The following is a 71,677-nucleotide window of genomic DNA, read 5'->3' as shown; positions in this document are numbered from 1 at the left end:
CTTTGGTTCCATCTCATCACTTCCTACTTCCTCATGCTTTCTGGTCTCCTTTTTTAAATTCTAGTTTGACCAGAAGTAACTTCTTATTGAACTCCCAAAAGGAAGATTAGTAAGTCACTTCTTATTGAAGAAGGAGGATTAGTACAGGAAGGATAGTACAAGAAGGATAGTACAGGAGAGCAGAGAATAGGCACGGGTCAGCTAAACAGAAGTCATCAAACAAATGTCTAATTTCAGAATCATCAACTGACCACTTTTGGGCTGAGTCCCTAACCTGTGTAGGCCTCAGTCCTAACACAGTACACTCACTATAGAAACAGATTATAGGTAGAGCCTTTTCAGTCAGAAGATTAGGATTTGATGCTGGGACCATTATGTGCTATTTGATTTACCTTGATAAATTAGTAGTTTATCTAATATGTGTGCTTGGTATCTTTTATCACTGTTGTGGGTTGGGTTTTTTTTTTTTTTTCAGTTTTATGAGTATTACTATTTTTCTTACTACCCAGCTAAAATGTGAATGTTAGGAGTGGTGATTAGCATGAAGTTAAGGGATGAACCCAACTGAAGGTGGAGAATATGAGCAGTGAAGACAGAGAGTGGAGGTGAAGGAAGCAGACAAGCATTGGACTCTCCCTGGGTGTGCCCATCCTCTCATGACTCAGGGAAGATTCTTACCCAACAGCATTCCTGGTTCTTAGCTGCAGGCAGTGGTAACCTGGGGGCTGCCAGGGAGGTGCCTAGCTGAAGCACTGTGCCCTGATCAGCTCCCTCTCCACTGAAGGCCATCAGACCTGTCTTTCCTTTGCCATCTCCCTGCTTTTTGCTTCTGGGTATCTGAAAATGTCCCCCTGTGGAATCTTCCAGACTTGACCCTTGAAAGGCTTCCACATACAAATGATACTCTTTTCCGCAGTCTTCAAAAGCTATCCTGCACACTAGGGAAGGGGGACTCTGAGGTAAAGAAGGAAATGTCTACCTCTCAGAAGTATGTCATCTCAACATTTTTACCTGGCATGCTGTACTTTTATGAGTAATGACCTTATATATTTTCTATACGCAGCCCAGTGATGCACACGCACACACACACACACATACACACACACACACACACACATACACACACACACACACAGATATGGCATGGAATATGCTGGCAATTCATTTTGATTCTAATTCATCTCCACATGAAATTGAACACAATGAATGATTTTCCTAGATAATGAATGCATGTGCACACATATCTGCACTATTATACTCATCAATAGGGGCTTTTGAGGGAGTACCCCTTGAGCCTGTTATATCACAGAAGAGCAAAGTGACCATTTCTCCAGCCCATTGTCTAAAATGGAGGCTGCTCCATTGTCTTCCAGAGAGGGCAAGGGATGTAACCTCACCCCAGGTTCCCACTTATCTGGATAGGTGACAGAAGCTATAAGAGTAGGAGCTCTGTCATCTGTGAAATGGGACTCATCTCTAACACAGAGCTGTCCTGAGGGGTGAATAAGAAAACCTGGGGCTGTGGCAGGCATTGTGTAAAGTCATTTCTCCTGGTTCTCCAGAAGAGAAGGTAGATGTCATTAGAAAGGAAGCAAATGTCTTTCTTTCTTTCTTTTTTTTTTTTTTTTTGCAAATGTCTTTCTTATATGGCTTGAGTTCAAACTTCTAAAGAGAGAAGGATCTCTAGGCTCTTGGGAGACTCAAAAACTCCTAAGAGGAGCCCAACATCATGCCTCTGAGCAGACCCTAACCCAGTTCCCATCCTGGCAATACAGGCTTGTCTTTGACTCACCTGGTGAGCTCAGTGAGAGATGGCACCAGGGCAGCAAGCTGTGGTATTGCTTAATTGCTGCTGCGAACTGCTCCCTATGTTAGTGCATTGATAGGACAATTCTAGACCTGTCTTCCATTCAGCACTGCATGGGTCCTCAGATCATGTAAAATCCAGATATGTCACACCAGAATTTCTAATATCTGCTGTCTCTATGTGAGACAAAAAATTAAAAAGTACTACCATTTTATTGAAATACAATGGTTCATTCTTTCATTCACTAATAACTCAATATATATTGGGCTCACAATTTACACTATCCCATTTGAGATGTCTCTTAGCTCTGCAGTAGAAATAAGAGGTTGAGAAGGAAAATGAGTGTATGGGAAGATTTAAAGGTGAAAAATGAAATGGGATGGCCCCTTCACATTAACTTTTAATCTTGCTCAAGTTTACAGGCATTGAAGATTAAGTAATCACTCCTTGGACCTCTCTTTCCCATTCAGCCACAAGCCTTTCTTTCTCTTCATATTGAAAGGTTGCTGCTGCAAACCGTGTATTATGCCAGGATTCATGACCCCCAGAGAAGAGGATTTTGATCCAGCGTCAGAGACGAGGCTTGACTACTTAGAGCTTTTTGTGTAGCAAAGTTTTATTAAAGTTTAACAGAGATAGGGAAAGCTTCTGACATAGACATCAGAAGGGGACAGAAAGAGTGCCCCCTTGCTTGTTTTTAGCAAGGCATTTTATGTCTGTTAGCAAGCTGCTAATCAGATGAGAGACACCTCAAGGCTGAGGGAGTTTCACCAGGCCTCTCTCCCACAATATGTATTTTTGAGATTGGATGGCATGAAGTGTGTCATCCTCTGGCCATAAAACAATTGACATGAATACTGGTTTGTTGAGCCATTGTCAGCCCAAGGTTTGGGAAAAGAAAAAAAAAAAAGTTAGTCTTAGGTAGAACTAGTTTTGGCAACAGAAAAGGGGAAAAAAACGTCTGCCACTTGTAGTTTATTTCCTCCTGCCACTTGGGGACCTCTGGCCTTCCTACCTGTTACCCTCTCATCCCCTCCTTTTCTTTTAGGGGAATTATGTTGTCTAGGGAAAGGGGTGGCATTCTCATTACATAGCTGCTTCTGAGCTGACAAGGGGTGTCTTCCCTAAATTGGTGAGGTGACATATTCTCCTAACCCTCATATTGAGGGTCTCTGACCCAGAGGCCCCAAGTAGTAGTTGGAGGAAGCTATGGCACTCGTAGGAGCTTGGACAACCACTTGTAACTTAAAAGCCTTCATGCAGCTAGAAACAAATCCAGCTACACAGTTATAAGTGCAAGGGGCAAACAGCAAAAATAGAACAATCAGAATTATTACAATTAAGATAGTTTTCCACCATGGGTAACTAATTAACGCCTCCCAAACTGAAGCGACTGAGACTTTAGGAGTATCCATAGCCTGAATCACTGTGTTCATGTGTTTAGTAAAGTGAGTAGCATTAGTGTTCATATCTGGTATGTATGTACAACATTGGGTATGAATAATGGCACAAGTTCCTCCTTGTGTGGCTGTTAGAATATCTAAGGCCAATCTGTTTTGTGAAACCACCTTTCTAATTTGTATTTGTTCAGCATTGAGGGCTGAAATAGCTTTTTGAGAATCTTGTAAGGCTTGTTGAGTAAAATTAGTCAGAGTATCAACTCATAGGATAACGTCTGAGGTTCCCAGAGAGGGAATGAATATTGCAGCCAAATAATCATGCCAGTGAAATACAGCCCTTGTCCAACAGTTCTAGGGTGTGGCAAATTAGCAGGCTTCTCTGGAAGCTCTGAAAATATGAAGCCATGAGTAGAAGCTAAACTTAGGGTGCATCTCCCTATTCAGCCAGGGGGAAGCCACACCATAGATAAGAACCACATATCCAGTAGGTCCAGTTTGGAGCAAGCCAGCATGACTGAGGGATCCAGTCCCAGTCAATGCCTGGCCAGGCAAAAGGAGGACCTATACTGGGATTATAAAACATAGACATGATTACATTGCATATTTCTTGAGGCAAAAACCCCAATTGTTTCCAGTCATTATAATTAACTTGTTGGCTAGCTTCTGGGGTGGCTCTATTTCTTCCCAGCATATGGGGGCACTAGACATTAGGTGTCGCTTTTCAGGAGTTATCCATATGACCTCACCCCATATTTAATAAAGTCAGGTTAAAAACCACCAGACCTAGACCCATTTGTCTTCTTATGTGCAGCAAAAGAGTCATTAAACCAAGACAAAGTATAATCAAAGTTAAAAGTCACATTATGTCTGTAGTTAAGGTACAAAGTGTTGCAACAGTCCATCTTAGTATTGTTAGACGTCATCAGATTAAGAAGAGGTATCACATATGATTGCTATTGACAAAGGTAGTTGCAGACTTGGAGAAAGTCCTTTCCCTGAAGTGGAGATGTCCACCACAGGAAGGCTTCCACTGATGAGGAAGGGAGTGCTCCACAGACCCAGCAATTAGGCCAATTGTGGAATGCAGCATAGGAATGAGCCCAGGACAGGAAGGCATTGACTTGAGAATCAAACGGCAGACTCAGGATTTTTGGAGTCAGCAAAAGCAGGCCCACATAAATTATCAGGCCCACCTGAAAAGTAAAAGTATAGAGAATAAAGACATAAAAATGACAGTGCTTAGTCTGAGGGATCAGGGTGCCACTTTTTAACTTGAATGTGGTGCACCCACGAATCAATTCCTGACACCATGACAGTTGTGGGAGAAGAAAGAATAACCTGGTAAGGGCCTTCCCAGAGGGGCTCAAGAGATTGCCCCCCAGATCCCAATGTCTTTATCAGGACCTCGGTTCCTGCTCAAACAGTGACTTGTTTGACTCAGAGGCTGGGTCAGGAGTCACTTCCCGGAGTTCCCATAATGTCTTTTGAAAAGCTGAAATTTGAGTTATAAAACAATGACTGATATTTAATAAGCCAACTATCTGTCATCCAATATTAACTTCAGAGTTTAAGATTCCATTCACATTATAAGAAGTCAGTACAGTAAGATTACGCCCACTAGTGAACTTAAGAGCGTCAGACACTAATAAAGCAATAGCAGAAATTACTCTTAGATTCTTTATTTAGATAAGCTGCAGGTTGTTGGTAAGGTTCTTGGGGTTGTGTCATAACTCCCAAGGCCATACCATTTCTTTCAGTGACAAAAAGGTTAAACTCTGATCCTGTGGGCAAACTCAAATGAAAACTTGCAGGAGAGCAGTTTGAAGAGCCTTAAAAGCCTTTTGAGTATCTGGAGACCAAACCAGTGTGTCAGTTTGGGCTTGTTGAGTTTCAGTTACAAGTTTATATAAAGGCCAGGCAAGTTGCCCATAACCTGGAATCCAAATGTGGCAGTAGCCTGTGACGTCCAAAAATCCTCTCAATTGTCTTAAAGTCATAGGTAGGGGATGATTTAGTATAGATTTAATTCTCTCAGGGCCTATGGCCCTCATCCCTTCAGATATGATTAGGCCCAGATATTTAACAGATTGTTGACAAAGCTGAGCCTTTTCCCTTGATGCCTTATAACCGCAGCCAGTCAAAAAGTTTAGGAAGTCTTCTGAGACTTGTGAGCAAGCTTCTTCTGTCTCACCACAGAGCAGATTATCATCTATATATTGTGATACCACTGCCTTGGGGCTATTAAAGTTTTGTATATCCTGTGACAAACTCTGTCCAAATAAGTGAGGGCTGTCATGAAACACCTGGTGCAAAACTATCCAGGTTAACTGAGAAGCTGGCTGGGTAGGGTCTTCAGAGGCAAATACAAATTGACTTTCCTCTGCCAATGGTATAGAATAGAAAGCATCTTTTAAATCAATTACTGAAAAATATTTGGCTCGTTCCGGAATTTTAGACAAAGTATAAGGATTAGGCACCACGGGGTGTAAGGGAACCACAGCCTCATTTATTATTTGTAAATCTTGAACTAGTCACCTGACCTGCCTCTTGAGAAACCTGTATGCAGGTCAGGAAGCAACAGCGAGAAATGGACATGGAACAACAGGCTGAATCCAAATAGAAAAAGGAGTACATCAAGACTGTATATTGTCACCCTGCTTATTTAACTTATATTCAGAGTACATCATGAGAAACGCTGGACTGGAGGAAGCACAAGCTGAAATCAAGATTGCTGGGAGAAATATCAATAACCTCAGATATGCAGATGACACTACCTTTATGGCAGAAAGTGAAGAAGAACTAAAGAGCCTCTTGATGAAAGTGAAAGAGGAGAGTGAAAAAGTTGGCTTAAAGCTCAACATTAAAAAAAGTCTCCCATCACTACATGGCAAATAGATGAGGGAACAGTGGCTGACTTTATTTTTTGGGCTCCAAAATCACTGAAGATGGTGACTGCAGCCATGAAATTAAGACATGCTTACTCCTTGGAAGGAAAGTTATGACCGACCTAGACAGCATATTAAAAAGCAGAGACATTACTTTGCCAACAAAGGTCCATCTAGTCAAGGCTATGGTTTTTCCAGGAGTCATGTATGGATGTGAGAGTTGGACTATAAAGAAAGCTGAGTGCCAAAGAATTGATGGTTTTGAACTCTGGTGTTGGAGAAGACTCTTGAGAGTCCCTTGGACTGCAAGGAGATTCAACCAGTCCATCCTAAAGGAGATCAGTCCTGGGTGTTCATTGGAAGGACTGATGTTGAAGCTGAAACTCCAGTACATTGGCCACCTGATGCAAAGAACTGACTCATCTGAAAAGACCCTGATGCTGGGAAAGATTGAGGGCAGGGGGAGTAGGGGATGACAGAGGATGAGATGGTTGGGTGGCATCACCAAGTCAATGGACGGGGGTTTGGGTAGACTCTGGCATTGGTGATGGACAGGGAGGCCTGGCGTGCTGCAGCTCATGGGGTTGCAAAGAGTCAGACACGACTGAGCGACTGAACTGAACTGAACTAGTTTCCATTTATTATTTGACTTTTTCACACCCAAAACAGTGTTGTGTGGACTGGTATATGGAGTTAATAGCCCCTGGTCTTTTCAATTTTCAGTGATAGGTTTTAGCCCTTTCTTACCCTTGGGTTTTAGAGCATACTGCTTTTGATGTGGAAATATGTGTGGGTCTTTAAGCTTGATAACGACAGGAACAGCATTTTGTGATCGACCCACAGTTTTTCCATCAGCCCACATTCTAGGATTTACATTTTGTTCAATTAATGGGAGAGAAAGAGAGGGCTCCATATTCATGAAAACAGAGGCATGGACCTTGCTCAGTATATCCCTCCCCAAAAAGTGGTGAGGGAGACTCTGGCATGATCAGAAACTTTTCTGAAAAACAGCACAGAGCTCCACTTGCAACTTAGACGACAACTGAAATAATAACGTTTGGCTCATCCAGACAGTTCCGTTACAGTACTGGATTAGGGAGAAAGTGGGCCAGGGGCTTCAGTAAGCACACAGTAAGTTGCCGCATTGTGAAAAAGGAAATCAACTGATTGCCCCCCCCCCGCCCCCGCCCCCACACAGTTATTAATACCCGGGGATCCTCAGGTGTAATTAGGACAGGAGCTTGTGTGGGGGCCCCCAGGTAGCTTCAGTCCTGATTATCCTGAGAGTCCGACCTCTGGGGCCTATACCTCTGGGGGCAATCTCTCCTCCAGCGTGGTATTTGCAGGCTGGACATGGATCCAGGGGCAGCTTAGAAGCCTGAGGGCAATCCCACTTGAGGTGCCCCTCCTTTCCACAGTAATAGCAAATCCATGCCTTCCCACCTGGGTCCCTCTGGGCACTTTTCTCAGGCTGTCTCAGAATGGTTCTGCTCACCATTATTAGGGCTTCAGCCTGTTCCTTGGTCTTTTATGCCTTTCCTTCTTCTCCTCATATTTCCTGCCATAAGAAACTATGAACCAGTTGCAACAGATTATCTAAAGGCTGATTTGGTCCACATGCCTGTTTTAGTAGCTTACAGCAGATATCTGGAGCCGACTGAGTGAAAAATCTATCCTTTAAGGTCACTCTTCCCTCTTCACTTTCAGGATTAGTCTTGGTGAATCTGTGAAGGGCTTCTTGCAGTCTATCTAGGAATTTACCAGGTGCTTCCTTCTCTTCCTGTTCTATGTTTGCCAGTTTGGCATAGTTTAAAGTCTTAGCACATGCTCGCCTGTGTCCTTCAAGAATACATCTGACAAAATGATCCTGATTCCATCTTACTTTAGCCATGTTATAGTCCCAGTCTGGTTCTATAGTTGGAATCACCTGATTCCCAGTAGGGAGGATGACTATCTTGTCCTCCCTCTTTCCTGCTGATTCATTACCAAACCATTCATCTCTGTAGGCAATATCTTTCTTCAAAGCTTGAGTTTTTGAGTCAGAAGTTAGTGTTTGCCCCAGTATATACATCACATCCTTCCAAGTAAGATTATAAAGCTGAGTAACACCCTTAAAGGCTCTAATATATTTTTCTGGGTCCCCCAAATAGTTTCCCAGATCTTCCTTGATTCTTTGTATTTCTTGATAAGAAAAGGGGTTATTAACTCTGATGGATTAGTTATTTTTCCTGGTGGGTGCTTCACGGAGAGGCAACGGCTTGTATGGCTATTCCTCAGCCTCTCAGGTTGCCCTTTGCATGCATATGATCCCAGGGATAGATTGGAGAAAACTGTTTTCCTTATCTATTTATCTCCTATCCTCCCTCTCACAGGAGGACAGGAGGGAGGTGAAGTTTTCACACCCAAATCTTTACCCTTAGGACATAAGTCTGTCACGTCTCACAGAGATAAAAAAGGCAACACATATGCTACTTCTAACCATTTCCCTTGTTTTCTACAAAACCAGTCTAATTGTAAGACAGTATTATACTTAAGAGACCCTCCAACCAGCGATTGTTTGCCATCCTCCAGTGGATACCATGGCCATGCAGTATCACATAGGAAGATCAGGTGTGTTATCTTTAAGCTGTGGGGATTGAATCTATCCCAGTTTTTCAGGATATAGTTCAAAGGAGTGAGGCTGGAATTTTAGCTCCCATCTGTAAGAGAAAAAAGCAATGACCAGTGCTTTTTTTCTAGCAGAGGTGTCCTTCCCTGCTCTAGATGGGGGTGGAGACAGGTCTTCCACTTAGGCATCCTTTCCTGGCTGGAGTTAACCTGTTTCTTGGTGTCCCAAGATGTCCCTTCCAAGTGTCACCACACCAGTATATGTGATAGCAAAAGAGGTGGTGAAAGGCTGGTCAGTGAGGAAAAATTAATTTTTGTCCTCAAGCTATCAGGTTCAATCCTTCCAAAGCCACTGGAGAGCCTCCTCTGGTCTGCTAAGAGCTAGCATTACCAAAGGAAGAAGCCCATTGCACTTCCAATCTGACCAGATCCTAGGATTCCCAATCTGTGTCCTCAAAAACCTCATGGTCACCAGCAGTACTCCTATCCACATAGATCGGAGGCACAGCTATGATAAAGACTCACTTTCAGCTTGCCTTGCCCTGAGGCAGGCAGCCAGGAGAGCAACTGCTTGCCTGAGAGACATTCTTCGAGCTAGTGCTCCACCTAGCTACTGAACATCCTCTTGTCTCTAGTGTCTGATAAAACAACCAACAGCATGGATCACAAGTCCCTTGAAAGTTTGTGATCCGACAGGGTTTGGTTAGTAGTTCTAATTCCTCAGGCAGTTACAAAATGGTCAAAGAGACTAGGAAAAGTTGACTGAGAAAGGAATGTTCAGTCCATATGCTTCACCCATTTCTGGCTGTTCCCTTTGCATGGACATTGAGTGCCTCTCGGCATTGGCAGGTCGGTATAAACCCCCGACAAGGCTCCCATTTTGGGGGCTGCCTTCAGTCATTATGAGGCACCACGAAACTGTAGAGCAGGGCTCATTACTGGCTTGAAGCAGAGCGTGTCTCTTTCCCGCTGCTTTCACACACACACAGGCACACTGCAGAGTTAGTAAAGTACAGCAGAAAACTTGCTTACCAGGAGAGCAAAGAACTAGAGCTCCAAGCATCCTTACCTTGTCTTGAAGATCCCAGATGAGCTCCCAAGATGAAAGGCTGCTGCTGCAAGCTGTGCTATGCTGGGATTCATGACCTCCAGAGGAGAGGATTTCGATCCAGGATCAGAGACAAGGCTTAACTGCTTGGAGCTTTTTGTGTAGTAAAGTTTTTTTCTGAGCTTTGTGATCTTTGGCAAGATGCCTGACCCCTTTGTGCTTCAACATCTGAGCTGTGTGATCTTAGGCAGGTTGCCTAACTTCTCTGAGCTTCCATATCTGAGAAGTATGATCTTATGCAAGTTACCTGACCTCTCTGTGCTTCCACTTACAAACTGTGTGATCCTGGAAAAGATGCCTGGCCTCTCTGTGCTTCCATATCTGAGCTTTGTGATCTTAGGCAAGTTGCCAAACTTCTCTGTGCTTCCATTTATGAGTTGTGTGATCTTAGGTAAGTTGTGTAACCTCTCTGTTCTTCTACTTCTGAGCTGTGTGATCTTAAGCAAGTTGCCTAACTTCTCTCTGCTTCAATATCTGAGCTTTGTGATCTAAGGCAAATATCCATCATCTCTGTGCCTCCAGTTTTGAGTTGTGTGATCTTAGCCAAATTGCCTGACCTCTCTGTGCTTCCACATTTGAGCTGTACAATCTTAGGCAACTTGCCTAACATCTCTATGCTTCCACTTTTGAACTTAGTGATCTGAGACATGTTGCCAAACCTCCCTGTGCTTCCACATCTGAGCTGTGTGATCTTAGGCAAGTTGCGCAACCTCTCTGTGCTTCCATATCTGAACTGTGTGATCTTAAGCTAGTTTTATTTCAGGCAAGTTGCCTGATCTTTGTGCTTTCACTTCTGAGCTTTGTGATCTTATGCAAGATGCCTTTCCTCTCTGTGATTCCACATCTCAGCTGTGTGATCTTAAGCAAGTTACCTGACATCTCTGAGCTTCCATACCTGACATGTGTGATCTTAGGCAAGGTGCCTAACCTCTCTAATCTTACACTTACACTTCTGAGCTGTGTGATCTTATGCAAGTTGCCTGAATGTGCTGTGCTTCCACTTGAGCTATGTGAACTTGGGCAAGTTGCCTAAACTCTCTGTGATTCCACTTAAGCTGTGTGACATTAGGCAAGTTGCGTGATCTCTCCGTGCTTCCACTTTTGAGCTTTGTGACCTTAGGCAAGTTGCCTGACATATCTGTCTTCCACTTGAGCTGTGTGTTCTCAGGCAGGTTGACTACATTCTCTCTCTGCCTCCATATCTGAGCTGTACGATATTAGGCAAGGTGCCTAACCATTCTGTGCTTTCACTTCTGAGCTGTGTTGTCTTAGATAAGTTGCCTAACTTATCTGTTATTCCATTTCTGAGCTGTGTCAACTTAGGCAAGGTGTCTGTCCTCTCTGTGCTTCCACTTGTGAGCTGTGTGATCTTAGGCAAATTGCCAAAACTCTCTGTGCTGCCACTTCTGAGTTGTGGCATTTTAGGCACGTTGCCTGACATCTCTGTGCTTCCACTTCTGATCTGTGTGATCATAGGCAAGTTGTGTGACATCTCCGTGCTTCCACTCCTGACCTGTGTGATCTTAGGCAAGATGCCTGACCTCTCTGTGCATCCAATTGAGCTGTTAAACTTATGGAAGTTGCTTAACCTCTCTATTTTTCAATATCTGAGCTGTGTGATCTTTGGCAAGTTGTCTGACCTCTCTGTGCTTCCATTTCTGAGCTGTGTGATCTTAGACAAGATGCCTGACCACTATCTTCTTCCACATCTGTGCTGCTTCATCTTAGTCAAGTTGCCGAACCTCTGTGTTCATCCATATGTGAGTTGTGTGATCTTAAGCAAGTTATCTGATCTCTCTGTGCTTGCACTTAAAAGCTGTGTGATCTTAGGCAAGTTGCATAACCTCTCTGTGTTTCCACATCTGAGCTGTGTGATCTTAGAAATGTTGCCTAACCTCTCTGAGCTTTCATATATGAGATGTGCAATCTTAGACAAGTTGCCTCTCTTCTATAGGCTTCCACTTATCAGCTATGTGATCTTAGGCAAGTTGCCTGACCTGTCTGTTCTCCACTTTGAGCTCTGTGATCTTAGGCAAGTTGCCTGACCTCTCTGTGATTCCTCTTGAACTCTGTGAACTTAGGCAAGATGCCTAACTGCTCTGTTTTTCATATCTTAGCTGTATGATCTTAGGCAAGTTGCCTGCTCTCTCAGTGCTTCCACTTCAGAACTTATGATCTGAGGCAAGTTGTGTGACCTCTCAGGGCTTCTACTTCTGAACTGTGTGATCATGACAAGTTGCATGACCTCTCTGTACTTCCACTTCTGAGCTGTGTGACCTTAGTCAAGTTGCTTAACCTCTCTGAGCTTCCATATCTTAGATGTGTGATCTTAGGAAGTTTCCTAACCTCTCTAGGCTTCCACTTCTGAGCTGTGTAATCTTTGGCAAGTTGACTGACCTCTCTGTGCTTTCAGTTCTGTGCTGTGTGATCTTAGGCAAGTGGCCTGACCTCTCTGTCCTTCCACTTCTCTACTTCTGAGTTGTGTGATTTTAGGCAAGTTGTGAAACTCTCTGTACTTCCATTTCTGACCTGTGTGATCTTAGGCAAATTGCCTGACCTCTCTGTGCTTCCATCCCTGCATGTGTAAATGGGCTTACAACAGGACCTAGCTTAGAGTGTTCTTATGAGGATTTCAGTCAATTTTGAGTGTTCAGGACAGCACCTGGCTTGAGCACATAGTCAGTGCTCAAGTCTTTTAGTCCTGTTTCTCAATCTTGCCTGCTTCCTTTCCCCCTCTAATTTCCTAGTAATTACCCCCTGGGTAAGGTGGAAGGTGAATGGCTGCTGAGTCTTAACTTGACACTGTTTCCACATGTGTAGAAAAGAAGGTTCCCAGCAGCCTAGGGAAGACTGCCTTTCTTCAAACACTATGCATGCTTGAGTGTGGCCAAAACCAGAGCAGGGTTAGTGTGCATGAGTGTTGCTCTGCTTCACAAGATCCCAGATAACACACATTTCCTAATGGAAATGTACTCATGGCCCTAGTGCTTGTGTTTGTGCTGTTGTAACTCTTGCCTGGTCTGTACTCATCTCTTCAAAGTGTTAATAAGTTATACATGTGGCTGATGCTGTCTTTTTTCCTTCTCCATGATGTAGTTTCCACTTGGTTGTTCTGAGGTTTCCTGGATCACGAGCTGGGGATTTGTTTGAGGAAGGGGCAGCACTGGAGGCTCAGTAAGGAGAGACTGTGGTCTATGAGCTAGTTGGAGGGGCAGAAAGAAAGCATTCTGCTCTAGTCTGACTTTTCTCCCCAAGCTCCCTCCCAACTGCAGCGGTCTGCTAACTCTTAGGTGAGATGACGGTTAACAGATGGTTAACATTTGTAGCCCAACATCCTACAAGGGAGAAGGACAAACAAGAGGGTTTTGGAGCTCTGCCTCACTTCCCCACAGTTAACCTGTAAGGAAGATCCAGCCACACTTGATGGTGTCCTGGTTGTCTGCCGTGATGGTGCTGCCCTCTGCTGTCACTTCAGGGTAGAGGAACCATTTAAAACACAGCCGGTTAGTGAGCGAATTTAGAATTTACTTCTCTGAAAGATTTTGGAGAGCTGGGCAGAAGCAAGACTTTCTATCCACAAGCTGCTGCCCAGGGCTTGTCCTTAGTCCCTCCCTAGCTTCTTATGCCCTTCCAGTGCTACCTAAAGCAGAGACTTGCTTGAGGAAACTATTACACAGTCCTAGAAAGGTGTCTGGAAATGCCCCAGGATCAGGGAACCTCACCCACCTGAGAGTCCTTTCCTCAGAGCTGTGGGAAAGCATTTTCTCCTTTGATTAGGCCCCAGTTTTGGCTGACTAGGGAACCTTTTCCCTTGACCTCAACCATGCTCCAACTCAAGTTCAGTCGCATATGTCTCTTTGTTCCCGGCGCTGGATCAGCTCCTCATTGCTCAATAGATAGTCATCAATGAACGTGAAGATTTCCTCGGGGGTGACAGGTTCCATGTAGCGTTCCCGGTCAATTCCCTGCTTGTCAATCAACACCATGTTGAAGTAGGAGCGCGTGAGGTGCTGAAATTGCCTAGAGAGATGAGCCCAGGGATGTGTGAGACCTTGTCTGGACATCATCCCGCCAGATTCTAGTCCTCTCTGATCTTTCACAGCTCCACTGATGGACTAATTCTTTCCCCACTGAATCACTTGGCCCCACCCCCTCCAGTACCTATTTCAAGCCCCTTTATTTTTCTCTGCTCACACCTTAGTCTTGCTGCCCCAACATCTCTAGCTCTGTTAAGCTGTCCCTTCCTCACCCAAGATGGAACAGCTTTCTTACTACCAAGCTGTGCTTGCCTCACAGGCCCCCTTATGCAGGGCTATCACATATAGCAATGCAGGCTGCACGTAATAACTCCAGGGAGCACCAGTCACGGGCACTATGCCGTGACCATTGCTTCCCAGAGCTGGACAAGCATAGCCTGCACAACCAAACATGGCAGCCCTGAGGTTGATCAATATCACCTGGTCAACCTTCAGGTTGATCAGTATCACCAAGTCTGCAGTCTCCTTCCTCTGCATGTTTTCCAGTCTTTCCTCTTGTTGCTGTTGTTTAGTCACTAAGTTGTGTCTGACTCTTCTGTAACCCCATGAACTGTTGCCCACCAGGCTCTCCAGGCAAGAATACTGGAGTGGGTAGCCATTCCCTTCTCCAGGGGATCTTCCCAATCCAAGGATTGAATCCACAGTCTCTTGCATCTCCTGCATAGGCAGTTGGATTCTTTACCACTGACTTTGCTACTGAACCACCAGGGAAGCCCCAGTCTTTACCTGGGACTGAATCTTTCTGTCCCTGAGATTAAGCCCTAGGGGAAAGTGTTTATGCAACAGAGAGGAGTGATGGCTTTATTGGTTCTGAGTATATGTGGAGGGATTGGGAAGGTGATAACAGATAGATAATGAGAAATGTCAACTTCTACCACCTGTTCCCTATGGTCTTCTCCTCCCCAAGGGTCAGATGGGTTTGATTCAGATTTCAGTGCCTAAAGATGCTTTTTGCTCATTTGCAGACTGAAGGCAAAAGGATACAACCACCAGGCAACAGGATCAAAGGCTTATCTAAGTCATGTTTGAGTCTGTGTCTCAGCCCTGGCTGTGCTTCAGGGTCACCTGAGGTGCCTCATAAAAGCACAGTCCTGAGGTGGTTTGAGGTGGTCATCTGTATTTTCAACAACACCCTGCCATTTCATTCTGATGCCCTGCCACACTCTGATCTCACCTAATGCATCCAAAGAGTTCAAACACAAGCAATTCCCCGAGAGAATAGTGTTTGCTGATTTTCCCACAACTCTCTTGTGGCCAATGTCCTGCCTAAGGTTTCTACCCACTCCTTTCCTGTTGCCCGCCAGTCTGGACCTGAGTTCCTCAATGATATTGGCTGACAGCTGTTGCTCCCGGATGCGCCCCACTTCCTGAGGTGGCTGCCCCACCAGCTCGATGATGGTCACGTGCCTCAGGTCCAGTCCACAAGTGGATTGCTGGGAGGGGAGAGAAGAAGGTTTTCCTGAATAGGCTGTCAAACCCAAACCTAAGGCTACTTAACTGATTCCTCCTGGGATCATGTCGAGGCAGTGTGGGAAAGAAGGGGTTTCTTCACAAACCATCACATGAGTGGGTCTACCCCCTCTTTCCTCTGTCATTCCTGAAGCACTTGCCCCAACATGCGTGTGTGCATGCTAAGTCGATTCAGACTTGTCCGACTCTTTGTCACCCTATGGACCATAACCTGCCAGGCTCCTCTGTCCATTGGATTCTCCAGGCAAGAATACTGGAGTTGGTTGCCACGCCCTTCTCCAGGGGATCTTCCTGACCCAGGGATCAAACCCGTATCTCTTATGTCTCCTGCATTGGCAAGTGGGTTCTTAACCACTAGTGCCTCCTGGGAAGCCTACTTACCCTAACAGTGTTTCCTCTATTCTAATGAAGTGTGGAGATTGGTTATATCATGTGGGATAGAAAAGAGACATGTAATTGACAAATTGCAGTAACATCATCCCTCCTTGCTTAGTTTTGAATAGATTTTTAAATACATAAGTTATTTTGGGGGGGTTACCAATTGTTCATTTACTGATATGTTTTAAATCCTTATCTTGCTTTTGCTCTAGTGCTGCCTCTTCCTTCAGCCTACACCCCCTGTTCATTTTTTAAATTGAATTTATTTATTTTAATTGGAGGTTAATTACAATAATGTGGTGGTTTTTGCCATACATTGACATGGATTAGCCACAGGTACACTTATGTCCCCATATCCTGAACCCTCCTCCCACCGCCCTCCCCACCCCATCCCTCTGGGTTGTCCCAGAGCACTGGCTTTGAGTGCCCTGCTTCATGCATCGAACTTGCACTGGTCATCTGTTTTACATATGGTAATACACATGTTTCAATGCTATTCTCTCATATTGTCCCACCCTCAGTTTCTCCCATATCATCTAAAAGTCTCTTCTTTGCATCTGTCTCTTTTGCTGTCTTGCATATAGGGTCATCATTACCGTCTTTCTAAATTCCATATTATATATATTAATATACCATATTGGTGTTTATCTTTCTGACTTACTTCACTCTGTATAATAAGCTCCAGTTTCATCTACCTCATTAGAACTGATTCAAATGCATTCTTTTTATAGCTGAGTAATATTCCATTGTGTATATGTACTAAAGCTTCCTTATCCATTCATCTGCTGATGGTCATCTAGGTTGCTTCCATGCCCTAGCCATTGTAAACAGTGCTGCAATGAACATTGGAGTACATGTGTCTCTTTCAATTCTGGTTTCCTCAGTGTATATGCCCAGCAGTGGGATTGCTGGGTTGTATGGCAGTTCTATTTCCAGTTTTTTTTAAGGAATATCCACATTGTTCTCCACAGTGGCTGTACTAGTTTACACTCCCTCCAACAATGTAAGAGGGTTCTCTTTACTCCACACCCTCTCCAGCATTTATTGTTAGTAGACTTTTTGATGACAGCCATTCTGACCAGCGTGAGATGGTACCTCATTGTGGTTTTGATTTGCATTTCTCTGATAATGAGTGATGTTGAGCATCTTTATGTGTTCTTTTTAAAATTGAGATACTAGTTGACATATTAGTTTCAGGTGTATAATATAATGGTTTGATATTCGTCTAAATGATCATTGCAATAAGTCCAGTTAACATTCATCACCACACAGTCACAACGTTTTTCTTACAATGAGAACTTTTAAGATCTATTTTCTTAGCAATTTTCAAATATATTATATAGCTATAGTCACCATGCTGTACATCACAGCCCCAGGACTTACTTATTTTATAACTGGAAGCTACATAAGTTCTTTGTGTGTTAATCGCTCAGTCATGTCCGACTCTTTGTGACCCCATGGACTGTAGCCCACCGGGCTCCTCTGTCCATGGGATTTCCCAGGAAAGAATACTGGATTGGGTTGCCATTTCCTTCTCCAGGGGATCTTCTGGACCCAGAGATCAAACTCATGTTTCTTGCATCTCTTGCATTGGCAGGCAGATTCTTTACCACTGTGCCACCTGGGAAGCCTGTGTGCTCCTTACCATTAGGCTACATGGTCACAGTCTTTTCTTGGTCTCCAGAATTTCCCCAAAATAGTGTCAGTGCTCTTTCTGTGACCCTTTCTTGCCTTCCTCACACTAGGCAGTGCAGCCTGTAACCGTACCATGGTTTTTTGTCCTGCTTCGCCCAGCAGGGGTGCCTCTTAGCCAGTTACCTGGGGCAACGTTGAAAGCAGCAGTGAGCACTGCTTGGTGCTCTACCCCTTGTTGAATCTTTGGGTTACTCCTCTAGACCTGGCTTCAAAGTCACAATCCGCCCTGGCTGGTTCCTCTTCTTGTTCCTGCTTTCTTTTAAAGCTGAGGTGTTGCTTTCGTCTGCCTTTTTTTGGATCCCTGGAGGAACGGGGTTCTTTTTGGTTTAGACCCAGGGTCATTCTTTTGATATGGCTGCTTTCATCATGGCCTTCTGAATATTGACTTGGCAACTCGTAAGAACTCAACCTTTAGAAACCCCCTAAATAGCTTCTTCTTTTACCTGGGTATCCAGACCCTTTCAGCTTCTCAGAGTCTTGTCAGAGTACTTTGAATTCTCTTCAAGAACCTAGTCTATTCTTTATTTTTATTATTATATTATTTTTCTCCATTTCAAATGAGGAGAAGGAGGTGACAGAGAATGAGATGGTTGGATGGCATCACTGACTCAATGGACATGAGTTTGAGAAAACTCAGGGAGATAGTGAAGGACAGGTATGCCTGGTGTGCTGCAGTCCATGGGGTTACAAAGAGTTGGGCTCAACTTAGTCAATGAAAACAAAAATAGTTGATTTACAATATAAGTTTCAGGTGTACAACATAGTGATAGAACCTAGCCTATTCTTTTTGAAAGTCCCAATAGTCAGAACTACTCTGCCCTTTCTGCTTCTCCTTCCCCAACAGTGGCTTTAACTAGATATCTGGTAGAATGTTAAAAATCCTTATGCAATTCCCTCATTTTACTTTGCAATATCATGACACTTTTCCTTCTTGTCTGCCATTAGTAGTGGTTAAGAGCACAGATCCTTGAGTCAGATTGCCTGGGTTTAATCGTGGCTCAGCCATTTATTAGCTAGTGACTTTGGGCAAATCATTAACCTCTTTATGCCTCAGTTTCTTTACCTGCAAAATGGGGATAGTAAGGGTACCTATTTTATAAGTGTTGTTGGGAGAATTAAATGAGTATGTATAAAGCACATACTTGTATACCTAGTCCTTATACAGCCCTCACTGTCTAAATGTTTGTTAGTGTTATTATTCCTTGAAAACTTAAACATAACTAAATCCCCACATTTACATTTGATCACAGGTCTTACAGGTTTTTCAGGAGTGCTTTGCCACACTGTCTTCTCATCCTTCATCAAGCCTCCTGCAACCCACCATGCCAATGATTTCACTGCCTTTTCAGTAAAAACACAGTTGTTTTAAAACTGTGCTAAATTTGTCTACAGTAAAACTAATCAAATGTTGTCTACAATCTAAGGAAGTAGCATTTGTGCTGTAGAAAGAGCAAGTCTTTGAGTGAGACGTAGTAAGAGAGTAACAGAGTGGGGTTGTTGTTGTTGTTTGACTGCTAAGTTGTGTCTGACTCTTTGTGAACCCATGAACTGTAGCCCACCAGGCTCTTCTGCCCATGGGATTCTCCAGACAGGAATACTGAACTGGGCTCCTCCTCCAGAGGATCTTCCAAACTCAGGGATTGAACCCATAGTTCCTGCATTGGCAGCTGGATTCTTTACCACTGTGCCACCAGGGAAACCCAGCGGAGTGGGATAGGGGAATGCAAAGGAGCTAAGCCCTGATTAGGGGAGTGGCTCTTACCTGTAGCATAGAGATTTGCATTTTGTAATATCGGTTGGAGGGATCAGGGGCTGAGATGATGAGAAGTCGCCGTTTCTCATAGAACTGATCAAGAAGGCCAGCAGCTGAGTTGACATTGACATTAATCTTCATAGCTAGGGCAGAAGCACATGACCCGTCAGAGTATGGCCTGTCCCTTCATCCCAGAATGGATAACAACATCCTGAGGCTTTCAGGTTAAACTTTTTTGGTTGTTTCTCCCTTTCCTTGGGGGGAAATCCTAAAAGAACACTTGGAGATTTTAAATCCTTTTTCTTGGAGGTGGAGTATGCTAGAGGGGAACATTGGCTCTTGAAATATCACAGAATCCCCCATTCCCACATCAGACACATTGCTTTTGGTCCCTGAGCCATAGACATTGGGAGACCCCTCAGAGAAGCCCTGATCATTATGTCCACTCTCCCCATTCCCTAGTTTCACTCACGAGCACAGATGGGTGGTGATCCTGACCACTGGCGGCTGGACTGGCAGACCCGTGAGGGGGTCCCTTGGCGCTCATACCCTCCATCACAGTGGTACTCACAGGTGGCACCATAGTTGTCCCCCACTGAGGTACAGGTGAGGTAGCCATGCTGTGGTGGTTTCAGAGTTGGGCAGCGTCTCACTGTCAGGGAGAAGTTCAAGTTAGGTACTATGGTAACTTTTGTAGAAAACAATAGGCTAAGAGGGTGCCCATGCTGGGTTTTCTAGATCAGCAGACCCAGGATATTCAGAATGAATGACTTCTCTGTGTTGCCAATGGCCAGGGCTAGAGGCAAAATTTTTGCTTTCTTATGGAGTTAAATCTGAAATGTAGACAAAAGTGTTCATAAAATGTGGAAGAATGGATAAGTATATATATATATATATGTGTATATATATATATAGTCATCAAAAGACTAGCAATCTGCAAAAAAAAATTGCCATTTTTTTTCAGACTTTGGGGACACTCTGCATACAGATGACCACCTTATAAATTACTTTTAATATGAAATATCACTGGGCTCCCCTGGTGGCTCAGAAGATAAATAATCCACCTGCAATGCAGGAGACACAGGTTCAATCCTTGGGTCAGAAAGTTTCTCTGCAGAAGGAAATTGCAATCTACTCCATTTTTCTTGCCTGGAGAAGTCCATGCAGAGGAGCTTGGTGGGCTACAGTCCATGGGGTAGCAAACAGTTGGACATGACTGAGGAACTAACAGTTTAAAATATCCATCAGTGGGAGGAGAAGTGTTGAGCAAAGTATGATAGTATGATATATTCTTAGAAGTAGATTATTATACTGTGATTAAAAGACTTCTGAAAAAACTTTAAAGAACATGAGAAATTTACCTGTGTTATAATGAAAAGTGAAAAGGGGTTACCTAAGATTGGATATGCAGTGTGATCTCAATTACGTATTTTTAAAGTATGTGTGAATAAAAGACTGGAAGAAAAATACCAAAAGATTAACAACAATTGCCTCTGGGTGACAGAGTAATAGTTTTTTTCCCCCTTTGTGTATTACTTTATTTCCCACACGTTCAACAATGAGTATGAATTAATTTTATGATGAAAACAAAACAAAAAGCAAGAATCAGCAGCCAGCACCACCAATTTCAGCAGAGGAGAAAGACTGAGAACAAAGGCTGATTGACTTTAATCATTAATTTGAAGGCTAAGAAAAGAAATGGATACAGAGTACCTTGGTGGGTTTCATGTAGATTTGGGAGAATGAGAAAGTCTTGTTGGGGAGCAGAGTTTCTGAAATGTGTATACACGTGTATACAAGCTTCCTGAATGACCTATTTCATGAATTTGAGTTTCCCCTCTCCCAATCTGCATGAGGTGTCTGTTTCAGGCATAGGGAGGAGAGGGTTGTGATGGGCATCTAGAGGGTAAGGGAAGAGCAGAAATAATAAGCAATGCAGAAATGGAAAACTTCTTTCTGACCTTGTACTTTTACAATGAACTTGCAGCTGGCCCGGTTGTAGGCTCGGTCATAAGCAGTGTAACGAATCACGTGTTCTCCCTCTGGAAAGTGAGAGCCAGGTTCAGGGCCTCGAAGTATCAACCTACATGGGACAGGGTGAAAGAGCCACTGAGGAAAGTGACTCTTAGAACTGGGGTTTGGGGCACATCATCACTGTACCATCAGTCTGTGTGGTTCAGTGTGGGCTACCTGAGTGCCTGGCATCTGTGACTCACCTGGTGATGGTACCATCAGCAGAATCTTTTACCAGGGGTGGGTCCCAGTATACTCGAGCAGTCAGTTTCTCCGGCTCTGCCATCTTCTCACGGGAGTGGGGACAACGGATCTTGGGGGGATCTATGTCTGCCAAGGTCAGAAATTAAGTGCTGACTCATGGGTCCCCTGCCTTCCCTGGAGGGAACCCATGAAACAATACCACACCACTGGGTAGGTAAAAGATGCAGTTCAAAATGCTCAATGAAACTTGTGAGGCCTGACTCCAAGGGAAGCGATTGCTTTGTTAAGCCTGTGCCCAGGGTGCCACCTTTTGCAGCTAGTGGGAATGCCTTCTGCAGTGGACATAATGCCAGGCTGGCCCTTTGCAACAGGACAACTGGGAGCAACCAGCATTTACCTACACATACAGGCTCTCCTCCGCTCCATCGCCCATCTTCCATGCAGATTCGGCTCCGGTCACCTTCCAAGTGGTAGCCACTGGAACAGCTGTAGTCACAGCGAGAGTCAAGAAGCACCCCATTTGTGCACGTGTAGGTGCCACTCATGATGAATGGCAATGCATGGCATCTCATCTCTAAGAGAGAATCAGGAGGCAAGTTCAGTGGCTTGTGGGGCTATGTGGAAGTAATGCCTAGGCATCTAGCCTAGGGAAGACCATGTCAGAGACAGCAGAAAATACAGGGAAACATATGCCCAACTGCTCTGACATTTTTGCGCCTGATTGCCTCTTTTTCCTAATTTCTTTCTTATTTTGATATTATGAAGTACAATAGTACTCTTGGGGGGCGGAGGTGGGGAGATGGTCTCAAAGAAGTTACTCATCCAAGTTCATGGATTTGAGAAATGCACCTCAGTTTGGATCCCAGCTCCACCACTTAACTAGCTCTGTGACTTGAGCAAGTTACATCATCTCTCCAAGCCTCAGTGTCTCCATCACTAAAACGTGTATACCATGAAGTAGGATTGTTGTGCCAAATATAGAGACAATGCATATAAATCTCTGGGCTTATTTAGGGCCTCATCAGCTCATAGTTTTCCTCTCTTGTTCCACAAATGCTAGATGCCCTTGAACAAATTCAAGGCTCCTTTTTAAATATAATGTTGGTGCTGCCACAAGCACTCCTCAGCTGAGGCTCACTTACATGCCCACTGGTCCTCTGTGCTGTGTGAGAGTACAAATCAGGCCAATCCCAGTAGGGGAGGGGTGGACAGCTTTGGAGGCATTTGCTTAAAGGCGAGTCCATGTGCTTTAGACATTACATGTGCCAGAAGTGGCGACAGCTCCCATGAATTGATTGTAAATTTGTGTTTGCCAAAGTCCAGTATGAAATACCCAAGTAGGCCAGTCATATGTTCCTTTAGGTTGTCTAAGTTCTAACCCTCCTTAACTTCAATTATTGGAGCTTTGAATAAAGATTCTATAAACTATGTTTGTTTTTGCTTCCTGGTCAAACCAGACTTGAAGGAGATTGCCTTTTATGTTTTCCAGCCTCCTTTATATAAAGACCTAAGCAAAAATGACCTTCTTGAAATCAGGGCCAAGTAAAAAGGTCTGTCTTTCTGTTGATTTTATTTTCTTAGTATTATATGACAGTGAAAATGATAGATCCAAAGTGTTTGCCCTGTGTCTTTTATGAGGAAGTACAAAGTGAGATTCAGTGTTTAAACAGGCACAGTGGTAAAAAATCTGCCTGGCAATGCAAGAGACTCAAGAGGCATAGTTTTGATCCCTGGGTTGGAAAGATCCCCTGGAGAAGGAAATGGAATCCCACTCCAGTATTCTTGCCTGGGAAATTGCATGGACAGAGGAGCCTGGTAGATTATAGCTCATGGGGTCGCAGAGTCAGACACAACTGAGCAACTGAGCACACATACAACACAAACTTTTAACTGGTTTCATGTTAATTTGTCAATGTATTTTAATTTTGTAAGGTCAATTCAAATTCATTTTGGAAATGATGGGGTCTAGTCCTATAACAAATGGCTTATAGTCACCTCGAGGGGTATAGTGGCTTCATTTTTTCTGGCTACCAAACTTCTCCTCTATTCCACAGCATCTTCTCCAAACAACCCCAGTTCTCTCTGAATGCTCAGCATTCTACATCCCCTGACACTCCATTCACACACACACATTGGTTAGTCTAGAATCAGTCTGGTAATTAAGGAATTGGCTCTTGAAGTGGCCTTGCACACATGGGGGTTCTACAAATGGCATTCATCAATGGATATAGGGACAGGCAAAGCTTAGCTGCCAAAATAGGGTAGGTTGTAGGGTTTCAATAAGAGGTAGGGATTTGGGAACTGAGGTGAACATGATGTGAAATGTATGTATTAGCACCCCTGCATTCCAGCCTTAGAGGTTTTTCTTGACTTTCAGAAGAAAATGAAGACTAGCGGATGTCTTTTAGCTTCACTGCCAAGGCCTAAGACCTTAGGCCAAGAAGTACAGTAGTTTACCACAAGTGGGAAAGAGTCTGAGACTGCACATGCTTGAGAGTTCCAGAGGAAGGCATAAGTTCACATCAGGCCCCAGGTGTAAGCTTTCCACGCACTCCTGGGCCCTTTGAGACTGAGGGCTGGTTGCTACTTGCATGCGTGTGTGCTCAGTCGCTAAGTCATGTCAGATTCTTTGCGACTTCATGGACTATAGCCCGCCAGGCTCCTCTGTCCATGGGATTCTCCAGGCAAAAGTACTGGAGTGGGTTGCCATTCCTTCTCCAGGGGTTCTTCCAAACTGAGGGATTGAACCCATGTATCTGGCATTGGCAGGCAGGTTCTTTATTACTGAGCCACTGGGGAGGCCTGGTTGCAACTTAAAATGCCCCTATTGTTTGATCCATAGTCACAGGGAGAGAACATGAGCTAGAATGTTAGGATGGGGAAAGGTCCCGTTGGGATCCTGTGGAAATTTTCAATTTGTACTTGACAGAGGGCATAGTAATACCTCCAGGCATATACCCTGGGTGGCTGGCTGGCTGGCCTCTCTCACATGCAGATGTCAGGCTATACATGCACACCACTTACGCCTGCAGTAGGCAGTTCCAGACCAACGGCGGCTTGGCAGGCATTGCACTGATCTCCGTCCAATCAGTCGAAAGCCCCGGTCACAGGAAAGCTCACAACGAGTGCCCAGGCTGCTGTGATAATTTCCTCCTCTTGGTGAGTAGCATGTGGCTTCACCATCCTGGATATTTAATGTATAACACCATCGGGGGACTATAGCAATAGAAGAAAAGTAAGCTATAAGTACAGTAAGCTAGAAGTACAGTAATCAAGACAGTGTTATATTGGTGAAAGGATAGACACATATACTGATGGAACAGAACAGAGAGCCCAGAAACACATTCACACAAATATGGCAAAATTATTTTTGACAAAGGTACAAAAACAATTTAATGGAGGAAAAATAGTCTTTTGAACAAATGATGCTGGAGCAACTGAACTTCCATAGGCAAAAAAAAAAAAAGAGAGAGAGAGAGAGGAAAAGCAAAGCAAAGAACCTTGACTTAAATGTCTGATGTGTGTGTATGGATGCTCAATCTCTAAGTCGTGTCCTACTCTGTGTGACCCCATGGACTGTAGCCCACCAGGCTCCTCTGTCCATGGGATTTTCCAGGCAAGAATACTGGAGTGGGTTGCCATTTCCTCCTGCAGGGGAATCTTCCCAACCCAGGGATTGAACCTGCATCTCCTGTGTCTCCTGCATTGGCAGGTGGATTCTTTACCACTGAGCCACCTGGGAAGCCTGTATCTCATACCTTAAACAAAAGTTAACTCAAAATGGATCATGAACTTTAATGAAAAAAGTAAAATTATAGAACTTCTAGGAAAAAAGTAGAAAAGTCTTTAGGATTTAGTACTAGGCACTGCCAGTAAAGAACCCACTTGCCAATTGAGAGGGTAACAGGCAGGAAGGCCAGGGGTCTCCAAACAGAGGAAATAGGCTGCAAGTTTAAAATGAGGTTTCTCTTAAAATTCTGTATTGCCATGATGGCACCTGGTTCCACCTGAACTTAACTTTTCTCAAACCTTGAGCTAACCAATGCATTTTTCTTATGGAGATGTTTTTCTTAAGCTATGTTAACAAAACTATGTATTTGCATTGGAATTTGCCTTTCTTCAAAATGGTTCCACTGAAGACTTTTTTCTTTTCTCAAACCTTGGGCTGATAATAGCTCAACAAACCAGTGTTCATATCAATTGTTTTATGGCTGGGGGATGATACACCTTGTGCCATCCTATCTGAAAAATGCATATTGTGGGAGAGGGGCCTGGTGAAACTCCCTCAGCCTTGAGGTGTCTCTCTTATCTGATTAATAGCTTTCTAACAGATATAAAACATCCAGCTAAAGACTAGCAAGGGGGCACTCTTTCTGCCCCCTTCTGATGTCTATGTCAGAAGCTTTGTCTATCTCTTTTATACTTTAATAAAACTTTGTCACACAAAAGCTCTGAGCAATCAAGCTTCATCACTGGCCCCAGATTGAATTCCTCTTCTCCAGAGGCCAAGAATCCTGGCATCTTTCACAGCTCAGCAATAACCTTTCACAATGCAGGAGACATAAGAGACACAGGTTTGATCACTGGGTCAGGAAGATCCCCTGGAGAAGGGCATAGCAACCCATTGCAATATTCTTGCCTGGAGAATCCCACAGAGGAGCCTGGCGGGCTACAATCCATAGGGCCACAAAGAGTCAGACATGATTGAAGTGACTTAGCATGTACACACAAAGGGGTCTTAGACATGATATCAAAAGCACGGTTCATAAAATAAAAAAAAAAAATCAAGAAATTGAACCTTGTCAAAATTAAACCTTTTGTTCTGTGGGCAGCACTGGTGATAAACACAAACCACAAACTGAGGCTAAAAATTTGCAAACCATATATCACACAAAGGACTAGTATCTAGAATATTTAAAGAACTTGGAAAACTCAACAATAAAAATAAACAATCCAGTCAGAGCATGAGGAAAAGATATGAAAGGACATGTCACTGAAGAGGATGTAGTGATGGCAAATAAGTTTAGCATCACTAGTCATTGAAAGTGAAAGTGAAGTCACTCAGTTGTGTCCGACTCTTTGCGACCCCATGGACTGTAGCCTACCAGGCTCCTCCATCCATGGGATTCTCCAGGCAAGAATACTGGAGTTGGTTGCCATTAGAGAAATGCAAATTAAGACTACAAAAAGATATCATTATATACCCATTAGGATGACTAAACCTAAAAAAACTCTGGTAATACTAAGTGTTAATGAAGATGGGGGAAAACTAGAACTTTCATACACTGCTGAGATGAAGCAACTTCAGGAGATTATTTGGTAGTTTCTTAAAAGATTAAATATACAGTTGCCAGGTGACTCCACAACCCCACTTTAGTATATACCCAAGTGAAAAAGCAAGAGAGTTCCAGAAAAACATCGATTTCTGCTTTATTGACCATGCCTTTGACTGTGTGGATCACAATAAACTGTGGAAAATTCTTCAAGAGATGGGAATACCAGACCACCTGACCTGCCTCTTTAGAAATCTGTATGCAGGCCATGAAGCAACAGTTAGAACTGGACATGGAACAGACTGGTTCCAAATAAGGAAAGGATTACATCAAGGCTGTATATTGTCACCCTGCTTATTTAAGTTACTTGCAGAGTACATCATGAGAAACGCTGGGCTGAAGGAAGCGCAAGCTGGAATCAAGATTGCGGGGAGAAATATCAATAACCTCAGACATGCAGATGACACCACCCTTATGGCAGAAAGTGAAGAAGAACTAAAGGGCCTCTTGATGAAACTGAAAGAGGAGAGTGAAAAAGTTGGCTTAAAGCTCAACATTCAGAAAACTAAGAGCATGGCATCTGGTTCCATTACCTCAGGGCAAATAGATGGGGAAACAGTGGAAACAGTGACAGACTTTATTTTGGGGGGCTCCAAAACCACTGCAGATGGTGACTGCAGCCATGAAATTAAAAGATGCTTACTCTTTGGAAGGAAAGTTATGACCAACCTAGATAGCATATTAAAAAGCAGAGAACATTACTCTGCCAACAAAGGTCTGTCTAGTCAAAGCTATGGATTATGGATTTTCCCAGTAGTCCTATATGGATGTGAGTGTTGGACTATAAAGAAAGTTTAGTGCCGAAGAATTGATGCTTTTGAACTGTGGCGTTGAAGACTCTTGAGAGTCCCTTGGACTGCATGGAGATCGAACCAGTCCATCCTCAAGGAAATCAGTCCTGAATATTCATTGGAAGGACTGATGTTGAAGTTGAAACTCCAATACTTTGGCCACCTGATGTGAAGAACTGACTCATCTGAAAAGACCCTGATGCTGGGAAAGATTGGAGGTGGGAGGAGAAGGGTACGACAGAGGATGAGATGGTTGGATGGCATCACCGACTCCATGGACATGGGTTTGGGTGGACTCTGGGAGTTGGTGATGGACAGGGAGGCCTGGCATGCTGTGGTTCATGGGGTCGCAAAGAGTTGAACACAACTAAGTGACTGAACTGAACTGATGCTGGGAAAGATTGAAGGCGGGAGGAGAAGGGGATGACAGAGGATGAAATGGTTGGATGGCATCACTGACTCAATGGACATGAGTTTGGGTAAACTTCAGGAGTTGGTGATGGACAGGGAGGCCTGGCGTGCTGCCCTCCATGGGGTCGCAAAGAGTCAGACACAACTGAGTGACTGAACTGACTGAACGGAAGTGAAATAAAAATCCATGTTCATACAGAATCCTGTACACAAATGTTTAAAATATCTTATTCACAATTGTCAAATCTTGGAGACAGCTCAAATATCCTTCCAGAGGTGAATGTTTAAACTAGGTGTGGTTTATCCATACATAAGAAGGCAATGCTGATACATCCAACAAGTTGGACAAATCTCCAGTGCAGTTTGTGAAATGAAAGAAGTCAGAATCAAAAGACTGCAGACTATGATTCCATGCATGTGACATTCTGGATAAGGCAGAAATATTGGGAAAGATCAGAGGTTGCCAGAGATCAGGGATAGAGGTGGGGATACCCTCAAGGGGCAGCCCTTGGCAAATTTTTAGTACTGTGGCATTGGTGATCTGGCTCTATGCATTTGTCAAAATTCATAGAACTGTACACCAAAAAGTGAATTTTATAGGATGTACACTTATAATAATTGTTTAAAAATAACACAAAGATGTAAGCTAGAGAGAGGGAGGGACTGCATATCAAAGTAGGCTGTTTAGGAAGAAAAGTCTAATCCCAGTGCAATACTGAGCACAAAAGGTAATAAGGGTCATTAGATCATAAAAGCATCATAAAACGCCTCATTGGCTACACAAATAATGACTCTTCAATGGGTTCAGATTTGAAAGGGGAACATATAAATAAGCAGAGGGCCACCTGCCCAAGGATGGGTACATGGGATGACAGAGCTTTCTTAGCCTGGGGTTGGGAAAGCTAAAGCCCCATATGAGCTCATTTGGCCCGAAATCCTAAAAGACAAAAAAAGGGGGCTTTGAAAAAAGGTCACGAGGAGCCAAAGGAACAAAGAAAGTTAGAGCCTCTGTTTGAGGGCAGCTGGAGAATGAAAACAGATGACAGTGAGAAAACTAGCGTTTAAGCCTCAACAGGCTTGTAGCTTCTAGTGGTATTTTTGAGCCTGTGGCTGTGACACACAGCTGCCATCTGGAGAAACCATCTCCAAATGACAGAAAGTCTTTTAAGCACTACAGTTGCAGGGCTGTTGATCATATGGTCACAACACATATGATTAAGACTTTACATTCGAGGCTGGGACCTCAACAATCACTCCTGTTCTATTTTTCACCCATATTCAGTCAAGAAAAGTACACATAAAATTGGAATGGGTAGGATAAGCAAGCATAGTAAAAGGAAATATAAACCTCAGGGTAAATGCTGAGACAGTAATAGAGGGTCTAGCTTTTATAAATAAGCTCAGATTTGCTGGCCTGAAGGAATACTGGCATAAAGAGAACATGTTAGATTTATGGTTTACCAGAGGCAGGGGAAGGGGGGAAGAGGGTTGTATGAAGGTGGTCAAAAGTACAAACTCTTAGTTATAAGATAAATAAGTACTAGGGATGTAATGTACAACATGATGAATATAATCAACACTGCTGTGTGTCATATATGAAAGTTGTTGAGAGTAAATCCTAAGACTTTTCATTACAAGGAAAACATTTTTTCCTATTTCTTTAATGATATATTTATATGAGATGATGGATGCTCACTAAACTTGTGCTGTATGCCTTAAACTTATACAGTGTTGTATGTCAATTATATTTTAATAAGACTGGAAGACAAAAATAAAAAAACCATAAAGCATGACAGTTTACCAAAAGGAAAAAATGAACATGTTGGAAGGCTGGAAAGAGCAAACTCACTATCCTAATTTTCATTTTTCCCCAGAGTTATTGAGGTATAATTGACACATAAATTGTAAATAGTTAAGGTGAACAATGGGCTTCTCAGGTGGCTCAGTGGTAAAGAATCTGCCTGCAAATACAGGAGACTCAGGTTTGATTCCTGGGTCAGGAAGATCCCCTGGAGTAGGAAATGGCAACCCACTCCAGTATTCTTGCCTGCAGAAACCCATGAACAGAGGGGCCTGGCGGGTTGCAGTCTATGGGGTTGCAGAGAGCTGGACACAACTGAGCATGTATGCACCAAGGTGAAGAATGTGATGTTTTAATATATGTATACATTGTAAATGATTACTTCAATCAAGTTCATAAACACATCCATCACCTCATATGGTTACCCTTTTTTTTTTTTTTTTTTTGGTAGTGAGAACACTTAAGATGTACTCTGTTAGTAAATTTCAAGTATGCTGCTTGGTGAGACTGATAGCAAAATGTTTTCGAATTAAACACAGGCTTATAAGCAGTTAGGAAGACAAATGTGATCTCCAAGTGACCTCGAGAACAAGTAATTCAAGGCTAACCTAATTTCCTTTTTGGGTGTGGTCACCAGACTAGTAGAACAGGGGAAATGGTGGGTGGGTACATTATGTGGAAGTAAGTGAGGCATGTGACAATGCCCTTCATGCCATTAATGTGGATGAGATGAACACAGGAGAGGTGACAATACAGTCATGGAGATTCAAATTGACTGAACAAATGTACCCAAAGAATGCTGATGGGAAACTGAAACTAAGAATGTGGTAGGAAAAGTGTTAGTCATTATGGAGTAGCTATAGTATGCTAGGCACGATGGTTTATATTTTCATTTTCCCATCCATCATCTCACATAGTTCTCCCAACAGCCCTGAAAAGGTGCATGGGTGTTTATCACTATTTTACAGATGAGGAAGTAACTTGCCCAAAACCTGAAGCAAGTAAGGGCCAGAGCTGGGATATGAACCCAAGATTTGTCTGACTCGAAAACCCATTTTTTTCTAACCACAGTATCTGTCATTGCAGCATGTGAAGTTCTGCTCTTTTGAAGTATACACTTAGATTTTTGAATAGGTAATATAACCACATGGTTCATAATCCCCAAAGTATAAAAAGTTACACAGTTAACTTCTCCCTTCCACCCCTGCTCCCCCACCTATCCCTACTTAGTCCCCCCATCGGGAACTACTGTTAATAGTTTCTTTACACATATAAAGTGAGTCTTATTTTCTCTTCCTCTTTATCACATAGAGTACGTCCACTGTTCCCACCAGCGCTTTTTAAAATAAACTTAATAATGTGTTTCAGAGGTCTTGTCAACAACTGGAGAGCAAGCATGAAAAGTATTTAAAGTAAATAATATTTATAAAATACATAGCACAGACAGTGACTGGCACATAATATGTGTCTGTCCAGGGTCAAAATTGCTGGAAGGTAGAGGAGCTGGGATCTGAATTCAGGCCTGTGGCCTCTGCAATTCACTTATCTCTTTCTAGAGATTATAAGGAAAACAGTGTGCTGACAACACGATTGAAAGCACCTTCTTTGTGATTATCGTCAGATAACACAGGCAGTTACCAGCTTGCCCAGTGATGTAGCAATCTGGGAGCAAGTGGTAGCCCAGAGGATTGGAGGACTGGGACATACCTCAGAGAAGTGTTTCTGACTTCAAGCTAGGAGTCAGTTTAAGAGAATTTTCAAGTTCAAGATTAGTGAAAATGGTACCAAAGTTTGTGGGCAGTTTGCTCTAAAATAATGATGTGCTTTTTATTGGTTAACTTTTTTTTTAAACATCCTTTTAAAAACAAAACAAAAAACCCACAATGGGCTACATTTCCAATGAAAGAGAGAGAATGAGCATGGCTTTGAGGTCAGACATTCCTGCATTTGAATTCCTGCCCTGCCACTCCTGAGCTCTGTGAATGCTCTAAATTGAACTTCCCTGAGCTGTTTCCTGATCTGTAAAGTGGGACTAATAAACTAGTTTCATAGGACTGTTTTGAGAATCAAATGAAGATGCATGTGTAAAACATATCTAGCCCTAGGAATGAGAATGATATTCCCTGTGTCGGTGTCTGGGTTTGAACCATTGGTTCATCTCATTTCAAGGAACAACATAGGGCTGCCATGTGGAGGTGCCTGCCACAAGTTACAGAAAGTCTTTTAAGCACCACAGTGGCAGAGCTGTTGATTATGAGATCACAAGACCTTACAAGGAATGCTGGGACTTCAAGTTGTACCTTCCTGGCAGCCCCTCCCCCCTCAGCATAGATAACCTTACTAAATTAGTTTTATGTCCTGAGACTAAGTCCTAAAGATAGTCATGAGACACTTGACCCCCAAGACCAAAGGCCACTATGTGGCTTATATTTTTCTAAATGGCTTTATACACATTTAAAAATAACCAATGAAGCAGATTAATATTAATCACAAGGCTGTTGGACCCCTTGAAAGTACCTTCTGCATCTGTTGCTTTTTTCCTATCTATGTCTCCCATTTATGGTCTACTACAATCTGGCTTTTGCTCCCAGAATTCCAACCAGCCAGTACACATTTCTTGAGCATCTACTTTTATTATAGCTCTATGGGAGTGTCATACGTGGCACCTTCTGTTAAATAGAGAACTATTTGGTTGAGGGTAATAAAAAGTAAACCAAAGAGGCAGTATATAATGAATGCCAAATGAGTGATCCAGATAATAAAAATTTATATCAGAAGATGTATATGGTAGGTACTCAATAAATAGTCGCTGAATTAATGAATGAAAGAATGAATAAATGAGGAAAAGCTCAGTGTGGACCAAAACTGTCAGGAAACAGAGTAGAGCTCTATTAATCTGGCTACTTATAGATTTCATGTGTGGAGAAGGGACAATGTGTTGTCAGACTATCTAGACTGAGACCAAATTCTATTAGAAATGATCACAGTGGGTCAGTAGGTTTGGGGAAGGGAGAAACTTGAGTCAGAGAATCCAATTAGGAGGCAGTTGTCATTATCCATGTGTAAAGTAATAAAAGTTTTAATCACTTGGGTTAATAAAGAAATGACAATCCTTGGTGAATGATTGATGAGAGGTGATGAAGAAAGCGGAGCTATTAAAGGTGATGGGGGCTGTTAAAGGTCACATTAAGGTATTTTGAACAGAATGATGGTGCCATTATCAAAAGTGTGAAGGCCAGATGTCCCTTTTTCAGGGAAGATGAAAGAATTTAGTTTTAGAGACCTCCAAATGGAAGTGTCTAGCATCAATTAGAGGTGTAGTCTGGGAGCTCAGGAGACAGATCATGATCACTTGAAATTCAGATCAATGCCTCACTCTCCCTCCTGTCACCAGTTAGAGAGCCCATCTCCTTTCTTGGCTTCATCCATGTTCATAATAGTGAAATGTCATGGAGTCCAAGGATGGAGGTGGGGTGAGAAGAGATAGATGTGTTCACTGTTGCTGAGAGATGGGGAGGCTGAGCTCAAGAAGGGGCCATATGATTTGGGCTTTGGGAGAGGATTGTGATTGACCTTTAAGGGCTGTTGTCTCAGCATGGAGATCTGTGATTGAGAAGGCAAGAGACTGTAGGGAGTTTGGGGGTTGTCAGGTGCTGAGACACAGAGGCAGTGGGTCTAGACCATTTGGCAGAGTGAGAAGATAGGTAGAAAGAAGGTAGCTAGAAATGGGCAGAGAGGAACTCCAACCTATCATCATTTCTCTACTGAAATTGTTTTCTCAAACGTTACCATTTACCTTCTTCTTGCCAAATACATTGTTTGTAATACCCTCAATTTGTTTCTTTCCAATATTTGACACAGATCTCTTATTCCTTCCCCTCCCTTAAAATTCTCTTCTCCTGTGGCTTTTGTAATATATTAGATGCTACCCCTATCTCCTCCTACATGGATGACCACTAATGATCTCTTTTTCCCTTGTTGGTTCCTCTTCTCCTGCTCGCATCTGCAGATGACCTCTAAGGCTCTGACGTTGGCCCCCTGCTCCCTCAGATACCTCATCCATCTAAGTTAATGACTCTGACCCACGAAGCTCCATCTTTCTTCTCCCCACTGCCTAGAGGGTACAAACCACTTTTCTTTTCTAACCTTGTCTCTCTGAGAGGGGTCTTACAGTTCTCCCAGGCGCCAGACTGGATGCTTTCAGAGAGTCCTTTGTTTCTTAACCTCTTGGTACATCAAATCTGTACTAGGTCTTGTCATCTCTTTCTTTAAAACATCTCTGGGGTTCATCCCTGCTCTTCATTTCTTTTCCACTAGCATCAATCATCTCTAACCAACATCACTGCTACTGATTCCTGGAGAATCTCCCTGACCCAGGCTCTACCCCTCCTGGACTCCTATTTTCCACCCACAATAATGAGGTTGATATTCTGAAATTACTATTTACCGTGCCACTCCCCTATGCAAAAACATATGATGATTCTCTATAACTCCTACCACAACCGCCAAACTCTTCAACATGGCTTGCAAAGCACAGAAACTAAGAATCTTAGAAATGGAAAGGATAGTAGAAATCATGTGGTCTAACTTTCCTTCTAAAGCAGGAATTGCTATTCAGCCTCTCTTTAGAAGGGTCCCTAGATCATGGCGGGTTTCCCAGGTGGCTCAGTGGTAAAGAAAATCTGCCTGCCAATGCAGGAGACATGGGTTCAATCCCTGGGTCAGGAAGATCCCCTGGAGAAGGAAATGGCAACACACTTCAGTATTCTTGCCTGAAGAATTATGTGGAAAGAGGAACCTGGAGGGCTACAGTCCATGGGGGTCACAAAAGAGTCTGACATGACTTAGTGACTAAACTACCACCAACTAGATCATGGAGCCTTTCCTAATTTGGTCTCACTGTTCATATTCAACTTTACTTCCTACAACTCCCTCCATATCCCATCTCCTCCAGTCAGGCTGGATTCTTCCCAGTGCCTTCCTCCTACACGTTTGTTCTTCTCTCTCTACCTGTGGCCGTTTGCTTTGCTGAATGCCCTCCTGTCCCTGTTCTACTTCTCGAAATCTACCCATCATTCAAGGCCTGGTCTAAACATCATCTTTCATGACCCCTCCCCTGACTTTTTTTTCTTAACTCCTATTGTGTTTACTGATAGCACAGAGTTTCATGCTTCCTTGCCCTACACCTGATAATTTTATTGCCTCCTCACTCATATCCCCTACAAGAATGTAAGCTTCTTGAGGGGGACAAAACTTCACCTTTGTAGCACCCAAGGTTTTCCTTACACAGAATTAGGCGTACAGTAGGTACTCAGTCCATACTTAGTGATAGATGGGCAAACGTAATGCTAGAGAGGTTGGATCACACAGCAAGTCAGTAACAAGATTCATGGCTGGAAACCACAGCCCTTGATTCCCTGAACTGCAGCTTTGATACAAATGGGCCAAGCTGGGTGAGGATGTATCAGAAGGCCTAGGCATTAGGACAGAAAAGGCCTTTCCTAAGCCTGAGAAGCAGTGAGGATTACCTTGGTAGTCTAGGATGGGAGTCTGTGGGACCTCTTCAGCATAGACTTCATTGTAGCTTTCATCTGGGTAGTAGCCTGAGCCTAGAATGAAGAAAATATCAAGATGACATATTGGTCTCTGATGCAAGTCCTTTCCAACCTTTTCCCCTTTCCAGCTTGGTCCCTTTCTGAGGACATGGCACTCCATGGGTGGAGAATGAGGTGGCCATTTAGTGGGAAAAATCCTATGCTGTGAAGCAGCACAACTACTGTGGGCAAACTCCACACCTCAGGTACACAGAGGGTGAGCTCATGATGGGGGAGAGGTGGGCAGTTTACTGGGTTTCCCTGGTGGCTCAAGTGGTAAAGAATCTGCTTGCAATGCAGAACACCCAGGTTTGATCCCTGAATTGGGAAGATCCACTGGAGAAGGGAATGACAACCCACTCCAGTATTCTTGTCTGGAGAACCCCATTTATGTAGGAGCCTGGTGGGCTATAGTCCAGGGGGTCAGGTGGCTCTGGTAGCACTAGAAGACTCCATTAAAAAAAAATCAAACTTCTTGACCATCCACCCATCCTGCCCATTTAGACTAGAAATGACCCATTTCCCTGATGCAACACAGGAGTCTTGGTGAGACACTGATGACTGAGTTCTGAGGATGGACTGTTGTCCCAGATAGGAGGAAAAAAAATAGAACCTGAGCAAGGGTCTTTCCACTAATGATGGGCCTTCTTACAGTCATCAGAGGGAAACAATTCTTCAAGCTCCCACCAGCCCACAGGGCACCAGCCTTTTGCTATACAGTCCATGGGGTTGCAAAGAGTTGGACACGACTGAGCGACTTTCACTTCTTCTTCTTTTTTTTTTTTAATCAACTGTGTATTAAGGATAATTCTACGCAGGAAGCTTTTTTAAAAAAAACACATAGAGCCTTATGGTGATAGGAAATCTTACAATTTCAGTTTAAATTGGTTGCCAGGGCTAGGGGTGGCATGCCAGGGCAAAGAGGGAGGGCTCAAGAGGCAAGGGGCTAGGAGTTTCACTGCCTGAGCAGTTTGCCCTGGTTTGCAGAAATATTCAGTCACTCTAATCAGCAGGAGCCTTAGTAGGGAGGTGCTAAACTAGAGAACATTCTGAGTCCACCCCCGTCCTGTTAAGTGGTCCAGTCCCTGTGGAGGCCGGTCTGCGGCTGTCTGGGAGACTAAACAGTGTGTTCCACCAGACGGCAGGAAATGGGTCATACATATGAACTAATTGGAATACAACTTGGTCCTTTCTGGAGGGAAGTTTCCGGAAGCTCTCTTTCCAGCCTCACTGTGTGCCTAAAGCACACACATTAATAGAGCAGCCAGCCGTGCTGGAGTCAGAGACAATTCTTCATTTCCAGGAGAGGGTGTGCTTCTGGGACAAGGCTGGGTTTTAGCGTCAGAGCCCTTTGGCCTGTGTAAACACTCTGACCACAAGCTCACCCTGTCTCCTCTCTGGGCAGAGACACAGGGCCCCCTGCACTAATGGGTGGAGCAGAGGGTAGATGATGAGGCTCCTCCATTCCCCACGGGCCCAGACTGGGGGTAAGGGGTGGGTGTTGGGAAACCAGTCCAACTTGATGAACAAGGGAATGAATCAAATTGAAAGTTTGTCTTATGAAATCATGTCCTTATTGGTTTGCCCTCATTCCAGAGGAAAGAGTTCATATTTTCTCCTTCCCTTTATTTTTTTCTGGTTTCCCTTTTCAGTCTCTCCTGGCTTTCCTTTATTTCCCCTTAGGCCTCCTCTCCCTTGCTCCCTCTTTTCCCACCTTGGTGGGTGGTTTCTTTGTGGTGGAGGGAGGTGGGGGGGGGGTGGACAGAATTCTTGTCAGCTGTTTCAGTTTAGCATCAAAGCCTTACAATGCCTATAAACAGGAGGCCAGATGTGTGTGATTTTCTAAAGGATTTGGTCCCCATACTGTTGTTCCAGAGCTTGCTTGTGAACAAATTCCCAGCATGGGAGCAAGCCTCTGTTTACCAAAAGAGCAGACAGGAGTGTCCAAGGCCTATGGCTGGATAACGACCACCACAATAACAATGATTCTTAACATCACTCAGCACCTACTCTGGGTTTAGCCCATTACATGTGTCATCTCATTAGATCACCCTGACATCTCAGTGAGGTAGACACCCTTATTGCTTTCAAATACAGATGAGGTAACAGGCTCAGAGGAGTTCAGGAACTGGCTCGAGGTTTCCCAGCTAGTAAGGAGCAGAGTGGGCATTCCAGCCCAGGGTGGTTTGATCCCCTTGATGCCAAACTCAGACACTCCACTAAAGATGGTTGTAGGGGAAAGCTTTGGACAACATCCAACAGAAATAAAAATCCCAAATCTTTATTGCAATTCAGCTTTTTTAACTCTGTGTGTGTGGGATCAAAGGCCACCAAACATTTCCTATCATTCCAGACTTTCAAGGGATATGGAAAAGCTGAGGTGAAGACTCAGTCAGATAATTACAGTCTTCACCAGGGTACAAAGCTGGCTGGCCCAGTGCCAAGTCTGCTTTGTGACAGGAATAAGTGAGGGCTACCTTAACACTTTAAGCCTTTCCATTTCTCATCTTTGCCTGTCTTTGGATAATTTTTGGAAAATATTAAGATACTGAGATGTGATATATGAAACTAGAGGGCCCCTCTACCCACCTTGTTCTGTCTGTCGCTCTTCAGCCCTGATGGGGAGAAGCTTTGGCAGCATTCCTTGGTCCCTTTAGGCTGATTGGTGGTTACCATGTGGTCTGTTACTGGGTTCCTCCAATATCCACAGAACAGACCCTCTAAAGCACTACACTTTACAAAGGTGTGGTTGGAAATGTAACTGATAGTTGATGACTACTTTAAGATCTACACTAATGCTTGGATTATGGAAGAAATGCTGTCTGACTTCCTGAACTGTACAGATATGCCAATACACACTTTTAACCCACTGCTGGCTTGATTTTTATTTTTAACCCTCCTATACCCTGCTGATTGTTCCTGGATCCTATTTCTGATTAGCCCAGAATCCATACATGGCTGCTTTCCTTGTACTACTCCCACTGGAGGACAAAGTTATAGCCATGAACAAAACAGTCCTGAGTGCATAGAGTGGTCACTAAATATCTACTGAGTGAAGAAATGAACACATAAACAGAGCAAACTCAGACAGTTGAGCTAGTGATGTAGGGAAAGATTATTGGGAAATCCCCAAGTATCTCTCATCACATAGCGTTCTAAGAAAAAAACAGGACAGAATGAACAGGTTGGCAGGACTGTCAGAGACTTCACTAGCCGGGGCTCCCGAGAAGGAGTAATGAGCATGGTGACTCTTGTAGGAAGTGGGGAATGGCCACCTTTGCAAATGGCCTTTTGAGACTTTCAAATGAATCCAAGCCTTAAAAAAATTGCATTGTCCTCAAGACTTCAAAAGCTCAGGCTTCCATCCTGGGGAAGCCTCTGTGTGCTCTTGGGTGTGCTCTGGGGTGTGCTCTGGGATTTCTTATAGTGATTCAGAATCAGACTTCACTCATCTAACCTACACTCATGGTCTTTGGCTGGATTTTGGTCTCATGTACTTGAACTGAAGCTAGGGAGAGTTTGGGGAGGATAGCTACACATATTATATTTTGGAAACTTGGGCTCTTTTCACCCCAAACAGTGTGTGCTCTGCCAAGGGCTTTATTTGAACATCTTGGTCTCAGTGTCAGCCCTTATGCTTCACCCCCTACAAAGCCAAGTTGAGCCAAACAGGGGAAGAAGTTTGCATATTTGTTTGAAAGCTTGATGCAGCTGTTCCAAACAGAGCTTCTGCCAGAGGCCTCCACCAGGAGCTAAGGGCATGTGGAAAATTTTAGCTACAATGACTGCAGCTGTGATGGAAGCAGTTTGTTATTTACTCATCTCTGGATGTTTTTCTAACTCCACTAGTTGGGCCTGTCTCCTTCCCCTGCTCCCCCCAGCCCCCATGAAGGCAGACAGTGCTGACCACAGAATATTATTAGCACTTGGAATGCCAGTTGGGCCCCATCAAAAACTCCTGTCTGGCACCTCATTATCCTTCCTTCATTCCTCCCCTTCCTTTCCCTCCTCGCTGAGTGAGTTCTCTTGAGCTCCCTATGTCTCCCCAGAGGCAAAGGATGAAACATTCAGGGATCTAGAAATCCCCATCCTTTCCAAAGTAAGAAACAAGCCAGGAGAAACTGAGGGATTCCTGTTCAAGAGAATGTGGTCTGAATTGTCATTAGCAATCTTTATCAGAAAGGAGCTATAAAAATCTCATCCTATAAATAATGTCTGGGAGGGGAGAGAGAAAGAGAAAATGGAGAAGCAGGTAAGATAACGGCCTCAAAAGCCATGTTAACAAGCCACATTTTTAATATTTATTTATATTTATGAAATATAGTTCAAGTATGTGGCTGTTGTTCACTCAGTCATGTCCAACTCTTTGCGGTCCCATGTATAGCATGTATAGTATAGTTCATGTATGTAGTATTACATAAATTATTAGTGCACAATATAGTGGTTCACAATTTTTAAAGATTATACTCCATTTTTAGTGATTATAAAATATTTGATATATTCCCTGTGTTGTGCAAATAAGCTACAAGGATATATTGACCAAACTCATTTTTATGCTGGTGCAGCCTGTTTTCAAAAATCTCTAATTAGTTTGTCTCAAAAGCCTCCCTCCGTAGCCTGCCTCAATGTTTAACCATCTTTTTTATTGAGGATAGTTCTTCTCTGTATCTAAGTGCCTCCTATTTCAGTCTAACCTTTCCCTTCTCTAAGACTTGGTCTAAGCCCTGCCCTTCCTGGAAATAATGGGCTACAGTTCCTATGACATACCTGCATACCATGTTGGCATCACTGTTGGAGTGAGGAAGAGCAGCAGAGAGAGAGCTCCTCTTCGAGTTAGTTGAATGGCCATCCTTGAAAAGAGGGTGGGGAGGGATGGGAAGGGGGGTTAGGGAGATAAGAATAGAGGTATGTGGCCAGAAGCACCAAGGCAAAGGAGGATGACTTTCAGAAATCAGACATCAATGAACTTCCAAAAGTGAGAGGAAGCAGAAATGCAGGATCTACGAGGAAGAAGAGAGATTTTTAAATTAACAAATGCCTGTTATATTGTCCCCTTTGTAAGGATCTCCCACTTTTAGGATAATAAGCCTCCATTTGTGAATTCTGGTCTTTTCCTCTTAGGAGGAAGAGGACAGAAAACAACCAATTCTCAGTTGATCCTGGTGATATCTGATGCCAGTGTTCCATGGCCTAAGTTACAGAGAGGGACATTGAGATATCAAGACCAGGAAAGGGCCAACATTAAGTCATATAGAACCAAGAGAGAAACCTGCAATCTAAAGGTCCCAGGTGATGGTTTCATCCACTGAACTAGTGCTTCCTAACCACGAATCTGAGAAAGTGTTAGTATATACAGACTAAGAACTTGAACTCTGGAGTTACATAGACCTGGATATGTATCCAATTCTGTCCCTATTAGTTGTGGGGCTTTGGACAAATTCCTCACCTTCTCTTAGCCTCAGTTTCCTTATCTATAAAATGGGCATAATAATAGAATCTACATTATAGAATGGATTATTGCCTGACACATAGGGAAGCAATCCATATATATTAGATACTATTATTACCAACTCCATCTTGAACAGGACTGGATGTCTCCTTTCTCCAGTCTCTCAGGCAGTGACTATACCCTGGCTCAGTTCTTAGCTTTGGATTTCGAGGCTTAGCGGTTTGGTAGTGGCTTATGGCTTTCAAGTCCAGCCTAACCTTCTAGTTTTATCCTGCTGAGCCAGCAGGAAGTCAGTGAGGTTGGAAAGAACATACTGAGGTACGTGAGGAGAGGGTAAGCAAGCTCCCACTGCCCTCTCACTTCCCATCCTGTCCTCACTCTAATGAGTGAGGGACTCTCTAATGGGACTCTAATGGGATGAGAGTTTTGTGGTTCCCAGTAGGCAAATACTTCATAAATGACAGTATTAATACTTGCTGCCCATTGCTGTAAACTGGCCGCTGGACTTCTCAGCAAGTACCCATTCACCCACAGGCTTTCAATGAAACGCCATGCTCAGGGGAGGGGTCAGTCCCAGAAATGGAGGAACAAAAAGATGGCAGATTCTGACCAGCATCCCTAAGGGATATGAGAAGTCCAAGAATGGCAGAAATTCATTTTCCAGTTCATTGCTACCTAGCTTCAGATTCTGTCTAGAGAGTGGCAAGGAAGCAGAATACAGAACAAGTGAGAGCAAGCAGGGGAGGCAAGGAAAGTGGAAAGATGTGGGAAGGAATTTCAGCAAGAAAAGATAATCTGCCAGAGCTGAAGACAAGAGATGAAAGCAGAAAGAGGGAATGAAAGGACGAGAGAGAGGAGATTAAAGAGAGATGCACTAATCATCAACCCCCTCTCCCACATGCAGCCTCCATCCAGTTCCTTGGTTTGGGAGCAGGGACTTTCCTTTGCAGACCCAGTGCTCTGAGTCTGTGAACCCTTCCCTACCCACCTTTCTCGCCAATCTCAAACCGAAAACTTGACTCAATCACTGGGGTCGGCCATCCCTCTGCTATGGGCAGGGAAAACAGTGGGAATCTGTGTCTGCAGCCAGGTCACAGCTCAAATGGAAAGCAGCATACGGTCCAATTTCATAAAAGAACTTCTCCCCCCCCACTCCATCCCCGAGCCATGTTGCCTAAGTCCTGGGTCTCGTTACTTCCTCGGGTTGAGAGATGGGGTAGTGTGGTATGGAGTGGAGGGGTGAAGCAGCAGATCTTACCTGATGTACGGGTTTTTTGTACTCTCTCTTCTTCTCTTTCTCCTTCTTCTCTGTTCCTCTCATCAGTCGGAAAAACTACTTTTTAACATTCCTAGAATGAGTGGCTCCTGGTCTGTCCGGGCCTCCAGGATTCTGTTAACACTGCCCAGATGTTAGGACATTGGCATCTGCCAAAAGTTTCCTTAAAGCTATATTATCCCCAAAGCTATAGCTGTTCCTCCCTCATAAAAAGATTTGAGAGAGGTGGAAGAGAAGGAATGCAAGGATGAGAGGAGCTCAGCCCGTCTGCTGCTGAGCAGAGGAGAGTGTGAGTGGTGCTGGCCTCAAGCCCATGAGTATAGTAATGACTAACAGGCTGGCTAAATGGCCTCCAGAGATGTGGCGCAGTGAAGAACACTTTTTTTTTTTTTAAATGACATCAGGATTGAATGAAAAGGAATTCCACAAACTCTTAGGAGAGGGGAGGAGTGGAGCCGATTTTGAAATTCCCTGGAGATTTCCCCTGTAATTCCTTAGTACTCACCATCCCCGAGTTGCCCTGCCATCCATATGCACAGGGTCAGACCCACTTTGAAATTCTCTCTGATGACCTAATTCCAATGGACTTCAGTTTCTGATAAGATTATGTTGTTGACAAAATATACCATGTGCTTCCAGCCTTCAGGATCAAACTGATTTTCTGTAATAAGAGCAGAGAGAAAGCATACTTACAGATGCTTTAGTGGGAGGTTGTTCAAGCGAACTGAAATGATCTCTCTGTGCATTGCTAAGCTGTTTCTCACAGATCTCTGAGGGAGGGCTGTGTTTCTCCTCACCAAGTAAGCTTTCTTCATTTTAGTGTCTGATAATGAGACTGTTCTACCATGGGACATACCTGCTCCTGATACTTTCCCTCCCCTTAGAGTTGCATTTCCAACTTCAAAAATGCAGTGGTCCTGGAAGAAATTGTTTTAGATGCTGTAGAAATAATTTATTCCTTGTGTATGTAAGCAAGTTGGTAACTCCTTCTCAGTTATGAAGGGAAGAATTGTACTTACAATAATACAAAGTTCAGCAGCAAGCCTGTTTCATTTTTCATCTACTGATCATGACTACGTACTGAGTGTTTACAGTGTGATCATTGTATAAAGTAGCTAAAGACATGGTCTTGGCCTCATTCATGCAATACATTTATCAAGCATTTACTGTGTTAAGGATGGAGGACAAAATCCCTGACATCCTAATCCATAATTAATTCAACAAATACTTGTTGAGCATCTATTATGTACCACACACTGTTCAAAGTGCTCGAGAGACACCCTTGCCCTTATGGATTGGAGGAAACAGACATTTAACAAAAATGTTAATTACAATTTTGTGTATTGAGCTGACCAATCTTCATTGGACTTCCACTGTAAGCTAAGAACCAAAGGACAGTGATGAGTAAAAATTGTGTGATTCTTGATCTTATGAAGCTTACTCTGCAGCTCCCACAGGGTTTGGGTTTATTAGAGGAGAGAAGGGAGACACAATTAGAAAATTGTACAAGATCCTATACATTTCCAAAAGCTATGGAATACACTGTGAGGACTCTGTGGGAGGATATGGGCCGTGGTCTGCTCTCAGGCAAGGGAAATGACATAAACAAGAGCTCATTGTTAGCTCAGAGTGGGGGATGGGCTAACTGGTATGAAGGTTCAGAGGAGTGGTAGGAATTAAAGTTGAATAAATACAGTAGGGCCCTTGAAATCACATATAGGCATTTATATTAAACTTATGTGTTAGAAAATAGTGACTCTATTAAATAAATGTGTGTGTGACAGACAGTGTGAGAGAAGGAGCAAGAGAGAGTGATTGAGAAAGAGGAGAGAGAGCGAGTGATTGAGCAGAGGAATAAATTCTACCAGGGTTGTTTTCTTTCTAAAAATCCCTTCACTGACTCCCTTGTGGCAAAGAATATAGTCCCAGATCTTAGCAGGACACACTGTACCCCACACAAGCAAATCTCCGTATGTCCTCAGCCTGGTTTAAGCATTCACTCCATGACTCCTCATTCTGGACACACTAAACTTGCTCTTCCTTTCACACTGTGGTGGCTTGGGACAGATAGGTTTACTCCACTCTGTAACCCTTTCCCTTCTTTCCTGGCCTGTTGAGACCGTATCCATCTTTACTGTTGAGAAGCTTCCCTCAGCCCATCCCAGCCAGAGCTGGTTAACTTCACCTTCCTTTTCTATCATATCACTTTGTACATGTCTCATGTCTCAATTATAGGATTTATCACACTTACTGCCACTATTGATCTATGATAATCTCTGTTCCCTACTCTAACTAGTCTGTTTAACTCAGACGCATCTCTGTCCCCTACTAGACTGTGAGTGGGACCATGGCTTAGTCTTCTTCATTCCCCCAGCACCAAACACAGAGCCCAGAACATGCTAAGATGAAGATGCTGCATAGGCCTTGTGTCCCACTCAGGGCTGGAAGGAGCAGGGCAGAGGGGTGGCAGTGAGAGATTAAAGAAGAAAATGAAGAAGAAGATTATGGAAATATTCATTTATAGGGAGATCAAAGTAAGGGGATAAGTGAGACAAGAGGGGCAGCATTCCTATGAAGCACTGGGATGGAGAATATGAAGACCTCACAACAAACAGGTGGGGTTAACTTAAAAAACCAACATTTCTTCAGCACTACTATGTGTGGGTAACACTATATTAGACACTGTGGGGATATAAAGTTAAATAAAACACTTTTTCCTATGATTTAGTTGGGAAGACAAGACAAAGACAGACAGACTGGCAACATTCATACATACAAATGTAATTTTTTTAAAGTTCTTAAAGTTCAGTATCAAAACTTTTAATAAGAAGCACCTCAGAGTCAAAAAGATATTGTTTTAAGAAATATTAGATATGGAAACTGACTAGTTAAAATCTCAGCAAAGCTCAACAAGCCTACGTTTGAAATCATTCTCGCAGAAAGTGGACTAAGGCAAATCGACATGTAAATGTAAATTTTAATACCATTTAGGAGTATTTCTCATTTCCATGTGTCCCAAATTGTATATTATGAGTCTTTTTGAAAAAGGCAAGATAAGTGCTGGAAAAGGAAGAAAGGATTCATAGAGAATTTGAAAGGAGTAGATGGGAAAAGGGTGAATGAAAAAGACAATTTCAGAGAAGGAATAATGAGAATACACAAAAGACAAGAAGAATAAAAAAGATATTCCTATTTAGGAAGCTAGTTTTTAAAACTATACCTATGAATTACCTGTTGAAATGATGATGTTTAAATTATCTGTTTAATGTTTATCTGATGACTATAATGTAAAATATGAGACTTTAGTAAGTAGAAGGTGCTTTTAAATTTTACAATAGGTGCTTAGCCAAAGGTAATTGGAGGGATCTAGAAAAGGTATTAGAAAATGAAAATAAGATAATTATGTGAATAAGAGTAAGATGTATTCTGTGTGAAATATTGGGTGTCTTTTTATTGGTTCCTAAGACAAGCAGCAGGCTTCCCTTGTGGCTCAGCTGGTAAAGGATCCACCCACAATGCAGGAGACCTGCGTTCGATCCCGGGTTGGGAAGATCCCCTGGCAAAGGGAAAAGCTACCCACTCCAGTATTCTGGCCTAGAGAATTCCATGGACTGTATAGTCCATGGAGTCACAAAGAGTCAGACATGACTGAGTGAAGTAATGTCCCAAGACGTTATCTAACAGCTCAACTTAATTTTTCCATTTTATGTCAGTGTGATACTGGGATGACTTAGACATTTAGTTTTTAATTTCATTTAATTAATCAAACCTTGAGTGACTACTAAGTGGTTAGCCTCAGAGGCCAGCTATGACCAATGGGCTGAACAGGGATTGGCCGAGCACCAAATAACCTCATCAATTGAGCATTGTGTCCTAGGGTCCTGGAGAGTATAAAAGTGGGTGCAGGAGCCCAGCCAAACTGGCTCTTCAAGTAGTTTCTGAACATGTAGACAACCAGACATAAGACAAGTAAGTAGAGAAGAAGCAGATACTGAAAGCAGGTACTATAGTAATTGACTAAGGGTATGAGTTAATGTGAATGATCAGAGTGTAAGGACTGATGTTAAAGAAAGAGGTATGTGTGTTGGCCGGGCTGGAGAATTGGGGGAGGTTGTTCTCATTGGGTTGGGTTTGAGCTGAACCTTAAATTGTGGGGCAGGAATTTTGAGTTTAGAGATTGGGAAGTAGGGAACAGATCTTATTTATTGGAGAGATAATCTTACTGGCTTATTATGGAACAGAAAATTCAATTTGGAAAAGCTATAGGAAATAAGCTGATGTGCTGGAGGAGGCATCATTTAAATGTCAAAGAAAAACACTTTAATCTTAAAGGTTACAGGAAGTTAATAGAGAAGGGACCAAATCTATACTAAATGTTGAATGTAAAGCAAGCAGTAACAATATTTAAGGAAAGTATCTTCCTTTTCCCCCCTACAGTTCAACATCAAACGTGTTTTTGTGATCAGAAAAGAGGGAGAAAATTAGAGGTTGAACCAAAAAAGCTATTGAACTCCCTTTACCACTCTGGGATGGGCAAGGTTACCTCCTAGGTGGTTGGGCTAATTGAGTGAAGGCAAAAGTAAAATTCAACAAAACCCGCAAGTACAAGGCAGAATTGGGGAAACCACTGAGGTTCTTGTGCTTCAGGGGCTCCAAAGAGCCCTTGTTTGTGGTTAAATGTACAATAGCAGCCATATCTCATCACAGAGTGGGCTCTGTTTCTGATGAGAGAAATGGAAGTTGCCAGGGTTCAGTCCTAGGCAAGTTACTTAGCCTCTTTGAACCTGTCTCCTCATCTGTAAAACATGAGCAATGGTAGTCGCGACCTCACAATAAGGACTTTTGTGATGTAAGGATGAGGTAACACTTGTTGGTTGCTTAGCAACCATGGTTGGTACATAGTCAATACTCAGTACAGTATTTATTATTAATACTTTAAGGAAAAAATTTATCTTATAACCTAGAGACTTACTTCTTACATTGTCTAGATGGGATTAGATGCCTCTTTGTCTGGGTTTCGACCCAGACCCAGGCCTAAATTTGAACTAAACTGAACTTCTGGACTTGGTGGCATAGCAATGGTGGGAGTAGGGTTAGCAGGGTGGGAGGCACGGTTCCAGGTGTTGTGGCCATAGGAATATTAAATTCCATGTCAGGTTTTGGTTTAATTTGGCATTGACTGTTATTCAAACAAAGCAGTGTTGTGAGTAGCAGAGGAAGGGAGGGCAGGAAAATCAACACATTCTTGGAAATAAGATGCGGCTTTTGCTTTGCTATTTTGTTTTTTCTTCGGCCACAGAAATATTTATTTGCTCTCAGGCTCACTGTGAAAATCCCTTTCAGGACATGGTACAAACCTAAGCTTCAGAGGAAACTTCATTTAAGATGACAAGAATTTAGCAAGACTTCTCTTGATACTTTTTTGTTTTAATATGAGAACCCCTCAGATGTGTGCTGTTTAGTTTAGGGAGACCGCTTTGCATATACTGAGAGCCCCCTCCACCTCATTTCCTGTGGCTGTGGCATATGTGGTGTTTTAAAAGTTGATGTCTGCCTTATTTCCTGATGACCTTAGTGTTTACAAAGTGTATAGATGTATCATTTACCCATTCTCTCCATGTATTTATATGTTAGGCTTTTCATGCTTTAGTATAAAGCATGGCAGTGAAATAATTATCCAACAGTTGCTCTCTTGGACCTCAGACATCTGGCATGATGCTATAGGAGCTGGTCCTAGGTCAATATTTGAAGCACAAGGAAGCTCTGTGTGATCAAGTTAATGGAACTTTCCTGTTTTCTGGTTCTGTGGTATGTGTTTAAAGCAAGATTTAGAGCAAAAAAGTTTAGGCAGTCACCTTCACCTCTTCTTCACCAATGCAGGGCTTATTGCCACGTCAATACAACCAACACACACACACTTGACAGTCTCTTCCCTCAAAGAGCTTATACTTTTGTTAAGAAACCAGACCTTAATAGATGAAAAAAAAATCCCTACCTATCCTGAGGTCTCTAGTATTTAGGAGATTGTGAAGAGGGCTATTGTGCATGTGCGTGTGCGTGCGTGCATGTGTGTTTTAAAATTCCACTTTACCCTAGAGTTTGACTCAGGTCTGCCTGTGGACATAAGGGACAGGAAACTTTCTGGTGATTCATTCCCATCCTGGAAGCAGTTTAAGTCCTTAGGAACACATGGTCTCAAGTTCTAGGAAGATCTAAGCAACTGGTAGAATTTCTTTGGGATGAGTAGGCACCAAATACCATATACAGCTTATATAATAGAGGAGAGGATTGAAAAGTACAGTTATCTCTAGTTTTGCCTTTGTTATTAGTTGTGTGACCCATGATTTCAGCCTCTTTATGATCAGCTGTTCTTGATCTGAAAATCTAGAGGGCTGGAATATACAGTGCCTTTCAGTTTTAACATTTAAAAGAGAGTCACATTTACCGGGTATTCTCTGTAGCGCCTTCCCTTTTGACAGTTTGTAGCTAATAGATGAACTCACATTTCAGGATTAATTACTTTAAAGTTCTTTTCCTCAATCTCCAGTAATTTAGATGATAAGGAGGGAGAGGGATAAAGGCAAGAATTTTTGGCAAATTCTTGTAGAGAAATTATAAAATTCATTACCTTTCCTATCTACCTTTGGAATTCTTACAATAAGTGGTTATTTATTATTCTTGTGCCCCTTCCCCACCTCCTAAAACAGTGTTCAAAAATCGAGAAACACAAAACAAGGGACAAAAAAAAAAAAAAAAATCAGCGTAATTCCACCACTCAGGTAAATTACACTTTTCCTTTCGGTTTTTGTCTAAAAACATATGACTGGATGGATCGCTCTGCGAACTGCTTTTGTTTCTCTTTGGAAATAGATGTCCGTGTCTTGAGAGTATTTTGCTATGTAATAAGCATAATAAGATACTCTTAGGTTACTTTTAACCTCTTTCCATCCTTCTTTTTTTTTTTTTTTCTTTTAGGGCATTAGGGGCCGGCGAGGCTGTATCTCAGAGCGCTGCAGGCGAAGCTGGTTTTAGAAACAATATGATGCAGTTATAAGGGCAAGGAGATGGGTCGGGGGCGGGAAAGATTCCATAAGCGAAAAAAGGAAGCAACCTCCACTCTGGAGATCTAAGAAATTTCCGACCCTAGAACCTTTTGTGTAGCGTTTTCGGCAACCTTCGGCAGAGGGCGCTAGGAAATTGTCGTCACTTTCCGGACAGCCTCCCAGACTTTACCCTCTAGAAAACTGTACAGTGTTTCCGGCTCTTCTCAGTTGCGGGCGCTCGTAACTTTTCGGCAGTTTCCGGGAAGACTCGGGGGCTTCGCGCCTCGCTAGCTCTGTTCCGATCGCCTGGCGCTGCGGGGTTGGGTGTCGGGCTAGTCATGGCGTCCCCTTCTCGGAGGCTGCAGACCAAACCGGTCATCACTTGTTTCAAGAGTGTCCTGTTGATCTACACATTCATCTTCTGGGTGAGAGACGGAGACTCCGGGGGCGGGAGGGGATCCCGGGCTGGAGTCGGGGAGGGGGTGTGTGACCCTGAGCTGAGGGAGCTCGGATCCGAGGTGGGGAGGGAGGCGCGAGTGGGGTTGGGGCGGCGGTCGCTGCTGGGACCTCGGTGCTGGGACTCCACCTCGGGTTCGGGCATCTTGCCCGCTCGGGTCGGGGTCTCGGGCGACGGCAGCCGAGAGGCTGAACCAGGACCAGACGTGCCTAGCGTTCGAATTCGATGAGGGGCGCCTGGAATGGAGTGACCCCCGCCCCCCAAAGCAAGCAGAGAGTGTTCCCTGAGAAGCAAGGCTTGCTCGGGCCCGGTGAGGGCTCGCTTGCATAATAGTCTCTTTCTTTTCACTGCTTCGTAAGAGGGGAGTATTTCGCAGGTAAGTATGATAATGGCTCCACTCCCGCCAGTCTATCCTTAGGCTTGCTTTGTGTACCATTCCTTTGTACGCTCTGCACATCTGTTTCTGGAACGCTTAGAAACACTCCCTCTCCCCCCACCTGCAGGAAGGTTTTCTTCCTAAGGCGGGAGTAAATGAGTTAAGGAAATTTTGAACCCTAGGGCAAAAAAAAAAAAAAAAAAACAGATCAAGTTTAAGAATTTTGTCAAGATGCCTAGCTGCCCCCTGGTTTTGTCCTGGCTACAGTGATCCAGCGTGTGGGTTTATCAAGACCTGTTCTTGTGTGCAACTCCCCTTCCTAACCCCCTGTACAGCCCTGCCTTGTCTGCCATATCCCAGCCACAGATCTGTGGCCACAGAGTGCTACGTCAATTCTCACACCTATTGTTTCTTAAACATCTAGTGGTTTGTGGTTTGAAGATGCTACTGTATACAATGTGTAACTCTCTATTCTCTGATTTCGCATGTAGATCACTGGTGTTATCCTTCTTGCCGTTGGCATTTGGGGCAAGGTGAGCCTAGAGAATTATTTTTCCCTTTTAAATGAGAAGGCCACCAATGTTCCCTTTGTGCTCATTGGCACTGGCACTGTCATTATTCTTTTGGGCACCTTTGGCTGTTTTGCTACCTGCCGAGCTTCTGCATGGATGCTGAAACTGGTGAGTGAGTCCTTGTTTTCTTAAAATTGGTTGTTGGTTTTTGAAAAGGCTTATATGTTGTAGGCTTTGTTTCTTGGAACTAGGCATGGCCCCTTTCTGATTTTTCCTCTTCCTTATGAAAACTTAGTAAGTAACAGTATAGCAGCGACTCCCTTTGCAGTTGTGATGTATCTGATTTATGCTGACTTGGACTTTCTTTTTATCCCACAGTATGCAATGTTTCTGACTCTCATTTTTTTGGTTGAACTGGTCGCTGCTATCGTAGGATTTGTTTTCAGACATGAGGTAAGCCTGCCTTTGGGAACCTGAATATGTGAAAATTTATGCTCTAAGAGATAAAACTGGATAAATTTAAGTAATAGAGTTAAAAAACAGCTTTCACTAGTTCAAAAGCACAAAACTGGTAACACAAAATTGATACCTTCTCCACTCATCAAAACCTTAAAATCAAATTAGAAATTGGAATTCCACTCTGTTAAATCTGGGGTTAGGAAATCATTCAGTGAGTACTGAGGCCTCATCAAGGAGAGTGTTTAACAAAGTGGTAGTGAGGGTGGGAGATACAGCAGTACAAAGTTGCCACTTGAATAAATATAGGTTCCCATTGTACTTTGAACTTCTCATAGTTATCATCTTTTACTGGAATGTTTTGCTTAGGAGTCCCATTAGCAAAACCATATTGCTTAGAAGATAGAATTGGACCATAGATGTTAATTATATGTTGCTGCAATTTCTTACTTGACCTGGAGATCAAAAGAACATTCTAGAATCTTTGTTTACCAGCCTTGTGTTTCTTTGCTGTAGATTAAGAACAGCTTTAAGAATAATTATGAAAAAGCTTTAAAGCAATATAACGCTACGGGAGATTATAGAAGTGATGCAGTAGACAAGATCCAAAGCATGGTAAGTGGTCATAGCTGGTGGTTTCTCAAGAGGGAAACACATTCCCTATTCCCTCAGAGAAGATGATAGGGCCTTGCCTATCAGATGTTGTCCACTTGCCCTATAGCAGTGAAAGTCAGACCAGTTCCAAAATGTTTATCTCATGAATTTTAATGCCAGTGTCATAGGATAGAGATCACTGAGTATAATCTTAGATGCTGGTGTAATTGTTTTTATGCTGGTGTAGTTGTAATGCCGGTGTAGTTGTAATTACAACTACATAGTTGTAATATGAACTCTAAATGCTTTTGTTGGATTTTTTTTCAGTTGCATTGTTGTGGTGTCACCAACTATAGAGATTGGAAGGATACTAATTATTACTCAGAAAAAGGATTTCCCAAAAGCTGCTGTAAACTTGAAGATTGTTCTCCTCAGAGAGATGCAGATAAAGTAAACAATGAAGTAAGGAGTAAAAAAATAATTTTCATTCACAATACACATAATCTGCAATAGCGCAGAAAACTGAAGCTCAGAAAATTTGTGACTTGTGATTAAGTGACACTTAAACTCATAACCCAAAAAGTGAATCTCATGTCCCTCAAAGGAGATGTGATTTGTTATGAGGGAATAAATTTTAACAAAAGAACAAAGATCATCTTTTGCAGAGATGTGTGATCAAAGTATTATTGCTTGGACTGTACTGACTTTTTTTTAAAATTTCTCTTCCATTAGGGTTGTTTTATAATGGTGATGACCATTATAGAGTCAGAAATGGGAGTTGTTGCCGGAATTTCTTTTGGAGTCGCTTGCTTCCAGGTATGTCCTTGTAGTTAGGAAATGTTTCATCACTCTTGTAGGTGTAGGCTACAAGATTTCCACTTTGAAGTCTTTGAGTTTTGCCTCTGAGCCCTGTATAGCAAGGTCATTTTTAGAGAAGTCACGTTTTCACAAAACTCAGTCGATCATCACAGTAGAAACATAGTAGTTTTGCCCTTTCCATTCCAGTTTTCGGTTGTCTTGGATCTTGTTTTCCCATGCTATTTTCCACAACTCCAGAGTTCTGTGAGACCTGCCCTCTTAGGTCTCTCTGAATCTGCACTCTCTAATAAAATAGCCACCTTTCAAAAGTTATAACTATGAAATTAAAATTTTAGTTCCTCAGGCTTCCATTTGAAGTACTTGAAAACCACATGTAGCTAGTGGCCACCATGCTGGACAGCATTTTCATTATCACAGTACTGCTTCATAGATGGAGATTTTACTTGACGGGATGCTTATTCTAAGCCATATCCTTTTTGCTCTGATAACTGAGAAGAAGAATAAGAAAAGTTTTCCCAGACTTCAAGATTTTCCGGAGTGATTTATGTCAGGAATGGTTGTGAAATTCCAGATCGCAGTTGTAGTTAAGACATCACGTATAAGCTTATTATAGAAAAAACTTAAGGTTTCAAAAGAACAGCATGTATACTATCTATGGTGAAACAGATCACCAGCCCAGGTGGGATGCATGAGACAAGTGCTCGGGCCTGGTGCACTGGGAAGACCCAGAGGAATTGGGTGGAGAGGGAGGTGGGAGGGGGGATCGGGATGGGGAATACGTGTAAATCTATGGCTGATTCATATCAATTTATGACAAAACCCACTGAAATGTTGTGAAGTAATTAGCCTCCAACTAATAAAAAAATAAAAATAAAAAAATAAAAAAAAAAAAGAAAAAACTTAAGGAAATAAGTAGCAAATTGGAAGTGAAAGGAGCATATACCTGTATCTTGAGGTCTTTAAGCTTTGTGTGTATGTGTATGTTTAGTTTTGCTTATATTTTATTTCCAGCTGATTGGAATCTTTCTAGCCTACTGCCTCTCTCGTGCCATTACAAATAACCAGTATGAGATAGTGTAACCAACATAACACGGGTCTATTACTCTCCAGCTTTAAGGTATGCTCATTTTGATCCTCAGCACTGTCAGTGTTTACTCCAGCCTATATATACGATGGATGGGACTGAGTTTGCAAAGAAGGTCATGTCCAGCAGTGCAAATATTATCAGTATTGTGTTAGCAGCAGGACACAGCACAGTCATGCATAAGCATTAATCTCGCAAAAAATATCATGGCCATAAAAGGACAGATGGGCCTCTCTGGGTTTACCTACATGTCAGCCTAAAGATCCTCATTGGTCCCCTTTCTAACAGATTTGGACCTAATGAAGAGAAATGAAGAATCCTAGTAGTGACCTTACTTGTAAGGGTCCCTGGCAAGTACACTCTGACTCTTGATCAATACCGGCATTTTCCCCTGGTCTTTTACCCAGTTCTCATTTACTGCAGCCTTCTGGTGGACTATTACTAGAGCCATGAACTCATCTAGCTTAACTAGATTTTGGAGAAACATGTGTTTCAATAACTTCAGAATTTGAATGATAAAACGTGAGAACTATAGCTGGCTGAAGTAATCCCTAGGGTTCCCTTCATATTTGATTTGAGCCACTCACTGGGAACACATGGAGATCTTCATTAGCAGACTAGATTAAAATGTGTGCAAATGAATACAGGTATTGCAGTTTGGGTTACAAGGAAATTAACTATTTTTCCTTTAATTTAGGATATTAACATCCCTATCCCCAACCTTGTGAATTATAAGATCATCTGGATGGAAGACCTACATTTGTTACAGATAGATTGAAAAACTACATCAATAGTCTGATTTGATCAAGACAGTTGTTTGATACATTCGAAGTCCACCTTTTGTCCCATTCATGTTACATCATTGAAATCCGCATATCACTCTGAAACACTGGAAGAGCTTAATAAATTGGAAACGAAGCAAAACTGTTCCTCTTGACTTTTTTGTCTTGGTATGGGGCTTTTGAAAGACAATAAGTTTACTGTTCATGTAGTAAGATCGAAAACTGACCCTTCCAAACTTGCCCTTTTCCCAACCAGGGTTATCTGCTGTGATTGTATACTTTGCTTCAAGAAATTAAAATGTTTTCGTTAGTCACACTGTGTAATGTCATTCCAGCCAGTAGCTGGATAACACCCATCATCAGAGTTGCCAATTGGTGGTAATGGTCTCTGACTTCTAAGGCACTCAAGACTATAAAAGGCACTACACATGCTCTGTGATACCCCAGGTTGTAACACCTTAACACTTTACATTTCTCTGCCTCTGAATTAAGGTATTTACATTAATATGTTCCCCTTATTGTTTAAAAGCTTCTAACTATTACTTACTGCCTGAGTTATTGTATTCTCTTTGGGAATTTAAAGCAACAGATCTTCATTAGCTTTAGCTGGTATTTCCTTGTCAGGTTGATATGACTTAATTGTCAATATTAACTTTGAATAGTTTTGTGCCTTTGATTAATAAATATAAATCTTTTACACAATAAATAGTGTTTTCCTCTAAAATCATTGTGTTTAACTTTTGGAAAATCTGGGATGATGGTTTTCCACTGAGAAAGCTAAGCCCCACATTTCTACTTGGTGAATATAGTTCTGGATATGAAACGTAAACCTGAGATCTTGACACATTTTTTAAAAGTCCCTGTTTACAAAAACTATTCCCTGTGAAAGAAACACATTCCTTGCTATGAAAAAGCATAATGCTTATCATTCTCCTAGAGATTAGACAGTTTTATTGTATAGTTTAAGAAGTTGGATAGGGAGAGAGAGAACCTGTACCTTCAGGGTAATAAGGAAATTAATCATTAAAGTTGGAGTTGGAATGGGAGAATTCTTTCTTTGGTTTTGAGTTTCTTTATCCACTGTGTGTGTTAGTTGCTCAGTCATGTCCGACTCTGATTCTCCCGACTGTAGCCCTCGAGGCTCCTCTGTCCGTGGAATTCCCCAGGCAAGAATACTGGAATGGGTTGCCATTGCTTTCTCCAGTGGATCATCCTGACCCAGGAACTGAACTCAGGTCTCTTGCGTTGCAAGCAAATTCTTTACCATCTGAACCACCAGGAAAACCCTCTTTACCCATTAGAAGAACCAAGCTCATTTCTGACTGCCACACATTCACAGCTCTTGAATTTAATGGTAAGTAAGTAAGTGTTAGTCACTCAGTCATGCCCAACTCTTTGCAACCCCGTGGACTGCAGCCCACCAGGCTCCTCTGTCCATGAGATTTTCCAGGCAAGGATACTGGAGTGGATTGTCATTTCCTTCTCCAGGGGATCTTCCCAACCCAGGGATCAAACCCGGGTCTCCTGCACTGCAGGCAGATCTTTACCAACTGAGCTACAAGGGAAGCCCAAATTTAATGATAAGGGAGAGTCAATCATAGTACAAGGAAAGTGGATAAAAACTACTGAAGTTAATGAATTTGGCGGCACCTATTTGAAAGTACTTGGAGTTACTGCAGTGAAAGGGTATTCTCCATTAAAACATGCAATGGGTGATTTGACAGAAGGTATAGGGATAAAACAATTGAAAAAAAAAAACAGTGGCTTTCCAAATGCAGTGAATCAGTTATTGAAATTAGTGGCGCTAAAGAAGGATTTAAAGGATAATCAAACTTCTTTAAAGGATAATCAGAGCAATTTTCAAATAGCTATTTTTCACTAGGGTGGCCTAGGAGAACCTTTTGAGGTTTTCTTTAGTATTTTATAGACATTTTTCCTCATTATTAAAAAAGCCAGCACATGTGGAAAGTAGAAAAAACACCCTGCCTTGCCCTTAAGGTGGGTTGGTGTGTTTGTTTTTAGGATGGGTTTATTTTGGATGGCCAGTTAACAAAAGTCCCTTCTAGCTGAGGTGTGCATGTGTACATGGACTATAAAGTCCACCTCCACCTTTGCAGTGTGCCAAAGGTATCCTGTGGGTTGTCTCACTTCCAGACACCAGGTTGCCCACTGCAAGGCAGCTCTGAACTCCAGTTTGAGAAGCACACTTTTCTCAAAGTGTGGAAAGCTTGGCAGCTTTGGCCTATTCCTGTGAGGGGTTGGGCTTATGTTGTAGGCATCAAACTTTTATAGAGAATAAGTCCCTAATACAAGGTATAAATGACATTTCTGTTTCTCCTCAGCTCACACAGGATTCTTTGAGACTATGCTTTTAACCTCCTGTCAGAATCCAAGTTGGTACTAACAGTGATGCTGGCCAGCCAAACTGATTAAATTATTAGAAGCTAAGCATTGTACACAGTTTTGCGTGTGTGAAGTTGAGAAAACTTTGATTTCTTTGGACTGTTCTGTATGGACTTTTGTTTATATTTGTAGGAAAAAGTCTAACACAAGCTATAACTACTATTCCTCACAGCATACCTAAGATACATTGAGATTTGTTATTTTTAAAATTTGCTGCCCTTGAAGGTTGACACCTTTGCCTGTGATGTGGGCAACCAAACTGTTTTAATTCAAAAAGGAAAACAAAAGTCTAATATATCAGAAAGAATACATAAACTGAAACAGTTTTGGGGAAATGAGACTTTTTAAGTCATGGGTCTAAAACTTCAGATTTCTTGTGAAAGAAAAACTATTATGGTTTAATTATGACTTTTCTATTAGGTATCCTTATCCTGTGGAGCTTAGTAGACTTGGGCACTTATAAGAGCACTGCAAATGCTAATGAAATGAATGAGGGAGCCAAACTAATTATAATGGTTTCTTAATGTTCTGTTAAATAAGTTGTTGATCTAAATATCTCATTCCACTGTTTATCTAATAGAAACCCCCTGCCCAGTCAGAAACCACTTAACCTCGGAAACCTCTCTGCTAACTTCCTCCCTGTCAAATCACTTTTTGAGGCTTCTCTTTTGAAGTCCTTGCTACATGTGATGCCACTGAAGATTCTTGGTTTTTGTTTTGACCTTGTAATATCCTGCTTTTCTTCCCTTTTACTGCTCTTTCTAGTTTACTTTACTATTTTAATTTCCTCCTACTTTTCAAGTGTGGCTGCCCCCCTGAGGCTTGCATTTGGCTTTCTGCTCTTAGGTTATGCTAACCTTGGAGGAACTGAATGTAGATGACAGACACTTCAGTTGTGTGTTGGTAAATTGTGACTTGTTTGTATCCCTCTCTGTCCCCAGCACCCCAAACTGTAGCACTCTGAACACTTAAAAATTCAAAAACCCCTCCTATAACATGTAGTCCATGGGTAGTAGGCACATTTGATGTTGACTGAACTGGTTCCTTCACCAGGAATAACAGTTTATGGGAAGCAGGGAAGACGGTCCAATTGCTATGAGAGTGTATCATCGCCTCTGCTACATGCATTCATCAGATGAACATGAGTTCTTTGGGTAAGACTGTCATACTTGATCTGGTGGTGCTCTCATTACCATGACCTCAAAGTTTTTATTAAAAAATTAAAGTAGTGACTTGTAAAGATTTCTCTCTTCCAATGAGTTTTTCACCCCCATTGCTGGGGAAAGACAATCCCAATAGCAATATCCTCAAAGCAAATCACACTGGCATGGTACTTCCCTCAATATAGACAATCCACGAAAAAGTGTAAACAGTGTCTAAGTAGGTAATACAACTACTCAGAATCATCACTGGAAAGGTTTGGACACAGGGTAACACACCTGGGGTACAGTAGATTTTGAGAGATGAGGGATGGCATCCATACATTTTCACTCCAAATGCATGTCATGACCTTCCTTAGCAGGAAAATGACATCAAAGAGAAGGTGGTGTTGTTCAGTCCCTAACTGTTGTTCAGTTGGACTCTTTGCAACCCCATGAACTGCAGCACACCAGGCTCCTCTGTCCTCCACTATCTCTTGGAGTTTGCTCAAACTCATGTCCTTGGAGTCGGTGATGCTCTCTAACCATCTCATTCTCTGCCGCCTTCTTCTTTTGCCTTCAATCTTTCCCAGCATCAGGGCCTTGGTGGCTCAGTTGGTAAAGAATCCACCTGCCAATTCAGGAGACGTGGGTTCTATCACTGGGTTGGGAAGATTCCCCTGGAGAAGGAAATGGCAACACACTCCAGTATTCTTGCCTGGGAAATCCCATGGACAGAGGAGCCTGGGGGGCTACAATCCATGGGATCACAGAAGAGTCGGACACAATTTAGTTGGACTAAACAAAGGTTGGACCCTTTGCAAAGAATTTTTTTTTTTCTACTCAATTTCTTCTTTCTCCCTTCCTGGCAAAGGTAAGAGAATTAATGTTTACTGAATACTTACTAACTGCCCAACATGTGTAAGGTACTTCAATCAACTACCCAGTGCAGGGAGTTAGAACTATCCCCATTTTTTCATAAAAGACACTCAAAAAAACTGAAAATTAGGTTAAATAACTTGTGCAAGGTCACACAGCTTGTGAGTGGCAGGTCTAAGATTTGAACTTAAATCTATCAGACCCTGAAGCCCATGTTTCTTTCAGTGATTTTTGCTGCATGGTAATAACAAAAAGGCTCTGGGGCTTATGTGGTGCCGGTCCATGGCCAAAGAGGAGTAAGAAAAACACAATTCTCCTCTAAATATCTTTTAATCAGTTTTTACTGAATACATAATTGAGTATCCTATTTTCTCACAATATGCTCTTGTAGAGCATTAGCATACAATATGTACGTATTAAAAACAAATACATCTATTGTTACTCCCTGCCTCCATGTTATTGAACCAAAGAAATGGCTATGAAGAGTTAATCACAGTCTAAACATTAACCCATCCCATTTTCTTTTAAGCCTCTCGTTACTCAGGCAAAGGCTTCCTAAAGTTCATAAGCTAATATTTCCTATGTTAGTAAAGATACTTCACAACATTCAGCTGCTTTCATAACATATTCTTTTTTGGCTATCTTTAAACATTAAATGGAACCCCCTGCACCCCCCAGCCCCCTCCAAAACCCAAACGTCTGATACACAGTCACACACACACATGCTGGAGCCAGAATCAGTCTCATTCTGCAGGCAGAAATCCAAACTGGCTTTCTCTAAATGGACTGATGGGCTGGTTTGCACATACACGCAGATAATCTATCCCCCTGCTGGACTACAACAACTTCCAAGAGTCACAGCCCCCATGGTGTGCCTCAGGGCATCTAGGGAGTTCAGAGCTGCACACCACAGCTCTCTGCAGCCTTGAATCTAGCCCCAAGCAGGGAAGCAAGCAACACAGGCCCTTCATGGTCTTTCTCAGCCCCCACCCCGACCCTTCTTGGCCTTGACCCCATCTTGGCCTCTGATACTAGCAGAAGGAAACCTCTCAGAAAGCATGTCATGGTAATTATTCAAGAACTTGGCTTGGAGACGTACCCGGAAGAATTCAGAAAATATCAAGAAGTTTAGGGAAAAAGAAAAATGTAAAAATCTGACAAATCAAAGATAACCAGTGTTTTGATTTAAAAATAGATGTTTCTTATCCACAAACTAAATACTGTACATGAATTATAAAATGTATTAAAAAGTCAGAGTTTAAAGTGGTATAAAGTAATAAAATTGTCTCCCTTTTCTGCCCACCCTCATTTCTACTTCCCAGAGGGAATTGCTGATAAAAGTTCCTTCTGATTCCTTCCATATATTGCCTGCCGTGTACAAGCATATCTTACATTCTTTCATTTCTCTCCAACAAATGGAAGCCATGATTAAGACCACAGATTGTGGAGCCAGACTGATGGCTTGGATCCCCAACTATACTAATTACTGGCTGTGTGCTCTTCAGCAAGTCACTTAATCTCTTTGTGCCTCAGTTTCCTAATTTATAAAAAAAGGATAAATAATATTACTTACTGCACAGGGCTGTTATGAGACTTACATGAATTGCTACATGCTAAGCACTAAACACTTCCCGGGTGGCGCAGTGGTAAAGAATCTGCCTGCCAATGCAGGAGACTCAAGAGACATGGGTTCGATCCCTGGTCGGGAAGATTCCCCTGGAGGAGGACATGACAGCCCGCTTCAGTATTCTTGCCTGGAGAATCCCATAGACTGAGGAGCCTGATGGGCTCATAAGGTCGCAAATAATTGGACACGACTGAACCAACTGAGCAGGCACACACATTCCACTGTATGGATATGCCATATTTGTCTATCCATTTGCCAGTTGCTGGACCTTTAGATTGCTTCCACTTTTTGGCAATTATGAATAGTGCTGCTGGGAACATTTCCATGGAAGTCTCTGTGTGGACATATGTTTCTATTTCTCTTGAATTCTACCTAGAAGTGGAATTGCTGGATTGTATGATTTTATAGCTAACATTATGATGAACTGCCAAACTGTTTCCAAAGTGGCTGTTCCATTTTATATCCCCATCAGTATCCAGTGGCTGTTCTTGTTTCTCCATATTTTCACCAACATGTGGTATTGTCTGTCTTACACTCATTCTAGTGAGCACAAAATGGCACTTCACTGTGGTTTTAATTTGTATTTTCCTAATGACTGATGATATTAAATATCTTTTTGTGTGCTTATCAGCCATTTATAAATCTTCCTTGGTGAAAAGTCTGCTCATTTCTTTTGTCCATTTAAAAAACTGGATTATTTGTCTTCTTATTAACTTGTAAGACCTCTTTGTGTATTCTGGATACAAGTCCTTTATCAGATATATATTTCATAAATATTTTTCCCAGATTTGTTTGCTTTTTCATTTTCTTAATGGTGCCTTTTGAAGTACAAAAAATTTGAATTGAGGAGTCCCAATTCATTATATTTTTTCTTTTATGGAACATAATTTTGGTGTCATGTCTAAGAAATCTTGGCTTTAACTTAAGGTCCTATAGATCCTTTTATATTTTCTTCTAAAAGTGTCATATGTTTTTAGCACTTACATTTAAGTCTGATAAATTTAGAGCAAATTTTTGTGTATGGCCTGAAATAAGGGACTAAGATAATCTTTTTACATGCACATGTCCAATCATCCCAGAACCAATTGTTGAACATTCTTTCCCTTAGTGAATTGCCTTGATGCCTTTGTCAAAAATCAGTTTACTTTAAATATTAGGATTTGTTTCTGGACTGTTAATTCTATTTCATCATTGTGTCTATCCTTATGCCAGTTCCACACTAACTTTCTTGATAACTATAGCTTTATGGTAACTTTTGAAATTGGAAAGTGAGGGTTCTCCATCTTTTAAAATTTTTTTTCAAGATTGCTTTAGATATTCTAGATTCCTTACATTTCCATATGAACTTTGAGCTCTCGTCAATTTCTGCAAAACTGTGCTGTAATTTTGTCAGGGACTATATGAGTATAGAAATTTGGGGAGAATTACTGTCTTAACAATATTGAATGTCCCAGTCCAAGAACATCAGATGCCTGTCCACTTATTTAAATCTTCTTTTCACTTCCCTCCATAATGTTTTGTAATTATTAGTATACAAGTCTTGTGCCTTGGTAAAGTTGTTTCTAAGAATTTTATTATTTTGATGCTATTATAAATAAAATTACATTGTTAATTTGATTTTTGGATTGTTTGTGGCTTGTGCACAGAAATGCAGTTAATTTCCTGTATTGATGTTGTGGCCTTGCCTTTTGTTTTCTTTTGTGTATTCCTTACGATATTCTTTTTTTTTTTTCATGTATTTTTATTAGTTGGAGGCTAATTATTTACAATATTGTAGTGGTTTTTGCCATACACTGACATGAATCAGCCATGGAGTTACATGTATTCCCCATCCCGATCCCCCCTCCCACCTCCCTCTCCACCCGATTCCTCTGGGTCTTCCCAGTGCACCAGGCCCGAGCACTTGTCTCATGCATCCAACCTGGGCTGGTGATCTGTTTCACCCTTGATAATATACATGTTTCGATGCTGTTCTCTCGAAACATCCCACCCTCACCTTCTCCCTCAGAGTCCAAAAGTCTGTTCTGTACATCTGTGTCTCTTTTTCTGTTTTGCATATAGGGTTATTGTTACCATCTTTCTAAATTCCATATATATGCGTTAGTATACTGTATTGGTCTTTATCTTTCTGGCTTACTTCACTCTATAATGGGCTCCAGTTTCATCCATCTCATTAGAACTGATTCAAATGAATTCTTTTTAATGACTGAGTAATATTCCATGGTGTATATGTATCACAGCTTCCTTATCCATTTGTCTGCTGATGGACATCTAGGTTGCTTCCATGTCCTGGCTATTATAAACAGTGCTGCAATGAACATTGGGGTGCATGTGTCTCTTTCAGATCTGGTTTCCTCTGTGTGTATGCCCAGAAGTGGGATTGCTGGGTCATTTGGCAGTTCTATTTCCAGTTTTTTAAGAAATCTCCACACTGTTTTCCATAGCGGCTGTACTAGTTTGCATTCCCACCAACAGTGTAAGAGGGTTCCCTTTTCTCCATCACTCATTATCAAAGAAATGCAAATCAAATCCTTAGGATATTCTATACACAAGATTATGTTATATGCAAATATATACAGTTGTGCTTCTAATTTCCAGTCCGGATATCTTTTGTTTTTTCTTCTTGCCTGATTTTCTAGAACATCCTGTACAATGTTGAACAAAAGTGATGAGAACAAGTATTCTTGTTTCTTTCCTGATCTTAGGGGAAAGTGTTCAAGCTTTTATAATTAAGTATGATGTAGTATCCTTTACCAAGTTAAGAAAATCTTCTTCTGCTCCTAGCTTGTTGAATGTTTTCCTCATGAAAGGATGTTTTATTTTGTCAAATGCCTGTTCTGAATCTATTCAGATGATCATGTGGTGTTTGCCTTTTTTTTTTTAAACTGAGATAATTCCTTAAATTTGCTAGGTAGCAAGTTAGCCATGAACAATGAGGGGTCAGTTTTCATTCCAGTCCCAAAGAAGGGCAATGCCAAAAGATTTTCAAACTACATTGTACAATTGTGTTCATTTAACATGCTAGCAAGGTAATGCTCAAAATCCTTCAAGCTAGGCTTGAGGACTGAACTGAGGACCTCCAGATATACAAGATGGATTTAGAAAAAACAGAGGAACCAGAGATCAAATTGTCAACATCTGTAGGATCATAGAAAAAGCAAGGGAATTCTAAAAAAAATCTACTTCTACTTCATTGACTATGCTAAAGCCTTTGACTGTGTGGATTGCAACAAACTGTGGAAAATTCTTAAAGAGATCGGGTTACCAGACCACCTTATCTGCCTCCTGAAAAACCTATATGGAGGTCAAGAAGCAACATTTAGAACTGGACATGGAACAACAGACTAGTTCCAAATTGGGAAAGGAGAATGTCAAGGCTATATATTGTCACCCTGTTTCTTTACTTCTATGCGGAGTACATCATGCAAAATGCTGGGCTGGATGAATCACAAGTTGGAATCAAGACTATCAGGAGAAGTATCAACAACCTCAGATATACAGATGATACCACACCAAAGCAGAAAGCAAGGAGGAACTAAAGAGCCTCTTGATGAAGGTGAAAGAGGAGAGTGAAATGGCTGGCTTAAAGCCTGACATTGGAAAAACTAAGATCATGGCATCTGGTTGCATCATTTCATGGCAAATAGATGGAGAAAAAGTGGAAACAGTGACAGATTTTATTTTCATGGGCTCCAGAATCATCATTGCAGAAACTGACTGCAGCCATGAAATTAAAAGACGGCTTGAAAGAAAACTATAGCAAACCTAGACAGCATACTAAAAAGCAGGGGTAACACTTTGCTGACAAAAGTCCGTATAGTCAAAGCTATGGTTTTTCCAGTAGTCAGGTATGGATGTGATAGCTGGACCATAAAGAAGGCTGAGTGCGAAGAACTGATGCTTTCAAATTGTGGTGCTGGAGAAGACTCTTGAGAGCCACTTGGACTGCAAGGAGGTCAAACCAGTCAATCCTAAAGGAAATCAACCCTGAATATTCATTGGAAGGACTGATGCTAAAGCTGAAGCTCCAGTACTTTGGCCACCTGATGTGAAGAGCTGACTTATTGGAAAAGACCATGATGCTGGGAAAGACTGAGGGCAGGAGAAGAAGAGGGCAACAGAGCATGAGATGATTGGATGGCATGACTGACTCAATGGACATGAGTTTGAGCAAATTGTGGGAGATAGTGAAGGACAGGGAAGCCTGGTGTGCTGCCATTCCTGGAGTCTCAGGGAGTCTGGGCATGACTTGGTGACTGAACAGCAACAACAAGGAGGGTGTCCTAGTAGAAAAGGATGCAAGCTGATCTCAAAACTCCACCCCAGGCACACCCAGGAGAACTCACAGATTTCTACAAAAATAACTGCATAGACTTTTCCAACTCCTGCATATGCACCCTAGGCACACAGTGGATACAAACTCACTGCAGGGGCTTCTCCAGTTCCAGCACATGAGCATTTGATGCATAGCTGTGTTGTCAAGTAACCTTAGGCAGCTCAGTTCAGTTCAGTCGCTCAGTTGTGTCTGACTCTTTGAGACCCCATGGACTGCAGCACGCCAGGCCTCCCTGTCCATCACCGACTCCCGGAGTTTACACAAACTCATGTCCATTGAGTCGGTGATGCCATCCAACCATCTCATCCTCTGTCATCCCCTTCTCCTTCTGCCTTCAATCCTTCCCAGCATCAGGGTCTTTTCAAATGAGTCAGCTCTGGCCAAAGTAATGGAGTTTCAGTTTCAACGTCAGTCCTTCCAATGAACACCCAGGACTGATTTCCTTTAGGATGGACTGGTTGAATCTCCATGCAGTCCAAGGGACTCTCAAGAGTCTTCTCCAACACCAAAGTTCAAAAGCACTAATTATTCAGCATTAAGCTTTCTTTATAGTCCAACTCTCATATCCATACATGACTACTGGAAAAACCATAGCCTTGACTAGATGGACCTTTGTTGGCAAAGTAATGTCTCTGCTTTTTAATATGCTGTCTAGGTTGGTCATAACTTTCCTTCCAAGGAGTAAGCATGTCTTAATTTCATGGCTGCAGTCACCATCTGCAGTGATTTTGGAGCCCAAGAAAATAAATCCTGCTACTGTTTCCCCGTCTATTTACCATGAAGCAATGTGACTGGATGCCATGATCTTAGTTTTTTGAATGTTGAGTTTTAAGCCAACTTTTTCACTCTCCTCTTTCACATTCATCAAGAGGTTCTTTAATTCTTCACTTTCTGCCATAAGGATGGTGTCATCTGCATATCTGAGGTTATTGATATTTCTCCCTGCAATCTTGATTCCAGCTTGTGCTTCATCCAGCCCAGCATTTCTCATGATGTGCTCTGCATAAAAGTTAAATAAGCAGGATGACAATATACAGCCTTGATGTACTCCTTTTCCTCTTTGGGTCCAGTTTGTTGTTCCATGTCCAGTTCCATGTTGCTTCCTGACCTGCGTACAGATTTCTCAAGAGGCAGGTCAGGTGGTCTGGTATTCCCATCTCTTGAAGAATTTTCCACAGTTTATTGTGATCCACACAGTCAAAGGCTTTGGCATAGTCAGTAAAGCAGAACTAGATGTTTTTCTGGAACTCTTTTGCTTTTTCAATGATCCAGTGGATGTTGGCAATGTGATCTCTGGTTCCTCTGCCTTTAATAAGACCAGCTTGAACATCTGGAAATTCACGGTTCACGTATTGCTGAAGCCTGGCTTAGAGAATTTTGAGCATTACTTTACTAGCATGTGAGATGAGTGCAATTGTGTGGTAGCTTGAACATTCTTTGGCATTGCCTTTCTTAGGGATTGGCATGAAAACTGACCTTTTCCAGTCCTGTGGCCACTGCTGAGTTTTCCAAATTTGCTGGCATGTTGAGTGCAGCACTTTGACAGATAATCTTTTAGGATTTGAAATAGCTCAACTGGAATTCCATCACTTCCACTAGCTTTGTTTGTAGTGATGCTTCCTAAGGTCCACTTGACTTCACATTCCAGGATGTCTGGCTCAAGGTGAGTGATCACACCATCGTGATTATGTGCGTTGTGAAGATCTTTTTTGTACAGTTCTTCTGTGTACTCTTGCCTCCTCTTGTTAATATATATCTTCTGCTTATGTTAGGTCCATACCATTTCTGTCCTTTATTGAGCCCATCTTTGCATGAAATGTTCCCTTGGTATCTCTAATTTTCTTGACGAGATCTCTAGTCTTTCTCATTCTACTGTTTTCCTCTATTTCTTTGCACTGATCACTGAGGAAGGCTTTCTTATCTTTCCTCGCTATTCTTTGGAACTCTGTAATCAAATGGGTATATCATTCCTTTTTTCCTCTGCTTTTCACTTCTCTTCTTTTCTCAGCTATTTGTAAGGCCTCCTCAGACAGCCATTTTGCTTTTTTGCATTTCTTTTTCTTGGGGATGGTCTTGATCTCTGTCTCTTGTACAATGTCACAAACCTCTCTCCATAGTTCATCAGGCACTCTGTCTGTCAGATCTAGTCCCTTAAATCTATTTCTCACTTCCATTGTATAATCATAAGGGATCTGATTTAAGTCATACCCAGAATGTTCTAGTGGTTTTCCAAGGCCAAGAGCTCATTAAAGTTCATACATATTCTTTACATACATACATCAGATTTTAACAGACTGAATTATGGGAAATACATGTGCAACATAGCTTGCAACTCTCCACACCCTTTCTTAGCATTTATCATTTGTAGACTTTTTCATGATAGCCATTTTGACTGGTGCAAGGTGAAACCTCATTGTAGTTTTGATTTGTATTTCTCTAATAATTAGTGATATTGAATGTTTTTTCAAGTGCTTTTTGGTCATCTGTATGTCTTCTTTGGAAAAATGTCTATTTTGATCTTCTGCCCATTTTTTGTTTGGGTTATTATTATTTTTATTATTGAGGTGCATGAGCTCTTTGTATATTTTTGAGATTAATCCCTTGTTGGTTGCTTGATTTGCAAATATTTTCTCCCATTCTGCAGGTTATCTTTCTGTTTATGGTTTCCTTTGCTGTGCCAAAGCTTTTGAGTTTAATTAGGTCCCATTTGTTTATTTTTGTTTTTATGTCCTTTACTCTAGGTGACAGATCAAAAAAGATTTTGCTGTGATTTATGTCAAAGAGTGTTCTGCCTGTTTTCCTCTAAAGTTGTATAGTATTCAGACTTACATTTAGGTCTTTAATCCATTTTGAGTTTATTGTCTATGATTTTATGGAGTATTCTAAATTCATTCTTTTACATTTAGCTGTCCAGTTTTACCAGCACTATTTATTAAAGAAACTGTCTTTTCTCCATTGTGTAGTTTGCCTCCTTTGTTATAAATGAATTGACCATAGGTGCATGGGTTTGTTTCTATGCTTTCTGTCCCTGTTCCATTGATCTATAGTTCTGTTTTTCTGCTGTACTATACTATTTTTGGAGATTCCCTGGTAGCTCAGATGGTAAAGCGTCTGCCCACAATGCGGGAAACCCAGGTTCAATCCCCGGGTTGGGAAGATCCCCTGGAGGAGGAAATGGCAACCCACTCCAATACTCTTGCCTAGAAAATTCCATGGATGGAAGAGCCTGGTGGGCTACAGTCCATGGGGTCGCAAAGAGTCGGACATGACTGAGTGACTTCACTTTCACTTTCATACTATTTTTATGACTGTAGCTTTGTAGTATAGTCTGAGGTCAGGGAGCCTGATTCTTCTAGCTCTGTTTTTCTTAAGATTGCTTTGGCTATTTGGAGTCTTATGTTTCCATACAAATTAAAAACATTTTTTGTTCTAATTCTGTGAAAAATGCCATTGGTAATTTGATAGGGTTTGTACTGAATCTCTAGATTGCTTTGGGTAGTGCAGTCATTTTAATCTTTATTATATCCTTCTTTGGCTTGCTTTGGGTTTAATTTGCTCTTCATTTTCTACCGTTTTAAGGTGAAAGATTAGATTATTGATTAGGGATTTTTCTTTTTTTAAATTATAGACATTTAAAGGTATAAATTTCCCTTAACCACTACTTTAGCTGCATCCCCTAAATTTTGATACTTGTATTTTTATTCTAATTTAGATCAGAATACTTTCTAGTTCCCTTTGAATTTCTTCTTTGACCCATGAGGTTTTTAGTGTTTTCTTTAATTACCAAGTAGTGTCAATTTCCCTAATTTTCTTTTTTTGTTGATTTTTAATTTAGCTCCATTTTGGTCATGGATCAGCTTTTGTATGATTTAACTCCTTTTAAGTTTTTTAATACTTATTTTGTGACCTAGCATAAGTCTATCATGGGCAATATTCCATATGCCCTTTTAAAAGTATGTATTCCATTGCTGTTAAGTATACTGTTCTGTACATTTTGGTTAGACTGATTTGATTGTTAGTGTTGGTCATGTCTTCTATATTTTGTTGATCTTCTGACTAGATCAGGATGTTTTTCTACCCATTGTCAAATGTGGGATATTAAAGTATCCAATTATTATTGTCTCATTGTCTATTTCTTCCTTAAATTATACCTGTTTTACTGTCATGTGTTTTGAAGATGTTTTATTAAGTTCATGTTATCTCTTCCTGCTGAATCAACACTTTTATCATTATAAAATGTTCCTCTTTGATTCTAATTTCAATTTTTGCCTTAAAGCCTATTTTGTCTGCTATTAATATAGCTATTCCAGGCTTCTTTTGATTACTGTCTGTGTATCTTTTTTCAGATACTATTTGTGTATATTTTCCCATCTTTTCGCGTTTAAACTCTTCGGGTCTTTAAATACAAGACGTGTCTCTGTAGATAGTATATAGTTGAATTATGCTTGTTTTTATCTGTCTGGTCAATATATTTTAATTGGGAAGTTTATTTCATTTATGTTTAATTACTGATGAGGGGTAGCTTCTGTCATTTTTCTATTTGTTTACTGTATGTCTTATATCTTTTTGTACCTCTGCTTTTGTACCATTGCTTCCTTCTTTTGTAATAAATGAATATTTTCTAGTGTACCATTTAAATTACTTCATTGTTTCTTTTGCTATACATCTTTCAAGTTATTTTCTTAGTGGTAGATCTAAGGATTACAATTAATATATTAAAGCAATCTAGTTCAGATTAATACTAATCTAATTTCAAAACTATACAGAAACTTTGTCCAATGTATTTCCATTCCTTCTCCATTCCTTTGAGCTATTATCATCATAAAAATTGCTTCTTTACACATGTTTAGTCCACCAACACTGTTCTTTTAAAGTTGAGAATTACGTTTTTGTTACCATTTATATATTTGGCTGCCCCACACAACATGCGAGGTCTTAGTTCCCCCATCAAGGATTGAACCTGTGCTCCCTGCAAGGGAAGCTTGGAGTTCCAACCACTGGTCCATCAGGGAATTTCTCTCAACACTGTTTTATAATTACTTCCTTATGCAATTGTATTTTAAATAAGGTAGGAGAGGTAGGAGAGTTGGACTATAAGGAAAGCTGAGCACCAAATAATTGATGCTTTTGAACTGTCGTGTTTAAGAAGACTCTTGAGAATCCTTGGACAACAAGGAGATCCAACCAGTCCATCCTAAAGGAGATCAGTCCTGGGTGTTCATTGGAAGGACTGATGTTGAAGCTGAAACTCCAATACTTTGGCCACCTGATGCGAAGATCTGACTCATTGGAAAAGACCCTGATGCTGGGAAAGATTGAGGGCAGGAGGAGAAGGGGACGACAGAGGATGAGATGGTTGGATGGTATCATTGACTCAATGGACATGGGTTTGGGTGGACTCCGGGAGTTGGTGATGGACAGGGAGGCCTGGCGTGCTGCGCTTCATGGGGTCGCAAAGAGTTGGACACGACTGAGCAACTGAACTGAACTTAACTGAACTGAGGAGAGGACAAAAATTACCAAAAAATACATTTACACTATCTTTTATATTTACCTACATAGTTACGTTTTTAAATGATCTGTATTTATTTGTGTGGCTTTGAATAACTGCCTAATACTTTCATTTTAGACTGAAGGATTCCCTTTATTATTTTCTGTATGTAATGTCTGAGCTGGTAAAAAATTCAGCTTTTGTTTATATGGAAATGTCTTAAATTTTCCTTCATTTCTAAAGAATAACTTTGTCAAATGTAGAGATTTTGGTTGACAGTATTTTCCTTTCAGTTATTTGACTATGTGATCCCTCTGCATTCTGGCTTCCATGGTTTCTAATAAGAAATCCATTGTTAATCTTATTGAGGATCCCTTGTACATGATGAGTCACTTCCCTTTTGCTGTTTTCAAAAATCTCTCTTTCTCTTTGTCTTTCAAAAGACTGACTATGATGTGTCTGGGTATATATCGTTTTAGGTTTATCTTACTTAAATTTTGTTGAGATTACTGGATGTGTACATTAAAGATTTTCATTGAATTTGGGGAGTTTCTGGCCATTATTTCTGTAAAAATTTTTTCTGCTTCCTTCTCTGACCCCTCTTCTCCTGGAACTCCCATTATGTGTATGTTGGTATGCTTGATGGTTTCTCACAGGTCTGTGAGGCTCTGTTCATTTTTCTTCATTCTTTTTATCTTGTTACTTAGACTGGATAATCTTTTTTTTTTATATTGACCATTTTTAAAGTCTTTACTGAATTTGTTACAATACTGCTTCTGTTTTATCTTTTGATATTTTGACTGTGAGGCATGTGGGATCTTAGCTCCCCAACCAAGGATCGAACCTAAACCCTCTGCATTGGAAGGTGAAGTCTTAATTACTGCACCACCAGGGAAGCCCCAGACTGTATAATCTTAATTGACCTATCTTTGGGTTCTCTGATTCTTTTTCCTGTCAGCTTAAATCTGCTGATGAACAGTTCTAGTGAATTTTTCATTCCGTTATTGTACTTTTCAACTCCAGAATTTCTATTTAGATTTTTTGAAAGAAATCTCTTGTTTCATAGATATTTTATATTTGATGAAGCATCAGTGTTTTGTTTTTCTTTAATTATCTATTCATGCATATTTTCTCTTAGTTTTTTGAATATATATATAAAAGCTTATTTGAAGTCCAATGTCTGAGCTTCCTTAGGGGGAGTTTCTATTGACTGCCGCCTCCATATATGGGTCATATTTTCTTGTTTCTTTATGAGTCTTATAATTTTTGTTAAAAACTGGACATTTTAGATAATATAATTTGGCAACTCTAGATCACATCGTCTGCCTTCTCAGGATTTTTTGGTTGTTGCTGTTTTATTAGTCAGTTTTTTTTTTTAATTTTAAAGATTTTTTTTGATGTGGACCATTTTTAAAGTCTATTGAATTTGCAAGGAGACTGCAAGAAGATCAAACCGGTCAATCCTAAAGGAAATAAATCCTGAATATTCATTGAAAGGACTGATGCTGAAGCTGAAGCTCCAATACTTTGGCCACCTGATGTGAAGATCTGACTCATTAGAAAAGACCCTGATGCTGGGAAAGATTGAAGGCAGGAGGAGAAGGGGATGACAGAGGACGAGATGGTTGGATGGCATCACCGACTTAATGGACAAGAGTTTGAGCAAA

At 41.8% G+C, this 71,677-nt stretch overlaps 2 protein-coding genes across 3 annotated transcripts; one reads left to right on the top strand and one right to left on the bottom strand.

Moving 5' to 3' along the window:
* Window positions 1–13,311: 13,311 nt before the first annotated feature.
* SRPX2 (sushi repeat containing protein X-linked 2) lies at window positions 13,312–42,335 on the bottom strand. 2 transcript variants are annotated; one of them, XM_043458907.1, is made up of 11 exons: window positions 41,995–42,335; window positions 40,055–40,287; window positions 35,222–35,302; window positions 24,382–24,573; window positions 21,755–21,931; window positions 21,357–21,483; window positions 21,102–21,223; window positions 19,613–19,792; window positions 19,150–19,283; window positions 15,156–15,277; window positions 13,312–13,827 (listed from the first exon to the last, which is right to left on the bottom strand). In XM_043458907.1, exons 2-11 carry the CDS (start codon window positions 40,134–40,136, stop codon window positions 13,647–13,649), a joined length of 1,398 nt encoding a protein of 465 aa, XP_043314842.1. In that variant the 5' UTR covers window positions 40,137–40,287; window positions 41,995–42,335; the 3' UTR covers window positions 13,312–13,646. The 2 variants fall into 2 exon arrangements, with proteins under 2 accessions (XP_043314842.1, XP_043314843.1); XM_043458908.1 differs by having other exon boundaries at window positions 40,055–40,137.
* Window positions 42,336–49,021: 6,686 nt separating this feature from the next.
* On the top strand, window positions 49,022–54,277 carry TSPAN6 (tetraspanin 6). The gene is made up of 8 exons (XM_043459433.1): window positions 49,022–49,480; window positions 50,380–50,568; window positions 50,779–50,853; window positions 51,373–51,471; window positions 51,778–51,912; window positions 52,183–52,266; window positions 53,281–53,386; window positions 54,051–54,277. Exons 1-7 carry the CDS (start codon window positions 49,394–49,396, stop codon window positions 53,347–53,349), a joined length of 738 nt encoding a protein of 245 aa, XP_043315368.1. The 5' UTR covers window positions 49,022–49,393; the 3' UTR covers window positions 53,350–53,386; window positions 54,051–54,277.
* Window positions 54,278–71,677: the final 17,400 nt, after the last annotated feature.

Source organism: Cervus canadensis, chromosome X (assembly GCF_019320065.1).
Source record: "Cervus canadensis isolate Bull #8, Minnesota chromosome X, ASM1932006v1, whole genome shotgun sequence".
Taxonomy (NCBI): domain Eukaryota; kingdom Metazoa; phylum Chordata; class Mammalia; order Artiodactyla; family Cervidae; genus Cervus; species Cervus canadensis.
The sequence above is the reverse complement of the archived record's forward strand: the minus strand, read 5'-3'. Positions and strand labels throughout refer to the sequence as shown.

Bases quoted from the DNA above. Each gene is read 5' to 3' on its own strand.
- SRPX2 (XM_043458907.1), bottom strand. From the start codon at position 40,136: ATGGCCATTCAACTAACTCGAAGAGGAGCTCTCTCTCTGCTGCTCTTC. The intron at 24,574-35,221 runs GTAATCCTCACT...CTATTGCTATAG, and splicing joins TCCCATCCTAGACTACCAAG to TCCCCCGATGGTGTTATACA. The intron at 19,793-21,101 runs GTCAGAAAGAAG...TCTCCCTGACAG, and splicing joins GTTCATTGTAAAAGTACAAG to TGAGACGCTGCCCAACTCTG.
- TSPAN6 (XM_043459433.1), top strand. From the start codon at position 49,394: ATGGCGTCCCCTTCTCGGAGGCTGCAGACCAAACCGGTCATCACTTGT. The intron at 49,481-50,379 runs GTGAGAGACGGA...TTTCGCATGTAG, and splicing joins TCTACACATTCATCTTCTGG to ATCACTGGTGTTATCCTTCT. The intron at 51,913-52,182 runs GTAAGGAGTAAA...CTCTTCCATTAG, and splicing joins CAGATAAAGTAAACAATGAA to GGTTGTTTTATAATGGTGAT.